This window comes from Populus alba, chromosome 4 (assembly GCF_005239225.2).
Source record: "Populus alba chromosome 4, ASM523922v2, whole genome shotgun sequence".
NCBI classification, from domain to species: domain Eukaryota; kingdom Viridiplantae; phylum Streptophyta; class Magnoliopsida; order Malpighiales; family Salicaceae; genus Populus; species Populus alba.
The window spans coordinates 10,004,776-10,076,864 of record NC_133287.1 but is presented as its reverse complement, the minus strand read 5'-3'; the positions used below and the strand labels follow the sequence as shown (position 1 = coordinate 10,076,864).

Here is a 72,089-nt window from a genome sequence, read left to right as displayed (position 1 = left end):
GGCACATAACATGAATCATGTTTGTTGCCCTAACCGTGTTTGAGTGTATTTGATTTGAAAAAAATTATATTAAATTAATTTTTTTAATTGTTTTAATGTAAAAAATTAAAAATAAATCATTTTAATACAATTTAAAATTAAAAAATATTTTTAAAAACCACATGAAAGATGAGCAATAATAAAAAAAGACACTCCCAAACACACCGGAAGTCTAGCAAACGAATTATCTGGGGTTAACAAGGTGGAAGGCATATCCAGGGAATGAGACACGCACCAGAGTTAATTATTGGATTATTATACAGAAATTATAAGTAATCATTGCTGAAAAGGCACAAATCTAGTCATCATCTTTATCACCATCATAATTAATAGATTACAAATAAAAAGAGAATCCCATCCTAGTAGGAGATCACTAGAGGTGACCACTTGTGTCACCCTAAAGTTCCATGGACATTTCAACTTCACCAAGCAGCTATGAACAATCAAGGCCATGACAGAAGTCCACACTTGATGTACATATTTTCAAACTATAAGATAGTTCAAGACAAAAGAATAAAAGAATCAAAATGTATGAATAACTAAAGGTTTTTCTCCCACGAAAGAAGAGAAAAACCTTCATTGCACCTGCCTTTGATTCCCCTTAATTTCTGTAGACAGACTTGGCTTTCCATCCTTCTTGTTATACTCCTGTTTCAGTTCTTCCAATCGCCTGGACACCTGAAAAAATCCACACCTTCTTCATGAATAATGAGTAAAATTTGGCTTCAAAAACTAAGCCAGTTCATGTGGGAAAGCTTATACAGATTACAGTGCTAGGAGTGGGTGTCCAATCGCCTGGACATAATGCATATGGCTCCCCCTATATTTCATGTTCCAAAAACTCATTCTTGGGGTTATATTTCATCCCTTCAAGTATTCTCATCAAGAGTACAAAACATAAGATACACAGAAAAAGTAGTTTCATTTCCACTAATACAGACTTGATGATATTAGTAATTATTTGGCAGCTTAAAGAGAGGGATTGCTACTGAAAGACAGCAAACTTTTATTAAATATTACCATACAATACTATCTGTTTAGTGACTTGAAAGATTGAAATCCAAAGATCGTCAAACAGAAACAACACTAGTTTAGTTAGTGTGATGAGATGATTGAATGTAAAGTTCAAATAAAACTCAATATTTTGCGCAACACACACACACATGCTACCCATACAAAGAGAGAGAGAACCTTGATGGAGTACGCCATAGGTAATAATGTATCTGGATCCATTGCATCCTCGGGGAAATTACGCAAAGCATGTATAAGTTTTTCAAAGGGCAATTTGACCTGATAACAAAAAGAAAACCAATTATAAGATAAGTTGTGCGGCTATTTCTTTCAGAGTAGAGAAAAGATCTTGAAATACTCACCAAGTCATCATGGCGATATTTTAACAGAGCCAGACCCACTTTGAAAACAATTTTAACACCCTGGCAAAGAAGATATCACAGAGACATATAACATCCACACCACATGTAATGATCCTTCCAAGGAAAACGATATAAAAATATTAATAACTGACCTCGTACAGGAAGACATCCCAAATTCGAAGAGCCAAGTGGAATGGAAAAGAGTATGAGAAAACAGTTATAAACCACTGGCTTGCATACATGCTAGGATTTATCATTTCTTGGGTAAAATGCTCTCCCAGTTTTGGCATATGTTCCTTCATCAAGAGGTCAAACAGACACAAATATTGTTGAACAAGAGGCAGACCCACCTACACACAAGTATAAAATACAAGTTCTCACAGGATGAAAGCATAATTTTAAAAGCCCATGGATAGTAGATGGAATGCAGTTCCCTCGGACTCCAGTTCAAATCAGTAAAAGGCAGGTTACAGTTCTTTTTTCTTTTTTTGGTGCTAACAAAGGATGTAATCTATGAGCTGCTATTAAGTGAAAAGTCATAAGTGATACACACCATTATATGGTATATGCATTGTCGAGGAAGTGAATGGATAATTACACTTCCTTTTGGCACTCCGCCCAAAACACCAAGTCACCTCAACAAGTCCCACATGAAAGCTTGTTGAGATGTACAAATGCAAATTCCATTGCGTCAAGTGTGCTGACTTAATAGTGATCCATATCTTTGATTGTAGGGATATAAAATCTTACAGCCAATACTCAATTATACAAATGTTAACAAGAAGCTCTTTGTATAAATGAATTACCTGATACAATCCTTCCATTGGGGCATGGACTGCTCCTTTCAGCAATGCAACCAACAACCAAAATGCATCCTCTTCACTCATATAAAGGAGTAGCAAACCAGCTAAAAACCCCATACCCTGCATTTTTAACAATTTTAGTTTCATTTCTTCATTCAGTATATTAAGTAAATTTAAGAGCCAAAGGATACACAAGTCTCAGACCTGAACATATCCAACATCTCTATCATACACAGAGTAAGCCTTCAAAACATTGTAGAGAGACCTTTGACCTGGACCGTGTCTCTGCTGGAAGAAAACATGTGAAGGGAAGGTCCGAGAAATATCACGAATTATATCCAGCTCTGATGCTGATGTCTCATATATAACTAGTTGCTGCAATAAACATACAGTTTCAACATTACGACACAAACTAATCTGAGTGTGGCAGTGTGCCCATGAAAGCACAGAGGGAAGAGAGCATGAAATGAAACATTAAAATGAAAAGCTCAAATAATGATCAGAAACCAACTGTTCATTTATTTAATCTCCTAGCAGATAATTCCCGGCCACCTATCTTCAAAACAGATAATTTACTGACCCACTTCAACAACTTGAGAATCGAATCTAGAAAGGATCACTGCAGACTTAAACAAACCAAACAACTCAACAAAGCACAAAAGCACATGCTGGGCTTTTAAGTGCATGGGAGGCCAAAGATTGCATAAGCAGTCAATTATTGTAAAATCTAAAGCAGGATGCAGTGTCATAAGAACTCACTTATGCTATTAAGCAAATGAAGCTTAAGGACAACATAACTAAAAAGAACAGAACTTGCATTCTCTAAGAATAAATCCCAGGTCAATGCTTCTAGTAGAATCTCTTTGCAAGTGAATGATGATAACAGATTACTCTTGTGTTTTGCTCATATGAAAGCACATCAACACACATCAGGAGAGAGTGCCTTATTTGGTACGTCACCTGCAAAAAGTCATTAGTGTCTACCCAATTAAGGACTGTCCTAAACAGAAGTTTTATCTAACAAAGCAATTTATCCTTCCAAATTTGGTTTGATGTGGGTTCAGATAATAGACAAGGGCTATTACAAAGGATTAGCAAAAAAAACTTTTTGAAACTCTCTTATCCACCATAAGGGAAAACTAAAATTGTCAAAAACAGGAATAAAAGAAAGAAAATCCTTTTTCTAGCTGTTACTAAGATTCCTGAAAAAGAATAAAAGAAAGAAAATCATCTGTCTACCTGTTATTAAGATTCCTGGAAAAACACAGGCCAGTCCCATACTAGCAATAAATACTACCTCAAACACACACCCAAAACAAAAAATCCCAAAAGGACAAATGATTGGATGCCAGTATGGCTATCCCTTCTCCAAATCTTACAAGAAGAATATGAAAAGTCTTACTTTGACTCAATTAACTTCTATGCGAGAGTTGTAGAACCCTAGTCAGAGTCTAAGGTTTCATACATATATATAGCAAAGCAGCTCCCTGGATAATGTTCATCGTTACTGTTCCCACAGCTCCTATGTCATCCCCTTTTGCTTTAAGTTTCAACTCCAGAACAAATTGCAATTTTCCCCTGAAATCTAAATGACAAGGCTGTCGTACATCACTACAAGACAATACTATTTGAATGTTAAATGTCTTTACAAATGTATGTGAGAATTACTATATTAACTAAACATGCAACCTAGTACATGTCCAATGTAAACTTTATTTTTCATTTTATTACTTAAAACTTCAAAATTAACAATTATGGCAAAAGACAAAATTGCCAAACAAGTTTTCCCAGACAATCACTTCCAAGATACACTACATAGATGCCTCAGGGAAGGAGAACATAGAGACATAAATATCATGTAAATGGCAAATATAGGCAATTTTAAGGCCTTTCGTATGGGCAAAAGCCTGTGGTGCTTAAATGTCCCTAATGACTGTCCTTGAACTTTAAGAAAATTGGTAAAAGTTCAAAATTGTAATTTAGGACCATGTAGAGCATTCAGTAGGCAATGAAGATAATATCTATCTCAGGTGGGACTCTTGGCATACTTGAAGACCCTTTGTCAAAAAATATGGTCAGAGGATCATTTTTGAATCTGGATTGCCTTCTGCAGAAAAGCTTTCACAGGTGATGAATGGAAATTGCCTACTGCTGGGTCGATGCCAAGGAAGCTATTCAACATGCTATGTGTGGCTCTCTCTTACTTTCTCCTTTGCAAAGGGATAGTATTACATGGAAATTCCCTACTAATGGGAAATTCACTGCTAAGAGTGCTTGGGATGTGATTGGGAAAAAAAAGGAAGCAGAGTGGACTGGTTTAAGTTGATTGGGGGCCCTCTCCATAATCCAAGGCACAGGTTTATTTGCTGGCTAACAATTCTGGACAGATTAACTACAAAGAAGAGGCAGATCAAAATGGGCAGGGTCATGGATCCAGTTTGTGTGTAATGCAATGCTGATGATGAACACAGCAATCACCTCTTCTTCACTTATGTGTTCTCTAAAAGAGTCTGGAAGAAAATCCTCCAAATTTGTGGGAATAATAGGGAGGTTTCTGATTAGAACTCTGAGTTCTGATGGGCAAAAATCTTTTTGCACAGAAAGTCCTTTCAATCTATTGTTATGAGGCTTCCTTGATGTTCCTTTATCTATTGTATTTGGAAGGAAAGAAACCCAAGGATTCATAATTCTATACCAGCAGATGTAGAAAGCAGAATCAAGAACATTGTTCAAACATTCCATCTAAGGCTTCAGGATACTAAGATTTTGCAGGAAGCAATTAGTAATCCAAACTTTTCAAGATTTTGTTTCTGCAATTTTGTAAAGATTAATTGTCTTTCATAGTTTTTGGTGTAAATAATTCTTGCAAACAGAAACATTTCATGTTTTTGGTTGGTTTTTGAACTATGAAATCCATTCATTCATCAAAAAGAATTTTAAGGTCTTTCTGGCACCCAAGCACAGTTCAGAAATTCACACATCCCAATCATCAGATGTGTAAATCAGGCCATCACAAACTAAGCCCTGGAATTTTAAGCACTGCCACCACTAAAGGCTTTTTTAGCATACCTGATATACCATCCACTCAGAAAGGGCCTAAGTTGATTTTAATCCTCTGAATCAAATTTATTGAATAATAGTTGAAAATACTAAGAAAACCAATGCATGATTTCATCCATCAACATGGACTTTGATTTTAAATTTTAATCATCTGGTTTTACATTTTGTTATCTGATAGCTTTAAATCTTCTGCCTTTTACACCATGTGTTGCAGTGAACATGTACATGTGCAAAATGTTCAGAAAAAGGAGGAAGTGAGGGAGTCCATTAATATCTGAAGAACTAAACATGAATAATTTTGCAAGCTCAAGGGTAATTCAAGCAAAACCCATTAAATGTTACAAATAATATCTCATTAGTAGAATTGTAAGAAAAAAGATTTCAGGTTATTTATCTCAGTCAAGACAAGTGAAGGAGTACCTCATAAACCCCAGGGTTCATCAGTAAAAGGTCTCGACTTCCAGAAATCAACTGCCAAACAAGACCCCTTAAACAGTCAGGGATTCCTTTCCTTATGCGCCTCTTAACAACATGAGGTTTTCTTCGAACATAATGCTTCCAATCACTCCCTCCAACCCCAATCATCTTCCTCCATTTTCTTACCCTTCTTTCCTCCCTGAAAAAAAAATTATGTCCGCAATCAATAATCCACATTAATATCTATTAGTATGCAAGGAAGATCCATCAATAAGCCTTTGGCATTAACTCATTTGGAATATTGGAAGTGATTCACTGAAGAAAAAGTAACCTGTCAAACTATAAGTTTACCTTCCCTTGGCTAAACCATCAGGAGGATTATTAATCTCTTGCTTTAAAAAACCAAATCTATCCATCTTTCTTGGTGAAGGAAGTGGCCCTGGTTCATAGTCATCTATTATTTTCTTCTCCATGCTACTATTTCAAAGAAACTTTAGTATGCCACAAGGAGGAAGAGCTAAGTCTCACTGACATGGCAATCCACTAACAAATCTCAGATCACCTGCACAGCCAAAACTGAAACAGCTGAAAAATCATACAACTAATACTATTAGTTATTACACATTGAACACATAAACACAAATTAAAATAAAAGTACTCAAATCTCACTAGTAACTAGAGTGTTATGAAAATAAAACGAGTATCAAAATCAGCCAAACCATTGAAAGCATGTTAGCAACCATTCTGGTAGTTAAAAACCAAAACAAGTATAGCAATTATAAGAGTTAAATATCAAGTATAAATGTATACAAGAATGGTTCATAACTGATGAAGATGCCTAATTAGTGGCAAACATCCAAGCACAATGACGGGAACTTATATAATTCAATGAATAGAAAGACAGCAGCAGCGTAGCTGTTTAGAACTGATAAGAACAATAACAATAACAAACATAAACCAAAGCAAAGCAAACCACCTTGAGAGAAGCACAATAGATAACAGCTACAAGTATGGACAACCAGGTAAGTCAAATGCAAAAAAAATCAAATAACGAGAAGCTTATCAATGCTAATAATGAACATGTCCAGTTCATAGTACTAGACACCACACCATAATAAAATAATATCTGCTAAACAACAAACAATGGAACTTTCTCTAAGCCTACATGAATTCAAACACAATTTTCTACCAGCCACACAAAATCAGCCATAGGATCCCAAATTCCCCTAACAGTGAACGTTTCTAAAAAAGAATCCGCAAACAAGAAAAAGAAAGCACTGACCATGAAAACATGAATCAACAAGGCTGATAATTAAAACCCAGAACCCTTTTCCATAGATCAAATGGATTAATCTCAAAAACGTGAGTTTATCACTACATTTAGAAAGCACAAAGAAAACAAACCTGGGTTTTTAAGGATTTTCGAGCCTGGTAAAGATTAACATTTCTTCTTCTTCTTCTAGTCAATCTATATATAATCTGGTATAATTGAGAGAGAGAAAAGCTGTATCCTTGATAAAAATGGTAGGTTTTGCAAGTCAATTGAGGCTTAATGCGTGTGTTGTTTCTATAGAAATTTCATCGACAGTAGAACCGAAGATGGCAGACGATTATCATTATTATAACAAAGGCTGAACCATAGATTCAAGACCAGGCCCAATTCAAGGTCCGGGTTTCAGGTTTTGATCTGGTTATCAGGTCTTGATTAGATTACCAGATCAGCCGAGTTAATTTTTTTTTAAATCAAAACGACGTCGTTTTAGTAAAAATATAAAAAATAAATAAAAGTCAACGGGTTGAGACCGAGTCTTGACCGGATAACGCCCGATCAACTGAGTTGCCGGGTCATACCGAGTTTTTTTATCCTTTTTTTTCTTCAACTCGGCCCGGTTCCAGCCCGGGCCGGCCAGGTCCCAGGTTCGACTAGTCAGAGCCGGGCCGAGTTTCAAAACTATAAGCTAAAAGGTACTAAAAAATTACTATTAATCAAAAGGTTTTTTACTATAAATTTTATTTTAGTTAGATGATTTTTTGGTTTTATTTTTCTTTCCCAACAAATAGATTAATAAAGCACAAATAGCGTTTTATGGTGGTCAAATCTGATCATCCACCATCTTATTGAATACACAACTATATCCTTTTCTGTATATACACGTGTAAATATATAATAGTTGGATTGTTAGTGATAGATTATTTGTGTTTTTTTTTCCCTCTTTTCTGATAACTAAAATACACAATTGTCCTCGTTGTTAGTTGTTTATCAAATTAGACATATTTGTTGTATCTAAAGATTTTGGATATGACATGATTACCAGACTCAAGGTATTTAGATTTGACATAGGTATCAAACCCAAATGTTTGGGCTTGACAACTTTGTTAAACCCAAGTTGTTTGGGTTAAAAATTTTAAAATTTTCCAATATCATAATTATACTGCAAAAACAAACATTATCTCATTCAAACATGATTTTTCATTTATATACATTAAAACTTAACTGTAAACTCTTTTTTATTTGTGTAACTTATTTTATAAATTTGTTATATTTGAAGATGAAATAATAGAAAAAAAAAATGTTGAGTTCTAAGTGATTTATTTAAAGTCTTTAAAAATAACTTCCCTTCTTTATATGCATTGTTGATGAAAAATATTAATTTTATGTTTTCATCCATGTGTTGGATAATTTTTTAAAGGGTTCATGTTTTTTTTTTTTAAATTTGAGATATTGTTGCATGATCTAATTGTCAAAGTTTGTTACAAGAAGAGTTTATGATACATTATAACTATTAGTATATATGAAAATTTAAAATATATTTTCATAAGAGAAAACTTTTGAACTTTTGAATGAATACATTATGTTGTAGGAAAAGAAAATACTGTATATGTAAAAGATTTATTGTCCTTTTTGACTATCTTAATTTGTGCAATTTTGTAGCTTATTTCTTCACTAAAATTAGAGATTAATAAAAAAAAAATGATTGAATTTTAGGGATGTATGTTTTTAATGTCCCAAAATAGAAGAAAGAAATATAGAAAATATAAAAATATATTTGGTTAAAAAGACAAAGATGAAAATACAAAATAAATATATTTTTAAAACAATTATATGTGAATTTCTATATTGTTTTTTTAAAAAAAAAAAGATAAATGGATCTGGCATGGTTGCTAGGCCTAGTTGCTTAGGTCAAAAATAAAATTCAAAAGTATTCAAAAATAATAGTGCAAAAGCGAACCTAAATCTATATTTTAAAATTTTAAGGATCAATTAACTGGTTTTATTGAACAAGAAAAGAGAGGAATAAGTTATAATTAATGCTCTTAAGCTTATTTTTTGCTATTTAAGCATAGTTATCAAACTCGGCCTAACGATTCAACTCAAGACTCGGGTGACCTAGCAAAACTTGATAAAGATCCTTTTTTTTTTTTTTTTTTTTCAAATGTGTTTTGTAACCTAGCTAAAAACCCATTTTTGATGCATTGTACATTCTGTGGCATGGGATAAAATGAGCCATTTTGGAGAAACGGTCAACGACCACTATAATTGAATCATGCTGTCGCAACGTCTTTGGCAGTCCAGGGCAACGTCTATGGTTTGCCTGGAATGGGAAGTGGCGTATAGAGTCTTGCTAGCTGTTTGGTTCCTTTGTTCAATTGACAAATCCGACATCAATCAACCACTGTGTGCACGTCCCTTCGCATACGAGGCCAGTAGAATCGGTTAGCAACAATAGCAAAGGTTTTATCTTGACCTGAAGTGCCCATAGCTAAACCCCCACCATGGAGTTTTGCTATTAGGAACTCTCAAAAGGAGCCATGCGGGACATATAAGTGTGAGTTGTAGAATAGAAATCCATCGCGCAACACATACTCCTTCACTGATGCATGTTCATGAGTGGAGATTTCATTCCACACTTTACCAAAGTTTTCGTCGTTGGCATATTTTGTCTTCAGACTTTTAAAACTTGCAACATTGGTTGAGAACATATGCAACAAGTGTGGTCTTCTACTTAAGGCGTTAGCCACCTTGTTTTCTGTCCCTGATTTATGTCTAATAACAAAGTCAAATTGTTGTAAATAATCCATCCAACGAGCATGTTGTGCATTAAGTTTGCTTTGGGAATTTAAGTGTTTTAGGGAATCATGGTCTATAAAGAGAATGAATTCTCTATGGACCAAATAAGGACGCCAATGCTTAAGTGTTTGGATTAAAGCATAGAATTCCATATCATATACTGAATATCGCTAGCGGGTGTCATTAAGTTTTTCACTGTAGAAGGCAATGGGATGGCCCTCCTGGCTTAGTACACCCCCGATGCCAACATGTGACGCGTCACAAGCCACTTCAAAAATTTTAGAGAAATCTAGCAGTATGAGCACTGGTGCTTGACCATCTTTCCTTAATTTCTGTAAATGCTTTGGCAGCTGCTATACTCAGGAAAATTTCTTTCTTTCAAGCATTCGGTGATTGGGGACATTATTATGCTGAAGTTACGAATAAAACGCCGATAAAACGTGGCCAGTCCGTGAAAAATTTTAATTTTAGAGAGGTTCTGAGGTGTTGGCCACTGCTGGACAACTTACACTTTTGCAGGGTCAGCCTCAACACCTTGAACAGAAACTATAAAACCCAGAAACTTGGCACTTTTCTTCATAAATGAACACTTGTCTTTGTTATTATAGAGTTTCTCAACTCTTAAGACCTTCAGAACCTGCTTGACATGGTTTAAATGCTCCTGCACACTTTGGCTAAAAATTAAGATGTCATCAAAATAAACAACAATAAATTTTCTCAAAAACAGTTTGAGAACTTGCGTCATGACATGCATGAAAGTGCTTGGTGCATTGGTTAATCCAAAAGGCATGACTAGCCATTTGAATAGACCATCTTTCATCTTGAAAGCTATCTTCCATTTGTCCCCCACCCGGATATGAATTTGGTGGTAGCCACTTCGAAGGTCAATTTTAGTAAAAACAGAAGAGCCACATAATAGATCCAACATATCATTAAGGCGAGGAATGGGAAAGCGGTACTTTACAGTTATTTTATTAATTGCTCAACTATCAACGCACATCCTCCAGCTACCATCTTTTTTGGGTGTAAGTAAAACCGGAACAACGCAGGGGCAAAGACTTTCTCGGATGAACCCTTTGTCTAATAATTGCTGAATTTGACGGCTGAACTCTTCATTCTCTTTTGGGCTCATACGGTAGTGAGGTAGATTAGGCAGGGTTGATTCTAGGACTAGATCAATAGCATGTTGCACTTCCCTCTTTGGTGGTAGTTGATTTGGAACTTCGTTAGGCATTATGTCCTGAAATTCTTCCAACAGTGTTGAAAATTCTATTGGAATAATGCCGTCTTTTTGCTTCACCTCACGATTCACAACTAACAGCACCATGTTGTCTTCATGTATAACTCGAGAGAATTGTCGCATCGTCAAAATTGGGACAACTTTTTTTTTTTTTTATCAAATTTTGAAATTTGTAGAGGGTCTAACACAAATTTCTTACATTTGAAAGAAAAAGAGTAAGTATTAGCATACCCATCATAGAAAACTCTTCGGTCATAGAGCCACGGGCGTCCCAATAGCATATGGCAAATAGTCATAGAAATCACATCACACCAGGTTTCGTCCATATATTTTTTTCCTAATGAAAATTTAACCAAACAACGCTGTGTCACTAAGACAGAATTGGCTTCATTAACCTAACTAATCCAGTAAGGGGTGGGGTGTTTCATAGTCTTTAGCTCCAGATATTCGAAGGCAGTTTTAGAGATCACATTCATGCCACTGCCATTATCAATAATGACATTCAGAGCACAGTCATTATACTCCAGGCGAGTGTGAAAAATATTGGTGCGCAACCACTCAGGATTAGTTTGAAGTTCTTTCCTCATTCCTGTCAACACTCGATGGATAACACAGCTGGGTAGGTTTAATGCACCCAAGTGTTCTTCTTCATTGTGCCCACTTCCATCGATTTCTTCCCCCTCCATGTCTTCAACAACGTCCTTTACTATCAAGTCCTTTTCACAAATGAATGCTAATTTTTTTCTCTCGTAGGACACACCACAACATAGTGTCTGAAACCTTTACACTTATAACATTGTGGTCCTTCGTTCATAGCTTTGGCTTTTCCAAAAATAATCCCCACTTATCCCTCCTCTAGCCTGGTCTTTCAGCAACGAAGGCCTTTGGGTTGCAAACGCTGGGGCATATTCTGCCCTTGAATCCCATGATGTCATTCTCCTTCCAACCAACGATCCCATTTGTTTCTCAATACGGAGTGCCAATTGATATGCTTCCTCCACATTGATTAAGCGTGCAGTCCACATTTCTTTTAACAATTTGTTGCGTAGCCCCGTGCGATATCGAGCTAAGGTCTGTTGCTTAGTCTCCATAACCTTACTGCGAATTGTTAATTCGTAGAAGCGGTCTGTAAATTGATCACCGCTTAATGACCCTTGCCTGAGTTGCAACATTTCCTCGAACATCATTTGCTCGTAGTTAATTGGCAAATATTTTTCTTTGAGTCATTCTTTCATCTCTGCCCAATTAGAAATTGCAGGTCTGTGTGTTCGGCGCAATTGTTCTTCCACGCTACCCCACCATGCTCGTGCATGCCCCTTCAATTTCATCCGATCATAATGAACCTTCCTATCCTCTGAAATGGCAAACCAATCAAAATAATCCTCAACAACCGTTAACCAATCTTTAAAAGCATTGGGTTCTAATTTTCCAAGAAAATCTGGCACGTCAACCTTCATTCTTTTGGTTAGTTCATCCAGAGGTTTATAGCCTGCACCATGACCCACATGCCCTCGATGCGTGTTTTGCCTATGATGTCAGACTCGAGGTTCATGATTTTCAAACTCTTGGTTTCCTTCTTCTTCTTCATAAGCGTCACCATCGCTGTCACCCAACCCCTCTTTACGAATTGTTCTATGCCTTCGCCGATTGAAGGACCCACTCTCCTCTCAAGCGTAATGCTCCTCCATTACATCCAGTTGATGAATAAGTTGTTCCATTACTGTGGAGATCTGATCAACTTAGTAGCGCAGTTGGGGTTGGTCTGTGCCTTGGGTGTTTGAGTTTTGGTTGGTTGGGTACGAGTTATTTGGGTTCCGGTTGTTTGGGTTTTGGGTTGTTTGGGTTTGGGTTGTTTGGGTTTGGGTTGTTTGGGTTTTGGGTGGTTGAATTTGGGTTGTTTAGGTTCTGGTAGTTTGGGTTGTTTGTCATGGCGTATGAAGTACCACTGCGGGTTACAGACATGGATATTGAATAATGCAATGAATGGAACCGGTTAACCGCACAGAAGCTCTGATACCAAATTTGGTGTGAAATCCTTGAGTCAACCTCACGTTAAAACCAAGGTCAGGGTAAGACACAAAATCTCTCTATGTTTGTTGGAATCACTCCAATGAAAACTTTATTCAAAGTTGTTATATGGCTAAAAAAAATATCGATGATCTCTTTCTTACATTTAGCCTTTAAATAGTAATCTAAACATACTATTTTTGATTTTGACTAGGAAACTAGGAAAGCAATAACAGACTAAATCTCTAACTCTAACTAGGAAAATAATAAACTAGGAAAATACTATCAGGAAAGAAATACAATTGCAGCAGCTCTTAATGTTTGTTGAGGCGTTTGGTCACGACACTATAGGGGTCCCTTTTCCAGATTTGCATCACTATTTCAATATTTTTCATAGGCTCATTGGTCATTAAATGTTTAAGTGGTGGTATAATAGTTTTTTCACGATTATTTGCGTAGAAAAAAAAATTATTTTACTTTCAAGGTTAACAAAATTAAAATATGTTGCCAAATGATTTTTTGACCTTTCACAAACTACTAAATAATTAAAATACATCTTTTACCTTGGGATAAAAAATAAGCTTTGCATATGAGGTTATTTTTGTTCTCTCACACTTTTTTGTGTAATTTTCTATAACCATAAGGGACATTTTAGTATTTTGAGATTATTTTATTATTTTAAATTCAAAAAATAGTGATGGATCAATATTTATTTGAGTTTGGAAAACAAGCAAGACCTAAATTACTTGGGTGTCAAACCTAAGCAACATGAGTCTGGCATGGCTGCCAGACACTTTTAATAATTTTTTACATTAAAAAAAAATTTGATAATGACCCGCTGTAGAGTTAATGCTAATATATTAGTTATTAAAAAAAAATATTCCAAAACCTGTATTGAGTTCCAAACCTGCAAACCATATCAATTAGGTCCCAAATGTTTAAAATAAATCTAAATCAAATCTTTTTCGGACTCCATCAAATATGGATAGTGCACAAACTTATCGGCCAACCAATAATTAAATGTGTTGTTACGGAGGTTAAAATTTGATTTTAATGAAAGAGTGATAATAGAAAAGGAGAGAGGGGTTCATTTGTCCCACGTCCAATTTTTTTAAAGGCTCAATTGCTATTAAGGGTCAAAAGAGGAAACCAAACCGAAGGGTTTGATGGAAAAGAAATCAAAATCACATCGACCTTTAAAGTAAACATCATACCTTCGATAACCAAGCAAACATATGGAAGTAAGATATTGTTCCAGGACCCCGACGAGTAGTTAAAATACGAAGACCTTTCCGATGAGAAAAGCCGGAGCATTTAAGGCCGACAAGTGTCTCAGCCACCTGTACGATCAACTGTCCTGTCCAGTACTAATAATAAAAGATTTATGAGAGCAATTACTTAAGTGGGGTAGTTTTGAAATTTTGTTTTTATTTAATTTATTTATAATTAAAATAAATATTTTTAGGGAAAATTGCGCTTTAATTTCTTGAAAAATATATGTACATTATTTAAATAATTATACTTTTTTTATTCATGCATTTCTTTTACTAAAATATTTTTTATTAGCACAATGTTTTTTTATTAAATATTTGTAAAACAATAATTAATTTAAAATAAACAAGAAAAAATGTGTCCCTTTAATCTAAAACACATCTTTTTATTACTAGTAGAGTTTTTCAATTATTAGATGTCTTAATAAAAAGTTTGTATATATACAATATTCATCCCAACTTAATAGGTTGTTGTGAGGCCAAGTTAGGTAATGAGTTACCTTGCAAACCTAAAATAAAATATAAAAGTGGTTTGAAAACCACAACATCAATCCAATAAATCATCAAAGTTCAAATACAATTATGATAGTGTATGTGAGTATGACAACTATTGCTTTTCATCTTATCCATAAAATATTGTTGTTTGGTTGCCTTTCTCTATTTATGATTTTTAGAGTTGGTCCCAACTAAAACTAAAATGAACCTCAATTTTATCTGAAGCATCTTGGAGGTGCTTTTTTCAAAACCATTTCTTAATTTTATTCTCTTTACTAACAAAACACTAAAAAAAAAAAAAAAGAAAAAAACCATAGGAAATTAATAAGACCAAACCATTTGTTTGTAAAACTTAACCTACTTGCCTTTTTTCTTCAAAATCTTTAGTCTATAGACAAACTCATCAATTTGATTGCCAATTATCTTAATATATCTTAGTAAGTAAGTATTATGAAGTAATTTCGCATATAGGTTTTGTTTATTTTAAATGTTTTGTTGTTGTTTCAATACTAAAATCATCATCTTGTTCTTTTATCTTTTCAAAATAAAAAAAAACAAAGATCCATCACCTTTGTTTTCTATCTCTTCAAAATCAATAACAACAATTTGTTATATATTTGAGTTTTTTCACATTTTCATATTTGTTAGCTATTTTGTATTTTTCTTAAAATTTCATTTTCTATGATGAAAGAAACAAAAGTAGCTCCTTGTTGTTTTTCGTGGCACAAGAAAAAGAAGAACTTGAAAATTGCATAGAAATAACATAGAAGGTGTTGTTGCCGAACAAGTAATATATTTTGTATATTTACAAATTCTTAAGTCATAGTTATAATTTTAGTGAATTGAAACATGAAGTGTTGCTGATTGATTAATTTACTTTAGATTTTAGGTTTTTATACTAGTTTTTTTTTAACATACCATTCCTTGCAACTAACTATTGGTCAGGATTCTTGTTATACTTATGATTCAACAATAATGAAGATCTTAAATATTCCAGTATGTTTGATACGAGGATTTCTTAAAGTTTTGTTTATTGTTGTTGTTGTTGTTGTTATTGTTATTGTGTTATAACACTATGTTTTAACTATCTTCATAACCTCATAAACACACCGCTTCACATTTTATTTTGGGAAAGCATTAAGGTTAAATATAGAGAGGTTTGGTGCAATATATTGAGACATTATTCATTTGATAGTATATTGACATTTATTTTAGATATTGTCATAGGTTTCTTTGTAATTAAGAGTCATTTTTTTCCTTTGTATCTTTCATGAACCTATATATGTAGAAGGAAAATAAAGATGAATTCACCTGAGTATCCTTGTTTCATTTCCATACACATAATATAAATGAAGTTACTTGAACCCTTATCTTTCATGAACCACGTAGCCTTTGTTCCTAGGATTATCTTATTCAAATCTATATGTGTAGAAAAAAATGAAGTCACTTGAGAAATCTTATTCCTTATGCACATATGGAGGCACACATTTATGATGGTGTACATTAATGATGAGCATACAAAGGTATTGGTTTATAATAATGGTCTACAATAAGTTGTTTTTATAGGAGAGGTGGTTAAAAGTGAGCCTGAACCAATTGATTTTACCAAATCTGCATAAATTTTATAGATTGATACAAACATATTCAGTTATACTAAGTTTTTTTCTTCTTAAAATCACTTGAATGGATGTTTAAGCATGAATATTTTAGTGTGGAATCTTTTAATAGTGGTTTGAAATCTATATACTGGAGCAAATAATTATGGGTTTACAATGTAATACTAGTTTAAAAGTGGTGTGGAATATGTCTTTGGGTGGATTTTTGTTGGCTTTTTTAGTCATTGAAGGCTATACTTCTGTAATGCTTTATTTATCAACCATGCTTTTAGAGTGTAGTATCATTGTATGCTAGTAATTGAATCTTTTAGAATAAATACTTTTGTAGTAGCAGTAATTATTATTGTTTTCTCTATTATTATATTTTTTTTAAATCTTCATTTTTTTTTTTCAAGTTCAATATGGCAGTTTCATAAGTTGCATATTATTGCATATATTTACCTTTTTAGTTAATGCTTGAATCACTCTTTCAACATTATATGCTTGATTTCATGTTTAAAATAGGTTATCAAACAAAACAATGAAAACAAAACAATGAAAGGTTATGAAAGTAAAGATCTTTTTAGAATAAAAAAATATAGCATACTTTTAATGACATTTGCACCAAAGTTATTGAGATAGAAATGTGATTAAATACTCATTTCAATAAAGTTGGTTGAAAATTTATGATTATTGTCATTAAAGAAAAGATTGGTTATGCTCTCACTAGGACACAATTGAAGAACAAATATGATGGTTGCAAAAAAAATTGGAGGATATTAAAAAAGAAGAAGTTAATTCCGTGTTTGTAAAGCCATGAATATCATATACCATCTCAAATTGATTATGTTTATGATGTGATTGCATATAATTTAAGGGGACAATAAAAATAGGATCTTTATATCACCATATTGTACTTATGATGTACTAGTAATGAAATGCATACTAATGTAATTAAAAGTTAGGAAATTAAAACATGTTCTTTTTGTTACCATGAAACCCAAAAAAAATTGTGTCTCATGAATAATTTCTCTATATTGGTAAGATTGTACTAGTTAGATAAAAATAAGAATAATAATAGAAAAAGAAATGTAACCCAATTATTGAATAAGAACAACTTCTCATACTCAATTATTTAATTTAAAATGATGAAGCAATATAAAATATAATATTTTTGATAAAGAGTGTTACATTTTTTAAAATAAATAGTGTAAAGTAATGGAATGTGTAAACCCAATTAGGCATAGAATGTGTAGAACTTAAAGGCCCATAAAAATATGACTAATAGAAATTCTTGGACCAAGAATATAGTGTATAATATAACCCTTTCAATTTTTTCTCCACGTACAAACACAAGTTAGCCTATTTCAAAAACAATTATTCAATCATATAACTCATTCATGCTACTTCAATTCAAATTCTCATTAATAATTTTATTTTTATAAAGATTCATATATATATATATATATATATATATATATATTTAAAATTATTTCCAACATAACTTCACCAATCACTGAACACCAATTCCATCTAAAAGAAAGAATTAACATTTACAGTGACGAGAATGAGAATGTCTAATCTTGATGTTCTGTGTATATTACATATATGAAATAAAAAACAAAAACTCACCAAACTTACAATACACCATTTGACTATGGATTAAAATAAAAATTCATCATACTCCATAAAACTTCATCATACATCTAGAGCATAGGCATTAGTGTGCCTCTATAGAATACATTATTGAAGAAATAACGATTATAGCTATATAAGGATGGATTTATTAGATCTTTATGGCTTTTAATGACATATTTTTATGACTCGCGACGTTGGAGAAAATGATGACGAAAGGCTGGGCTATCATCATCGACGTCGCTGTAGAAGTATAGGATCACGCCAGTGTTCTTTGATCGGAGCTGCTATCATTAGCTGGAGTTGAACTAGCGAGGAAGTTGGTCGTCGTCAATTGGAGGAGAGAAAAGACAATAGCTTTTGTCCTAGTGGTTTGTTGTCAATTTTGAGTTAAAGGATAAGGAGATAGGAGGATAGAGGGAGAGGAGAGGAGAGGTGAGAGGAGGGATAGAGAATAAGGGTTATGAAATTAGGGATTTTATTTTATTATTGGTTGGGCTTATTTTTTAATAGAATTATTGATGGTATTTTTATCTGTAAAAGTAACATGTAATTAATTATCGACAAAATTACCGATGATAAATTGAATATTTAATAATTTTATAGTTTGTTGGTAATTTCATAGGTAATTAACACTGAAATTCTTTGAAAACCCCCCAAAGTTTTCCAACGACAATTCATTCCATTGATAATTCCACCAGTAATTCAAATGTTTAGTAAAAAAGTTTTGTAATTTTTTTTTCAACTTTCTGGAACCCTTCTAGAGACTAAGTTCATCGGTAATTCTGTTGATATTTCACATGTCGTCGATATATCTGTTGATATAAAACAATAGCAATATCCTATATATTTTTTTAACTCTCTATATATATTTCTTTTGTAATTCTTAAGTTTTGCTTTTATTAATATCTTTTTATGCTTTTCATTTCTTTTCCTTTACTTAGTTAACTTGTATCTTGTTTATGTTCTTATTTTGTTTATTTATGTTTCTCTTCTTCATTATGTTTAGCTGAGTTTATTATGTCAAGGTGAAAAGGTTACACTAATGGTGTAAACTCAACATGGACCTTAATGTTTAATATTAACATGTCTTATCTTTTTATCTTACTAATTCTTAATACCTTGCTTGTTAAATGGTTAATCTAGATTTGTGCTGTATAACAGTTGGTACAACAAATGCTTGGCACTCTCATAGCCCAACCGTATGATATTACCTACACCTGTGCTATGAATGGAAATTGATTTGTTGTCAACATAAGTTAGCATCATGAATTCCTTAAAATATTTCAAATTTTGGTGTTACGTAAATAAAATAATTAATATAATGATGTTACAATTTATAATGAGTTATTAATGACAAATCATTTGCAAGTTAGGGAGGGGAAACCCTTTAAAAAAAAAAAATCATAACCCTTTCTTCTCCCTCACCCAAGCCGCCGTTGACTTCATCTCTACCAAAAAGAAGCCGCAGCCTCCCCCGGCTGTAATTTTTTTTCTCCTCCACACCGTAGCCCCATTTTCTTCTTCCCTGGTCGCTCCCTTTCCCCGACCGCAGCCTCTCCTTTTGGGATTTTTTGCCTTCATCCCCTGCACCCTAAAACCCCCTACTCCTTTTCGTTTTCCCTTAACTGACTGGAACCTTTAGCCTTCAACCAGTCTCCTTTATCCACAGACCAACCAACCCCAGCTCCTCCACAATACAGCCCCAACCATATTCTCCCCACTGTCTGCCTCTTAATCTCCAAAATCAAAGCCAACTCTCCCTATTTTTCAAGCCAATCACCTCCCAGACCCCACACACTACCTCCTGTTCATTTCCCCTCTCCATCCTCCTCTCCTTTCTCAGCCGACCAACAGCCATCACAGACCGGACCAGCCACCAGTAACAACAAGGATGCAACATCTTCCATAGAGCCAGCAACCCCTCCCCTCTCCATAGCGGCTCAACTGGACACGAGTGACAGTAGCGAAACAACAGCCCACAAACCCACTGCTGTCCCTTTCCCCAGCGGCGACACCGTTAGCCTCCAGCCTCCAGCACTCCTCCTTACCGCTAGTACATGGAACAGAGGATGAATAACAAAAACCGATCTGCAGCAAAGCAGATCCAAAGAGGCCGAAACAGATCTAAAAGAGAAGAGGAACTGAAATCAACTGGTTGTTGCGGTTTTGGTTGTTTTTTTTAGGTCACCGCCAACGTAGGAAGACAGAGAAGAGGAAGAGGTTCTTGACCCACCGATTTCTACAACCATCATTGGCGGCGGCGCGTGAACCCACGCGCCGCCAGTGGCGGGGGTGCATGGACCAAACACCCCGACACTGTTCCGGTGGTGCAGAAGGACATCCTTGTAATTTCAGATTGTTTTGGGGCTCTTATTGTAATTTTAATGTAATTTTTGTTTATTTGTTTTGAATTTGTACTTTGTGTAAACGTGGATGTAAAAGAAAAAGAGAAGAGAAGAGAAGGAAAAAAACAAATAATAATAATAAAAAAAGATATGTGTGTGTTTGTATTTTTTTTATGTATGTTATTGAATCAAAAGAAAAAAAAATTAATTTAATATTTTAATTTATATGCAAAAATATCTAAAGGACAAATAAAAATCATGTTGTATTTTCCATGAAAATGTAGAACATGTATCTACATGTATTATGGGAACTAATAATTGATTTATCCAAGCCTTAGAATTGAGCTAAAATTTTATTTTTAAAATCACGTCAAGTCCATGAAGCTTGAAAGTAAATGTGTGGTGTGTATTTTGTTTATGAATGTTTTTTTTTTTTTATATATTGCAAGAATAAAGAAGAATTTAATATTTTGATTTGCTCACTGATAAATAATTATGAACTTACATGTAAGTTGTATTTTTTAAAATTCGATGAATGAACCGAATTTTAAAACTTCTTTAACACATCAAGTCCACGAAGCAGCTTACCTCAGGTAGGGTGCGTTAGGGGTGCTAATACCTTCCCTAACCACAATCAGTCCCTTACCCGTGAATCTTTGACGAGACCAGTACACCCGGGTTTCCTAGTAGCCTTCAATTAAAAATACTAGGTGGCGACTCCAACGAACTAATCCAAGCAAAACGAGAAACGAAAAGTCACCAAGCCCGATGCTGCGCGAATTTTCTGACGTGCGACAGAATGGCGACTCAACTGGGAAAGGTATTGTTTTCAACATTATTGGACTAAGATTTGTATATTTGATGTGTTTATGTTTTTGCATTTTTGTCTTATTTTATTTTTGTTTTATCCATGCATTTTGTAGAATTGTCTCATGCATCACATAGTGTAATTTTTTAAAGCACACACAAGCTTTAGGTTAGGAGGGGGACTAGCAGCTTACCTTACGACTTTTAGTCAAGGTTTAAGTTTGTGTAAACCCCAACTCTTCGTTGAGTGCTTAGACTGGTAATAGTTGGACACGTGACATCTCACTGCCTACTGGCCCTTATATTACCTTCAAGAGGGTAATCACTGGGACAACGAGAGACCCTTTTTAGAGACCAAGTAGTAAGCCTACCTTTTATCTCACTTAAAAAGATTAGAACCTGCCTTTAGGATGTATGCTCCGTATACATTGCTTTGCATCCGAGCAAGCCCTTCTTGAAGCATCTTGAACTCCAGACTTATGGGTGACACAATGACCGTCACTCAAAAAATTTTCATTGTAGAGTTTGTGTAAGAATCAAGATTCTTGTTTCATCATACAAGAATTGCGACCATATGTCACCATTCGAAGGGCGAGTTCATCATATAGATTACATATTCATACACTTATCATGCATGTACTGGGTTGAAAGGTAGGTCCCTCGCACAAGCTGTGCTGCACGTGATTGAAGAAAGATGATGGAAGTGAAGAAAGGTGTCAGATAGAGGCTCATTATTAGATTAAGGTTGAGAGCATCAAAGGTGAAGTAGCTAGACTTAGATTTGCTCGAACAAGTGTTGAGCATCAAATGGAAAGAGAATGTCTGCACAGTCTTCTGTGGGAACACTGCTTGTTCATGTCCAATTGAAGCTGTACCTCTCCTTTTCAGTCATGAACAACAGCAACAATGCCTTCAGTCATCAACTAATGACAACTTTGGTTCTTGTCCAGTTGCACTGTTAAGTGTTCATTGCCTCCACATCATCTAATGGAACCAAACGACTACTAGCCTCTTGTACATGGTGCATTAGTCTTCTTTGAAGTTACCCCAATTATGAGCTCAATTCCAGTTCAGCAGCACAGGATGTTGGTCTGAAAAACCATGATTAAACACTGAACTTCTACGTGGCAGAGCTCTCTCTATAGAGATTTATTTGTGGATCTGCCAATGGGAAATGCAAAAGGGGAGGTATTAATTTTATATGCTTTGAAACTTTTTCCCGCCAGTGGCACGAGCAAAACATTGTAGTAGGCAGAGGAGTCAGGCCTGGTCTGAAAATATGAGCAGTCGTCGAACTTCAACGTGGCAAAGCTCTCTTTACAAAAATCTGTTTATGATGCTGCAAGTTGAGAGTGCAAGAGGGGATTTACTAATTGCATATGCTACAAATATTTCTCTCATCAGTTTGAGCACGAAGACACTGTAGCAGGTTGAAGAGCCAAACTTGGTTTGAAAAACATGAGCAGACATCAAACTTCAACATAGCAGAGATCTCTCGGCAGGAATCTGTTTGTGGATATGCAAATGGGAAATCTAAGAAGGGATGCAGTGGTTTCAGATTGTCCATAATTGTTTCCTTTTAGTATTGGCATTAAAACGCAAAAGTGGCTGTTTGTTGCACCGTCAGTGAGGAATCAAAGAGGAAATAGAAGATGTTGTAGATTCATCGGTTTCTCTTCCAATTTTGACATTATGTGATTCCACATGCTTTTTTTTTTTTGTGCACTGCCAAGATTTACCTAGCTACTGGGAGGTTCCAACAATCCTTAAACCACAACAACATTGGAAGATTGACATGATGTTGTAAGGATTGCTGATGAAATTGAACAAGTTATGAAGAGAGGAAAGATTGAAGGTTCTGCCAAGGATTCCAGAACAATGATGAGAGATGAATCAAAAGAAGACTCTGATGGTGGGAAACCTTAATTATATGGTCTAGCCAAGTCTCGCTATATCATCGACCATTTCGATGTCTTTGCCAAAGATAGACATTCATTTGCCATGTGGTATAATCTAGACAAGAGATGTGATGTGATGGTGGAGTCTTCGACCATTTCAATTGAATAGTTGTAAGAATTTCAATTGAATAGTTGCCATGTGAATTTATTTACCAGCATCTACCAGATTCCAGACTTTTACTTGACTCCAACAAATCCCATGCAACCACCATTTTCTACGTGGTATAATCCAGACAAGAGATGTTATGTCATAGTGGGGTCTTCGGCCATTTCAATTGCACAATTGCAAGAATTTCAAGAAGCGAGTCTGGAAGTTGGTGAGTAAGAGACAAGTGGAGTTTGAGAAGAAGGGTGTCATTGGCTATATTGTCCCCCAAACATCTTCAGAATGACATGTGATCAAAAGTGCTTGGCAAAACACAGATATTGCTAGAAAAGTTGATTCAAGAATAGTGATGAACAGTCAATCATATTGTTATGGAATTTTGCATTTTGTTTTGGGATCACATCTCATCCTTTAACGAAACATGTCTTGCTTTCGTCTCTTTGTTGTTTTGAAATCAACAGATGCTTAACATTTTATTCTGACAAAAATATTTTGATCAAACTCCAACATGCGATAAAGGTTAATCAATCCTGAAGATTAAAAGTGTTTTGATTACAGAAATGACTTGATGCTTGTTGAAATGACATGAGGTGACCAAACAAATTTTGAGCTCACACACAAAATTGAACCACACATCATATAGCTAAGTTTTAGCAATATGGATAATGACATGTAGTGGATTCGGTAATTATGGACTCGTGAATCATGATTCTTACAAGTCCAAATCATTACACTGGATGGGGTCAAAATTTATCGGTTCTAACCGACCTTGCTTGAAATGAGAAAAGGCCATATTTGATATCCCTTCACTTTCTAAAGATTATATCCCTTGTAGTCCCATTTTGAGCTGGATAGAATACTTTTTTCATAAAAACCCTGACTAAGATCACACCTCATACTGGGGGTAAATGGGAGATATTTTGAAGACATTAATATCATTAATGGATAAAGGGGAAGGCTTAGAACAAAAGTCCAATTATTAAGAGAGCGCTAGAAGAAAACACATAGATTGGGGGCATATAAGAAAATTTTAAGGAAGGCTATGAAAAAAAGAAATGAAAAAAAAGAAGTTGAAATTGCCTTCACTTAAAGACAAGTCAAAGATAAAGGAAGGAGAACGCCTATCAAGTTTATGAAGAGCAAAATAAATTTCAATAAAGGAAAGACACAATAAAAGTCAATACCATAAAAAACATTAAGGTGTAAACGTGACTTTTGGTTTCTATTATAAAGCCTATGATGTTATCAGATGATTGAGGTTGGTTATTCATCAAGGAAAGGGGGATTTGCATTATGACTTATGTTAAGAAAAGTTTGAACTTTGAGGTTAACAAGGTTATATGTCATTTCCTCTACAAAGACAACAATAGAAAATGAGTTGGTGAATAGTTAATGTTGATCCTAGGTCTTTGAAACCCTCAAACACCATTTGAGCCTGTGAAATTCCTTTCTTTCATAGCCATGAACCATAGCCTGCATTACGTGCTTTTAAAAGCTCTTTTTAATCAAGCAAGCAATTTGAATTGATAAATGGTGCTCTCAAAACTTGAAGAGTTTTTCCATAAGGGTCGTGACTTCATGAATTAAGCTATTGGTTATTATGCATGCTTATAAAATAAGTGCTAAGAAAAGAAATAACCTTTCTTGATAAAACCTAAGTGTTGACTTGGGTGCCTTGCTTTTGAAATTCATGCAAAGGTCACCTCATCATAGACTATCAAATGATATACCCAATATCAAGGATTCAAATTGATACAAAGAACCATGGAAAAAGCCATTTTAGTCTTACAACGGGTCAATTTCTGTTTTTAAAATGCATGACAATCAAAGGACTGTATATTTCGAATAACGTGTGTTGGGTCTTTGATAAAAAAGCTTGGTTTTCAAAAGGTCTTTTTTTTTTTTTTTTAAAAGGGACATCTCTGATTTCATTTTAACAAACTAGACTTTTAATAGACATGATCTTTGAAATATGTGAGTTGATTCTAAAACAAGGAAGATTATCAAACACAGAAGAACATTGATTGAGTATGCAAAATCCTTGATAGAAATGACATTGAAGTCCTTGACACTCCTTGAGAAGTTGAGCAGCCGAGGGCAATACAGTGGAACCTGAAAAGGAAAAACAAGCAATATTTAGATCAGATGAGGCAATGAAAGATGATTAAATGATGAATCGGTGAATTGAAGACAATGATGTTCAAAGAAAGATAATCAATGAACGAGCATAATCAGATCATACTGGGGGCAATGTCGTTCTAAAATAGTCCATGCTCTAGTGAACCCTGTCGGCAATGGAGAAACAAAGATATACTTGAAGGACACTTTCATATCATCATCTTTTGAAACATGGTTATCGACAGATGTTATCACACAACTGCATTGAATGAATGTCGTAAAGGCACCCACCTCGAAGACTGGCTGTGGGGCAATTTGTTTTGAAGCCAGACGAGCACTTCACCACATGCGTATGAGTGATAAAAGCAGCATCATTGATGAGGCCAAGACATTTCTTTTCACAATCTGATTAGAAGAGTTCAAGGGAATCTATTGAGAAGAGCATTGAGCATACAACCATGAGCCTTTGTACTACAAGCTATAAGATGCATGTCTGGACGACTAGATGATTTTCAAGAAGGTTGATGATAACATGTACTTGAAGAGTACTGTTTGAACTAGAGGCAAATTCATGACTGATTGACAATTTTAATGGGTGTTGGCAAGATACACATATTCAATCAAAGAACAATTCTCGGAAGAATCCATGAGATAAGCTCATTCATGGAATCAAGCTACATCACACATGGAAGCATAGTCAAGCTTGAGAAGCAACGAGAGCAGTAATCGTCATGGACAACCCACTCTAGGCACTGCACTTACATCTGAGTGGAAGGCTAGCACATGAATGAACCATTGCATTGAAAGAATAAAGAAATCCTTGAATAACAAACAAAGGCACACTATAATGATGGAACATCAAAGAAGGGGGACCTAGATTTCAAATCAGGTAAGGATGCATGCATGTTATCTAACATCGAAAGCATTGCATATATTTTTGATTTGTTGTAGAAAAAAATCCTCAAATGTAGTCCAGCAAGATTGGGGACAAAGAAAGAATTGTTGATTTGAAGAACAACAAAGAATCATGGTTTTGACCCTGGAACGGGAGGAAGATGAGATAAACCCTAACATTAGGGAAATCTCAAAGAAATAAGAAGATCAATAAAGAAGAGTCTTCAATTCAAACCCTATCATCTTGAAGAAGGAATATATTTTTTGGTTAAAGGAGATTGCCAGAAGGAATCTCAGGTTAACTACAACATGAAGATTTTAGCTTTGGTTGAAGGGAGTCGCCAGGTGGGATTCCAGGTTGACCTAGCTACACACAGATTTTGGTTCCGGTTGAAGGGGATTGGCGAAGGGATCTCAGTTCAGCCCAACCACAAAGAGTTTGGCTTTGGTTAAAGGGGATCGGCGAAGGAATCTCAGTTTAGCCTAGCCACAAAGAGACTTTGGTTATGGTTAAAGGGGATCGGCGGAGGGATCTCAGTTTAACCTAACTGTAAAGGATTTTGGTTCTGGTTGAAGGGGATCGGCGAAGGGATCTCAATTCAGCTTAACCACATAGATTTTGGTTCTAGTTAAAGGGAATCGGTGAAGGGATCTCAATTCAGCTTAACCACACACAAACTTTGGTTCTGGTTAAAAGAGATCGGCAAAGGGATCTTAGTTTAGTCTAACTGCAAAGGATTTTGGTTCTAGTTGAAGGGGATCGGCGAAGGGATCTCAGTTTAGCTTAACCACACAGATTTTGGTTCTCGTTAAAGGGGATCGGCGAAGGGATCTCAGTTTAGCCTAACTACAAAGGATTTTGGTTCTAGTTGAAGGGGATCGGCGAAGGGATCTTAGTTCAGCCCAACCACAAAGATTTTGGCTCTGGTTAAAGGGGATCGGCGAAGGGATCTTAGTTTAGCTTAGCCACGAAGAGACTTTAGTTATGGTTAAAGGGGATCGGCAAAGGGATCTCAGTTTAACCTAACTGCAAAGGATTTTGGTTTTGGTTGAAAGAGATCGACAAAGGGGTCTCAGTTCAGCCCAACCACACAAACTTTGGTTCTGGTTAAAGGGGATCGGCAAAGAGATCTCATTTTTAGCATTTTCAATGTTGTTTAGAAATGAATTTTAATTTTCAAATTTTTTGGAACGCGTTCGACTTTTCACTCGTCATTTTTAAAATCATTGATTTTTCTCTTTGAGTCGATGTTGATATTACTCGTTTTTAAAAATACAAGAAAAAATTAAGAAAAATAAAATTTACAAAAAATTGAAAGTTGAGGGACCAAGTTGAAAAAACCTAGCAACATTTTTCCTATAAATAGTGGTCTCCTCAACATACTTAGGAGGACAGGGGGTCATTTTGCAATTTAGGGAGGGGAAACCCTAAAAAAAAAAAAAATCATAACCCTTTCTTCTCCCTCACCCAAGCCGCCACTGACTTAATCTCTACCAAAAAGAAGCCGTAGCCTCCCCAGCTGGAATTTTTTTTCTCCACACCGTAGCCCCATTTTCTTCTTCCCTGGCTACTCCTTTTCCTCGGTCGCAGCCTCTCCTCTTGGGATTTTTTGCCTTCATCCCTGCACCCTAAAACCCCCGACTTCTTTTCGTTTTCCCTCAGCTGACCGAAACCTTCAGCCTTCAACCAGTCTCCTTCACCCACAGACCAACCAACCCCAGCTCCTCCACAATACAGCCCCAACCATACTCTCCCTGTTGTCTGCCTCTTAATCTCCAAAATCAAAGCCAACTCTCCTTATTTTTCCAGCCAATCACCTCCTAGACCCCACACACTGCCTCCTGTCCATTTCCCCTCTCCATCCTCCTCTCCTTTCTCAGCCGATTAGCAGCCATCACAGACCGGACCAGCCACCAGCAAGAGCAAGGACACAACATCTTCCACAGAGCTATCAACCCCTCCCCTCTCCATAGCGACTCCACCGGACGCGGGTGATTGCAGCGAAACAACAGCCCACATACCCACTACTGTCCCTTTCCCCAGCGGCGACATTGCCAGCCTCCAGCCTCCAGCACTCCTCCTTGCTGCCAGTACATGGAACAGAGGGGAAGAGGATGAACAGCAGAAACCGATATGCAACAAAGCAGATCCAAAGAGGCCGAAACAGATCTAAAAAAGGAGAGAAGCTAAAATCAATTGGTTGTTGCGGTTTTGGTTGTTTTTTTCAGGTCACCGCCGGTGTAGGAAGACAGAGAAGAGGAAGAGGTTCCCGATCCACCGGTTTCTGCAACCATCATCGGCGGCGGGGGCGTGTGGACTAGATGCGCCGACACTGTTTCGGTGGTGTAGAAGGACATCCTTGTAATTTCAGATTGTTTTGGGGCTCTTATTGTAATTTTAATATAATTTTTGTTTATTTGTTTTGAATTTGTAGTTTGTATTTTTTTTTTATGTATGTTATTGAATCAAAAGAAAAAAAAATGAATTTAATATTTGAATTTATATGCACAAATATCTAAAGGACAGATAAAAATCATGTTGTATTTTCCATGAAAATGTAGAACATGTATCTACATGTATTATGGGAACTAATAATTGATTTATCAAAGCCTTAGAATTGAGCTAAAATTTTATTTTTAAAATCACATCAAGTCCATGAAGCTTGAAAGTAAATGTGTGGTGTGTATTTTGTTTATGAATGTTGTTTTTTTTTTTTTTTATGATAAATTTACAAGAATAAAGAAGAATTTAATATTCTGATTTGCTCACGGATAAAGAATTATGAACTTACATGTAAGTTGTATTTTCTAAAATTCGATGAATGAACAGAATTTTAAAACTTCTTTAACACATCAAGTCCACGAAGCAGCTTACCTCAGGTAGGGTGCGTTAGGGGTGCTAATACCTTCCCTAACCACAATCAGTCCCTTACCCGTGAATCTTTGACGAGACCAGTACACCCGAGTTTCCTAGTAGCCTTCAATTAAAAATACTAGGTGGCGACTCCAACGAACTAATCCAAGCAAAACGAGAAATGAAAAGTCGCCAAGCCCGATGTCGTTCAAATTTTCCTACGTGCGACAATGAGTGTGAGGAAAAATCAGACGATGATGAATCCTAATGGTCTGAAAAAATGTGGATAGTTTTCGGTATTTACCGCCCCAATCAGTTTGAACAAATTTCATTTTTAATGAAAATTGACATTCAACAAGAGTCTGAAATTGATGAAAAACATAGTAAACATCAAACTTGGCAATGAGAGGATAATACCATACATATTTAGTATAAGCATCAATAAAGATAACAAAATAACAATAGCCATCTGAAGAAAAAAGAGGAGCAGGGCCCCATACATCACTAAAAATTAATTCAAATAGAGCAGAAGTTTTGTGACCTATAGGTCCTAAAGACAAACACAATGATTTTCCTAAAGGACAACTTTGACATTGAAAATTAAGACGTTTGTTGTTACAAATGATCTTATTTTTAGAGATTAACAATTAAAAAATATGTGAAGTAGGATGACCTAGTTGACGATGCCATAAATTGGCAGAGGCAGAAGTGCAGGGAGACCAATAGGCTTAAGGAACTGATGTAACGAAAGACTTTGTCAGGACATAGAGACCATCTTTACTCTGACCTAAGAGAAGGACTACATGGGTGTTGAAATCCTTAACATAAAACACACGAGGGTGAAATTCAAAATAAACATTATTATCAAGACAAAATTTCTGAACAGAGAGTAGAGGTTTCGTGATTGGGCTATGAAAGGAACTTGATTTGTTGTTAACATCAGTTAACATCATGAATTCCTGACAATATTTAAAAGTTTGGTGTTATGTAAATAAGATAATTAATATGATCATGTTAATAATTTATAATGAGCTATTAATGACAAATCATCCAATTAGAACCTCCTTCGTGTGTGGTTTTCAAATTGAGTAATAAGAGTTTATACTATACTTGTTTGAAATACCATTGGTGGATCCTCTAACCTTGACATTTATTTTTATCATTGTTTAATCCTTACATTAATCTTCCATCTCAAAGTTCTCATTAATTTCTTCCTCCTTTTTTTTTTTTTTTACTACTACTACTACTACTAATATTATTACTGAACAGTGTTCGGGCTGCAGGACAGATTCAGACTTCTCTGTTGTTGCTATAATTTGGACTTGAAAACGGCCTTCTTAGATCTTGATGAAAAAATAAAAGTTGTAGGCCTATGTCTTACTAAATCTGTGTAAAAATTTGAGGTCATTTGGACATCTAGAACTCGAGATATGACCCAATTATCGAATAGTGTTCCAGTTTGGAATGCACCAATATCTCTTTTCTAAGTTTGGCCCTCTCTTTGTCCTTTTAATTTCCATACTTGAACTCATCAATCAATCCTTTGATTTATATGATAGGCCTGCATTTAAGATGAACATTTACCATATATTAAGGCATTTTATAGTATTAGACTTGCTATTATAAAACATGCTTTAGTTAAGGAGTTATTGATAACATCCAACAAAGGTATATTGATCCTTACCTGTTTGAAAGTTTCAAGGATTTCAGAATTGTGATTGACTTTCCTTTGTTTGGTCATGGCACGAGGAAATGGAAGTGCTAGCGGAGAATCAGTCTTTTCTTTACAATGTTCAGATTCAACCCCTTCCTTACCCTCAGAGATTGATTCATCATTTTTCTCACAAGGTTCAAGAGTGGGTTTTTCAATAACCTTACCACTGCGAAGAGTGATGACTGATTTGACTTGATCCTTGTGTTGGCTTCCAGAACTACTTGCATTTGCATTGTATTGCCCCTTTGGATTTTGCTGTGGTTGAGATGGAAACTTACCTTTCTCTTGGAAACTAAGAGCAGATGTTAATTTTGCAAGAGCATCTTTAAAATTTATCATGCTTTGAGCAAATTGAGTGTTGATTGTCTCTTGCTTTTCAATGAATGTATGCAATGTTTCCTCAAGATTTCTTCTAGGAGGTGGAGCATAACGAGGTGCATATCCATGAGAATTTTGAAAATTATGGTGTGCTTGAAACGGTGGTTGTGAAGTTTGTGCATTATTGTTATCACTCTTCTAATTGAAATTTGGGTGATTTCTCCAATCAGGGTTGTATGTTTGCGAGTATGGATTATGATTGGGCCTTTGAAAATTGTTTAAAGCATGGGCTTGTTCATGGAGGCATTCCTTGAAAGAAGGCAATCCTTGAAAGAAGGCAATCCTTGAAAGAAGGCAAAGTTGGACAATCATTGGTTGCATGTTCATTTGTTTCACAGATTTGACACACAATGTCTTGAACAAATTTTAATTGACCACTCCTTTTCAATTCTAGTGCCTCGACTTTTCTAGCTAAGGATGCAAACTTGGATTAGAGGTCATGATCTTCCCTAAGGTTATATATACCTTCATTAGATGTATGAGGTTGAGTTTTACTCGGTGCCTCATAAGTGCCCGTAGTGTCCCAATTTTGTGCATTTTCAGCTAGCAAGTCTAGGTATTCCATTGCTTCATTAGGGTCTTTATCTTCAAAAGTTCCATTGCACATCAATTCAACCATTTGCCTATCTTTAGGTGTTAACCCTTCATAAAATTGTGAAACCAATCTCCATGTTTCAAAACCATGATGAGGGCTAGTATTAAGCAAGTCTCGATACCTATCCCAACATTGGTAAAATGTTTCACTTGGTTTTTGAGTGAAAGTGGTGATTTGTCTTTTGAAAGAGTTGGTTCTATGAGATGAAAAAAACTTCTTTAAAAATTATTGTTGCATTTCATCTCAAGCACGAATGGATCCTGACCTAAGATTTTATAGCCATGTTTTAGCTTTATCTTTTAATGAAAAAGGAAAAAGCTTTAATATAATGGTATTCATCCTACAATTTAAGTCATTATAGGTGTTACAAACTTCTTCAAATTCTCGTAAATGCAAGTATGGATTTTTTAGATCTAAGCCATGAAAAGAAGGTAAAAGTTGAATAATGCCTGGCTTAAAATTAAAATGGGATGCATTAGGAGGGAAAACTATGCATGAGGGTGCACTTGTTCTTGCGGGATTCATGTGGTCTCTAAGTGTCCTAACACGGTTATTCTCATTATTCTCATTATGAAGTGACTGGTTATCTTCTTTGGCCATATTTTCTGAAAATGATGAGGATACCCTACAAAGTCTACCACTTAATGTACGTGACCAAACACTCATGCACGTGTAGAAAGAGAATAAAAGGAAGAAGAAAACAAAAGAAAAAGAAACAAAGTTAGATACAAGAAAAGTGAAAAGAGAAAACAAAATGAATAATATAATTTGTACAAGAATTTACCTCCCCGGCAACGACGCCAAAAACTTGACATGACCAAAAGATTGATGTCTTCTCCCAAGTGCAAGAGTGTCGAAGTAATAAATAACCTGACAAGACCGGGGTCGAACCACAGAGAGGTTAATTGTATAAATTATAAATAACAAGACAACAACAACAACAACAATAATAACAACAATAATAGCAATAATAGTAATAGTAATAGTAATAGTAATAGTAATAGTAATAGTAATACTCAGTATGTGGCGTTGTTATACCTGAGAATGATCTAAAAGATCGGGTCACAGGTTTCCAGCCTATATACTGAGTTTATGAAAAGATCAAAGAGATATATTATATAATATAAATAGAATGTAAATAATAATAATAATAACAATACTAATAATAATAGAAGAAGATGAAGAAATTAATGAGAACTTTGAGATGAAAGATTAATGTAAGGATTAAACAATGATAAAAACAAATGTCAAGGTTAGAGGATCCACTAATGGTATTTCAAACAAGTATATTATAAACTCTTATTATTCAATTGAAAACGACACACAAAGGAGGTTCCAATCGGATGATTTCTCATTAATAGCTCATTATAAATTATTAACATGATCATATTAATTATCTTATTTACATAACACCAAACTTTTAAATATTGTCAGGAATTCATGATGTTAACAACAAATCAAGTTCCTTTCATAGCCCAAGTGTAGGTAATACCATACGGTTGGGCTATGAGAGTGCCAAGCATTTGTTGTACCAAGTGTTATACAACACAAATCTAGATTAACTATTTAACAATCAAGGTATTAAGAATTAGTAGGATAAAAAGATAAGACATGTTAATATTAAACATTAAGGTCCATATTGAGTTTACACTATCCTTACTCTTACACCATGTGTAACCTTTTCACCTTGACATAATAAACTTAGCTAAACATAATGAATAAGAGAAACATAAATAAACAAAACAAGAACATAAAGAAAATACAAGTTAACTAAGTAAAGGAAACGAAATGAAAAGCATAAACAAGATATTAATGAAAGCAAAACTTAAAAATTACAAAAAATATAAAGAGAGAAATAAAGAGCATGAACTTGATCTGAATAACAAAACTCCCAAATACATGACAAATGCCTCCTTTTATAGGCCAAAATTCAGAATTATTGATTTGATGACTAATTGTTGAGTGGGTGGCCAACTCTTGACTTTGTGAAAATCCTTATCTTCTTGTCTGAATAAAACGAAAATGCTAGCATTAGAACTTGGTCCATTTGAAAACATGAAAGTTTCAGGAAATTGTCTTAACAAATCTGTGTAAAAATTTGAGATCATTTGGACATCTAGAACTCCAGATATGGGCCAAACACTGAACAGTGTTCGGGCTGCAGGACAGATTCAGACATCTCTATTGTTGCTATAATTTGGACTTGAAAACAGCCTTCTTAGATCTTGATGAAAACATGAAAGTTGTAGGCCTATGTCTTACTGAATCTGTGTAAAAAGTTGAGGTCATTTGGACATCTAGAACTTGAGATATGACCAATTATCAAACAGTGTTGTAGTTTGGACTACACCAACATCTCTTTTCTAAGTTTGGCCCTCTCTTTATCCTTTCAATTTCCATACTTGAACTCATCAATCAATCCTTTGATTTATGTGATAGGCCTGCATTTAAGATGAACATTTACCATATATTAAGGCATTTTATAGTATTAGACTTGTTATTATAAAACATGCTTTAGTTAAGGAGTTATTGATACTAATCAGTGATTGCAAGAACATGAAGAACATTAGATAAGGTGAAAGAACAATGTGGTGTATATATTTTTGTATGACCAAGATGAGATATAGGAAGGCCCTTACCATCACCAACATGCAAATTATCATTACCAAGATACGGTTCTAAAGCGGTCAAGGTAGCAAGATTAAGTGTGACGTGTTGATTGGCACCGGTATCCGGAAACCAATCAACAGAACCGGTTGAGGAGAGATTGCGCTGCATCAGGTTGGCAGTAGGCTGTTGGCCATAACCTCGTTGCTGGAATTGAGGGCAATAGGGAGCTGTATAACCGAAATTCTGACACAGTTGGCACCAAGAGCCCTGCTAAAAGCCTTGCCTATTGTCATCGAAGGAGGAGTTTTGGAAGCTGCGGTGATCAGGTCTAGAGGCAGCAAATCGATTGCCTATGCTGATGGACTGTTTGGGACACCAGCCACCGTTGAAGTGGCCCCTGCTGTGGCCAAAATTGCCAAAAGTCTAGCGTTGCACAACAAGAGTAGAAGATGGAATGTTGGGTGTGGGCAGCAAAGGAGCATGTATGGCAGCAGAAGATTTGTGAAGAAATTCATGTGTGAGGAGATGGTTGTGAAGATCTGCATATGTTAAAGGTTCAACCTTGGTAATAAGACTGGTAACTAAGTCTTTAAACTCTCCTCGAAGACCACGAAACACATATAAATTGAAATCTTCAAGCGAAACTAGCTAAACAGCAACGACCAATTCATCAAATAAGGCCTTCACTTTTTGCATAAATTGAGTTACTAATTCATCACCCTATTGAAGATCCTGAAAAGAGCCATAAAGTTGCATAATACGAGAGTTGGAGGTGAAAGCGAGAGCTCGCTCAAGGGTGCCCCAAGCTGAACAAGAACTTTGACAGCCAACAACAAGATGCAAAACTTCCATAGATAAGGAGGAAAGAAGAGCACTTAGAATGAGTTGGTCCTGTTGTTTCGAGGTTTGAAAAAGCGGATTTACTTGAAGAGAGATACCATCATGGGCAAGAACATGTGTTGGAGCCATCAACAAAACCAAAAACTCCTTGGCCTAGGAGATAAGGCAGAATCTGCATACGCCAATATAAATAATTGGTGTTTGTTAATTTGAGGGAGATGACTTGATGAGTGTGAGAAAGGGAGATAATGCTTGCGACAGTAGAGGCAGCAGAGGCAGCAAACGTGGGCTGCAAGAGGAGGCGTTCACCAGCCATGGCAGAGGAGAATCCAGGTGGTGACGCAGCAGAGGAGGCGCTGCAAGAGAAGAGGGCTGCACTGCCGGAGAAGAAGAAAGCTGGACTGCTGGTGTTGCAGAATTTGAAGATATATGTGGCGACTGTTCCATTGAAGAAGGGAGGCTGAGAGGCTGTGAGAAAAGTAGGTTTAATTTATTTTAGGGTTTTGTGGCTCTGATACCAAGTTGAGAATGATGGAATGTGTGGCATTGTGCCTTAGCCAACCTTCCTATTTATATAGAGGCAGTAGAACATTGCAGTAACTGTAGGGATTACAACATCCTATATTAATTTTCTATTCTGATAGATACATGAGTAACTGTAGGGATTACAACATCCTATATTAATTTTCTATTATGATATATACATGATATACATTCTATAATAGTGGTTACTGGAATATTATGTTATGTATATTAATCTGTATTTAAATCATAGTTTACTTAAGACTTGATTGGAGAGGAATTCAAGTGGTGTTTTCGTCCTTTTTTGGTTGAAAGGCAATGTTTCAGTCAAGTTAATGCATGCATGTTCTATAAAGCAGCATAGGCTGGCCTGGTGGCAGGAGTGATTGAGATTGCGGCTGGATTGTGTTTTTAAAATAACTTGAATTTTAAATAAAAATTTAATTTTTTTTTAAAATACAGTTTAAAACACGTTCGCAAACTAGCTGAATTTTCAAGAATACATGATTGCTGATTCAAACACATGTTTATCATTGCGAATTAAGGAAAAAAAAATAACAAAAGAAAGAAGAAAACTAGGCTATGCTTTGGCAAGTAGTACAGCAAGGAAGGAAACCACGCCACGCCACTAAAACCATGCATGGACCCAACGATTATCCCTTCTGCGTGATACACGAGCAGATACAGTTAAACGAAGAGCAAGAAACCAAGAAAAACCCTTATCTTGATATATTATGATGGGATTTTCAGATTCTTATGAGGTCCACTCGATTTTGGACCGACAATTATGAGACCTTTAAATTAAACATGCCTGTCATTGCCCTATCTTATAATTATAAATCATCTCCAATAAATAATATTTATGTAGTATTATTTATTAAAGGTAGAATAATATTTTCAGTTTAACCTATATATACTTTATTTGTACTTAGATTAAGTTTAAGTACTCATAATAAACATATTATTGAGAATTCTAACCTCTTTTTTGTATTTGTTTTTAATTATTTTAATATAATATCAGAGCTAGTTTTATAGAATGAGGCTTAATCCCAAATACCACTTCATAGATCCAACTATGCGGTGAGTTAGTTGAGGGTTTGTAGGGGGCAGCGCGCCCCTGCCAGGGTTCGGAGGAGAGCCTAAGCACTCATAAATATAAGTTAAACTGAAAGTATTATTCTACTCTTAATAAATAAGACTACATAAATATTATGTAATATCTCCCCTCAAACTCATGATGCAATTAAGCCTAAGCATTCATAATAAATAAATTATTAAGAATTCTAACCTTTTTTTTTATTTTTTTCTTAGTTACTTTAACAATCTCCTCGTCTTACCGTCGCTTGTTCTTCTTAATTGTAATCTTCCAGTAGAATAGAATGAGTGTGTAATTAAACTTTTTGTTATGTTGTCTCCTACTTTCCTTCTCCTTCCCAGTATGAGTCTGGTTTCCTTCTCCTACTTTTTGTGTTAGAAAAAAATTAAATTAGTCGACCTGCAGCGAGGTGAGTTAACTAGACATGTTAATAGTTTTGAATATATATTCAATTTAATGAATATATAAAAGTTTTGATTTATAATTAAAATTAAAAAAAATTACTTTAAAAAATTAATATATTTATTTTTTATTCCAAAATATTACATAATTTTTAAAAATAATAACAACCATATCTCCCAATATCCCCATAATTGGAAGGGCAAGTTAGCTTTCGTGACGCCACTATATGAGAGAAGTAGTTGCGTTTATTAATAAATAATACCTAATCATCAATAGCCATCCACCAAAAAAGTACCGCTATAACAACTTCCAAGTAGTGTCATGTAACTGATTAGTACTTAAAAGTGCATGTTTATCAAGGTTTTATATCATCATTTTGCACTTGAAGTATCAATAACTCTTAACTAAAGCATGTTTTATAATAACAAGTTTGATACTATAAGATACCTTAATTTATGGTAAATGCTCATTTAAATGCAGGCCTATCACATAAATAAAAGGATTGATTGATGAGTTTAAGTATTGAAAGTGAAAGGACAAAGAGATGGCCAAACTTAGAAAAAGAGATGCCGATGCAGTCCAAACCGGAACATTGCTCGGTAATTGGATCATATCTGGGCTCTAGATCTCGGATTTAGGTCCATTTTATATGGATGGAAAGGTAAGACAAAGGACTACAACTTTCATGGAGCCCAAGATTTAAAAAGGCCGTTTTGAAGTCCAAACTGAAGGAAAAACGAAGAAGTCCGAGCTGTCCTGCAGCCCAGACACTATTTAGTGTTCAACCCATATCTTGAGTTCTAGAAGTCCAAATGACCTCATCTTTTTTTTTGTTGGAAAGATGAGACCAAATTTCTAGAACATTCCTGAGTATTCTGGGCAAATTATGATGTTAGCAATGATGTCTGTGTTCAGACAAGAAGATAGGATTGTCACCAAGTCAAGATGTGGCCTCCACTCATCAATTAATTAACAAATCAATAGTTCCAAATTTTAGCCTATAAAAGGAGGCACTTACCATGTATTGAGGCATCTTGGTTTGCAGATCAAGATCATGCTCTTGCTTTCTCTCTTTGTATTGCTTATGTTTTGCTTTCATTAATATCAAGGTTATGCACTTCATTTCCTTTCCTTTACTTAGTTAACTTCTTTCTCATTTATGTTCTTATCTTGTTCATCTATGTTTCTTTCTTTCATTATGTTTAGCTAAGTTAATTATGTCAGGTGAAAAGGGTACACTAATGGTGTAAGAATAAGTATAAATAAACTTAACATGGACCTTAACGTTGGATACTAACATGTTTTATATTTGTTATCTTGTTCACTTTAATACTTTACTTGTTAAATGGTTAATTCTAGATTTATGTTGTATAACACTTGGTACAACAAATACTTGGTACTTTCATAGCCCATACTGTATGGTATCCGACACCTGAGCTATGAAAGGGACTTGATTTGTTGTTAATATAAGTTATAATCATGAATGCCTGCAAACATTTACAAGTATTAGCTTTATTCGAATAAGATAACTAATGTAATCATGTTAACAATTTATAATCTGATTGGAACCTCCTTTATGTGTGGTTTCCAATTGAATAATAAGAGTTTATACTATACTTGTTTGAAGTACCATTAGTGGATCCTCTAACCTTGACATTTGTTTTTATCGTTGTTTAATCCTTACATTAATCTTTCATCTCAAAGTTCTCATTAATTTCTTCATCTTCTTCTTCTTTATTATTGTTGTTGTTATTATTATTATTATCTGTTCATAAACTTAGTATATAGGCTGGAAACCTGTGACCCGATCTTTTAGATCATTCTTAGGTATAACAACGCCACGTACTGAGTATTATTATTATTATTACTATTACTAGTACTACTATTGTTATTATTATCGTTATTATTGTTATTGTTGCGTTGTTATTTATAATTTATACAATTAACCTCTCTGTGGTTCGACCCCGGTCTTGCCGGGTTATTTATTACTTCGACACTCCTGCACTTGGGAGAAGACATCAAGCTTTTGGTCGTGTCAGTAACTTCACACGCCAGTACAAGGCACGTCATTTTTAAAGAAACTTTATCACATTTTAATCGATTCACATGCTCAGTGCACAAAGTAACTTCGGAGGAGAAGTAATTAAGTAAGAATTTATCTACTCTTCTGATTCAATGATAAAGGATTTTAAAAGGAATTATAAGCAAGCTTTTAGATCATTTATCTACTTCCCACAATCCCATGATCCAGCAGCTTGTAGAGCAGCACCTTATCTGCCCCTATGATCCCATGATTGGATGCCTACAACTGCCACTAACTCACGTTCTGCATGCCCACTTGGCAGCCCCAACTGCCATTTTGTGTTGTGTCAGCTATTGGGTCTCTCACATACTTTAGACAATCCTTCTTCCAAGTTTTAGAGCGTGCCAAGTCGAACCCATGACTTGCACAAGTTGTTGTGCGCTGCTGAATTTGTATCTGCGTGCAGGCTCTAATGTCTGCATTGCCGAATTCGCATCTGCGTCCATGCTATCAATGTTTGCATTGTTGAATTCTGCAATAGCCCTTGTTCTTGTCAGCCTATCCCCATGACGAGTTTTCTTGTTTGGCTTGGATAGTCCAGCATCCAGCCCATGTTCGTCAACAATTTGCGCTGCTGATTTTCCTTTAACGAACCTTCAGCTGCACAAATCTGCGCTACCAATTTTTTCCTTTGCTGGCATGGCTGCCAATGTTCGTGCTGCTGAATTTCGTGACAGCCCTTCTTCTCGTCAGCCTATCCCCTGATGATTTTTCCTGCTTGGCTTGGACAGTCCAACGTCCAGCCCATGTTCGTCAATAATTTGCACTGCCGATTTTCCTTTGATGAACCTACAGCTGCACAAATATGCGCTGCCAATTTTTCCCATTATTGGCATGGCTGCCAGCACCATTAGGCACTATTTTGGATAGCCTACTGAAGTGTGCACCACGTGCATATTTGCCACTTACTCTTTTACTCAGTGCTAAACACACATATAGGATTTACGTATGTCGTTGCTTGCCTATCCTTCTCCACAAAAAAAGTACTAAGTTGAGCTCTTTTCCGGAAGTCCCTTGCAAAGTGCTTACCCTCGCAAATAAAGAAGCTCGAACTTGATTTCGAAACCTTTTCCTTGCCCTTGGCTTTTGACTTCCCATTGCCATCAGCCTGTTTAGGTTTTTCACCACCAAGCCCTTTTTTCTTCCTTTTCATCTCATACCTATCCATCAGTTTTGACGAAATAGAAATGCTCCAACAATCTCTTTGCTAGCATCTACTTTAAAATATGCCAACCCATCAGCAACAACGATAGCTGAAGACAAGTCTGAAACTTTCTGTCTATGCAACTCCAATTATGCCCACGACTGTAGTCTTGATAAAAAATTGAACATTATGTCCTCCTCGGTCATATTATCAATATCCAGAATTAAAGAACTAAATTTCTTCACTTAATCCCTTACCGACTTGTCTTGCTGCAACTTTTTCAAGTCTTCCCTCACAATCTAGGACATGTTGTTGGGTAGAAATTGCTCTTTCAACTCGTGTTTCATAGTCTCCCACGTCTCCACTTTTGGCCTACCAGCATTCAAGTCCTCCTTGGAATTTGTTCACCACCACAATTTTGTATCACCCGATAAGTACATCACCACAATGTTCACTTATTCAACCAACCCAACCTTAGCAACACTGAAATAGTGTTCCATATCCGATAAGAAATTCTCTTATTCCTTGCAACTTCTAGCACCACCAAATGTTATAGGTTCTGGAACTTTAGGCTTAAACGAACCTGCACCCATTGATGCAGCTGCGACTGCTTGTTTCAAGACAACTAATTTTGCGTTAACAACTTGCAACTTTTAGCTCATCTCTGCCGCAAGTTCTACATATTGTCCAGCAGCCATCGCAACGATTTCCATAGCCAACTCAAGTCGATCCTGAATTGAATGATCTTCTTCATCGGGAATGTCCCCCATCCAGCCCTCTAGATGAAGCAACCTTTCCTGAATAGTCTTCATACTTGCTGGCATAAAACTTTCATCCACCAATTTCACAAACTATCCCAACGATAGCTTCAACAAATCAATCCTTTAATTTGCCCATAGAACAATCTTGTTGTTTTGCCAAGAATATAACCGCATTCTGATACCAATTGTCATGGGGTAAATTTTTTGCTCCACAAATAAACCCATGGTGCAGCCTAGTACCCGCAAGACTCAACCTTCCGTTACTAATCCCACTTATGTTTGCCTAGTAACTAAGTGTTTCCCTCACCCAAAAGGTTTCCCCCACTTTCCCAAGTTAAGTAGACAAGCAGAATACATAGGTGATGTTGCATAACACCAAACAAAGCACATCAAGAATACAAGAACTCTCAACCTTTATTTATCTCGTCAACAAAGTATTACACAATAAGAGTGTCTGTGCTATGCATAGAAATTGCATGCTACAAAAAAAAGGCTTTGCAACCTATTTATACACAAATATGTAAGCTATAGGTATTAATGCCTTCGCCTTCACCACTACATACATACATCAATAAAAAAAGTCGATTTAGGCATCTTAACAGTCAAGCGTATGAGCTTTGCGTCAGATTATGCTACTATGCTATGTAATGAAGCGAATACCAACAAATGTGTGATTTGTGGTGATGGCTATGAATATAATGCCCTTTTCTTTTGATTTTTATTGGGCCTTTCTTACTCTTCTTTTTTAATTATTAATATGGGTGTCCAGACCAACTTGCACGTACTTTGACTAATTTCACGGGCCATGAAGTTAACGACCATGTAAACCTCTAGTGACTCTAAGATTTGTGAGATTCGAACTCGTAATTTCTAGAGAACAGATACAAAATCTGACTAATTAAATTATACCCTCATGATTGCACATTTCTAGAGATTCGAACATTTTTTTTATTATTATTAATGTGGGTGTGCGGGCCAGCTTGTGTGTACCTCGACTAATTTTACGGTTCCTGAAGTTAATGACCATGTAAATCTCCAATGGATTTGAGATGTATAAGATTCGAAATTGTAATCTCTAAAAAACAGATTCAAAAGCTGATTAATTAAACTACACCCATTGCGCCTTTCTTTCTTCTAATGACCAGAGATAGTTTGTGCGGTTTAGAATATAATAATAACAACAATCATAATAAAAAATAGTGTTTTCTCCTGGAAATGGTGTGTGTGTATATATATATATGTTTTGTAATTTGTTTTTAATTTATTTTTTATATATATTTTTCTTTGAAAAATTATTATACAAAAACTAAAAAAAAAATATTTTATTGTTTGCAAATACGTTAATAACACTATATTATTGTTTTGTATTAGAAAAAATAAAATTACAAACACTGAGTTTTCTGTTGCAATCTCAACTAGATTACTTTCACATTCTATTTTTATTTGTATATAGTTTGTGCGGTTTTAGAATATAATAATACAACAATCATAATAAAAATAGTGTTTTCTCCTGCAAATGGTGTGTGTGTGCATATATATGTTTTTTGTAATTTGTATTTTAATTTATTTTTTATATATATTTTTCTTTGAAAAATTATTATACAAAAACTAAAACAAAAATATTTTAATTGTTGCCAAATACGTTAATAACACCTATACATTATGTTTTTGTATTAGAAAAAAAATAAATTAGTTGACTTGCAGCGAGATGAGTTAAATATACACGTAATACTTTATTTTTAATATTTATTAGCCCAAATAGTTTTTGATATATTTAATTTAATGCATATATAAAATTTTTGATTTTTAATTAAAATTCAAAAAAGACTTTAAAAATTTACATATTTATGTTTTTTACGAGAAATATTACTTACTTTAACCAAAACGTAGATCAAATAATTGATTTAGGCTTTTATATTTTTTAAAATAATTTAAAAAAATTAAAATTTATTTTTTCTCTCCCAACATCCCTGTAAATTAGCTTTCCCGACGCAATACATGAGAGAGTAGTTGCGTTTATGAATAAATAATGACCTCATCATCAATAGCCATCCACTGACAAAAGTACACGCGATACAACTTCCAAGGTAGTGTCATGTCACTTGACATGCCAGTACGAGGTACGTCATTTTCAAAGAAACTTTTATCACCTTGTAACCGATTCACATGCTCAGTGTACAAAGGAAACTTCGGAGGACAAGTAATCAAGTAAGAGTTTATCTACTCTTATGATTCGTTGATAAAGGATTTTAAAAGGAATTATAAGCAATCTTTTAGAGCATTTGTCTTGATGAACTAAGGCCTGTTGATAGGTTCGCTTGTGTCACAGTAACAGATCTTGCTTGGAATGTTGATTGCATTGCTAAGATCCTTTCAAAGCATGCGTGGTCGAGAAATTAGTTTTGACAAGATTAGTCTTCAATTTGGCACGCGACATCCAAGACTTATTCAAGATGACATTATTCAAGATTTTTGTAATATAGTTTTATTAGCTTGGGTGTAGATTTAAATGCGATTTGTAAATGAGTAATGTTAAAATAATTCTTTTAATGTAAAAATTTAAATTGTTAAATGAGATTTGACACTACCAGAAAATCAGCGAAAACCAACAAAATTATCGACATAATTTTTTGTTTCGTCTCTAATTCTGTTGGTATGTATCAAAAGAAAATACTCGTTAGCAATAAGGTTGGTATATACTGATGGAGTACATCTGTCGATATATATCGACTGTATCGCCGATGGATTATATAGTTTTTTTGAAAAGTTGCAACTGTGTGATGATGTGGATTTTTTTTTTAAGATGATTTTACCGATGGAATGACCAAGGGCTTCAAACAGAATCTCCATACAGTGACGTGGCACAGTCATTGGCGGACTCACCGACAGGTATACCGATGGAACGTGTCTGTCGGTGATTCCATCGTTAACAGTCAATATATACCCACTCTGCCAACACTCTATTTCTCTTTCTTCTTCCCTATCTTCTTCCTCATCCCACCTCTCCCCTCTCGAACTGCAGCCAACCACCCATCACAACTCTGCCCCTCTTCTCAACACAAGCACTCAAGTTTCTTATACTTTCGTACGTGGTCACAACATCCGTTCTTGTGGATTTTATCATTTTTTGTAAATAAATCTATCCTTTTTAGTTTTAACATTTAAATGTGAATTTTATTGTTTTTTTTAGTATATGTTTTTTTGTTAACATATGTACTTGTTTGATTGTTATTTATCAAATAAACTTGTAGTATGAATGTATGATTTTGTAGTTGTTATAGTTTGTTTTAGATTTTGTCAAATTATAGTTGTTTGTAAATTATTGAAACTTTGTTTGAGTTACACCAAATTAGATGCGTTGTGATGAAATAAAAAATAGTTTGTTTAACGATTCCGTTTTAATTTTTATCAATTCTATTGCGAAGTTATGATTTCCGTAAATTTATATATGTATAAATTTGTATGCATGTTGATAGTTGATAATGAATATTTAACACAAGTGTTTTTTTAGTTTGTTGGATAATGTCGGGGCAAACGAATATTTTTGTTATGTTTATTTATATAACATAGTTAATTAATACATGTTATCGTCATAATTTTATAGAGGTTCGATAGAAGTCATGGATGTATCGGGACTCACCCCAAGGATTGCAGAGGATGGATTGTTGTAACGGGGTTCAGGATTTTATTAATTTCACAACATCTATCCCGATAAATTTTACTAATTGCGGTATTAGGTGTCCATGCATGAAGTGTAAAAATAAAAAGTTTTTGCATCAAGATGTTGTAACGATGCATCTTCTACCAAAAGGGTTCATGGAGGATCACCTGTGTTGGTATGCACACAGGGAACTATTTGTTCCTAATGAGAGCATGGTAGAAAGGGTGGTTGGGTCAACTTCTAGTGCTAGCAACATGCATGAAGTTGGAAATGACAACAGTAATCCTTAAAGGAACATGGTTATGGATGCAATGAGAATGAGTGAATGTAATGTCAGTGAATGTCCAATCATGGAAGAAGAACCTAATACAGATGTAGCAAGGTGTTTTAACTTGATGAAAGATTCTGATGAACCATTATTGGATGGCTGCACAAACCACAGTAAATTATCGGCTGTAGCGCAAGTGTTCACCATCAAGTCATATAACAAGTTGAGTGAGACCGGTTATGACAAGATTATCGAATGGGTGAGAAGCATTTTACCTGAAGGGAACAAGTTGAAAGAGAACTTCTATGCTGCCAAGTCCATGATGAAACCCCTTGGTTTATGCTACCAGAAAATTGACATGTGCCCTAACTTCTGCATTTATACTACCTTGAGAATGCTGAGCTGAACGAGTGCATGACAAGTGGACATTCCTGTTATAAACCCAGAACTGGTAGAGGAAAGACTCTAGTGGCATATAAAAAACTTAGATACTTCCCAATCACACCTAGACTGCAGAGGTTATTCATGTCACGAAGGACTACTAAGCACATGACATGCCACCAATCACATAATGGGGTTGATGGAGTGATGGTACATCCTTCTGATGGCGAAGCATGGAAACACTTTAACATTGTGCATCCTTCCTTTTTAGCTGAATTAAGGAACATGTGTCTTGGGTTTTGCACAGACAGATTCAACCGATTCAGGTCATTTGCTGCTCCTTATTCTTGTTGGCCAGTCATACTGACAGTTTATAACTTGCCACCGTAGATGTGCATGAGACTGGAGTTCATGTTTTTATATATGGTTATACCAGGTCCCAGCAGTCTGGGGTGGAATATAGATGTTTGTCTTCGATCATTGATTGATGAGTTAACGCAGTTGTGGTTCTCTAGAGCTTTGACTTATGACATCTCGAGGAAATATAATTTTGTTATAAGAGCGGCTTTGTTGTGGACTATTAATGATTTCCAAACTTATGAAATGGTTTATGGTTGGAGCACTCATGGAAAACTAGCATGTCCATACTATGTCGAGAACAACAAGGCATTCACGCTAACAAACAAGGGTAAAGCTTCTTTTTTTTACTGTCACCGTCATTTCTTGCCACCGAATCACAGGTACAAAAAGAACATAAAGGATTTCTTTATTAGTAGAGTTGAAAAGGATGTTGCACCCTTGCGTCTTTTTGGTGAAGAATTGCATGATGTTGTGTTAGAGTATGGTGACATTGTGTTTGGTCTCCAATCAGGTAAGTAGAAGTTTCCTGGTTTTGGTTTGACCCATAATTGGGTGAAGCGAAGTATCTTTTGGGAGCTTCCTTATTGGAATACCAATCTTCTCCGCCATAACCTTGACGTCGTGCACATTGAAAAGAACGTGTTTGAGAACATTTTCAACACCGTCATGGATATGAAGGGGAAGACAAAGGACAACATCAAGGCTAGATTAGATGTAGCGTTGTTCCATAACCATAAAAATATAGAGTTGGTTTGTGATGGGTCACGGGTCGCAAAACCAAGAGAAAGCTTCGTGTTAGAGAAAAACACACAACTATTAGTCTATAAATGGCTTAAGAGTCTGCATTTTCCTTATGGACATGCCTCGAACATATCATGATTGGTTAATATAGAGGAATGCAGATTATATGGAATGAAGAGTCATGACTGCCATGTGTTTATGCAAACACTCATCCCATTAGCTTTTCGTGATTTGTTGCCAAAAGGGATATGGGATGCACTAACGGACATCAATTATTTCTTCAGAGATATATGCTCCAACAAATTGAATGTTGATCACATTGAAAAGCTGGAAACGAATATCGTCGAGACAATATGCAAACTTGAGATGATATTCCCTCCATATTTTTTTCACTCAATGGAGCATCTACCCGTACATTTACCGTTTGAGGTAAAAGTTAGAGGACCAGTCCAATACAGATGGATGTATCCATTCAAGAGGTTAGATATTATAGTTGCTATGTAATTCATAAAATGTTTTTTCATTTTTTTAATTAGATAATTTTTTTTATTAATCTATATATATATATATATATATGTATGTATGTATGATATGCATGCATGCATGCATGCATGCAGTACTTGTTCAATCTTAAAAAAAAGGTTAAGACCAAGGCACATGTTGAGGCGTCAATATGTGAGGCCTATATTGTTGAGGAGATCTTAATATTTATCTTATACTATTTCAAACCTTATTTGAGAATGAGGATCAACCGTGTTCCATGACATGATTATGGTGGTGGAGTGCTTTCAAGTGGAAACTTGTCGATATTCTCTAATTCTAGACGACCCACACCTAAAAATGTCGTGAAGGGAAGAAATTTGCCTAAAATAGAGTTTAGACAATTACAAAATTATGTCCTATTTAACTGTGATGAGCTGAGACCTTTTATTAAGTAAGTAGATGTTCGACTTAAACTTTGTCAAGAGTGTATTATTTATATATTGTGATACCATAAACTCATATAAGTTGGAACAACGTTGCAGGCAACATCGACGATACTTACTGTCTAATAACTTACAGCTGACCGAATCCAGATCTTTTAATTACAAGATGAACAATTTGCCATATGGTTTAGAACACATGTAAGTCCTATCACAAACTCATTATCTCTTGCAATGTATTTATTCATTTTTGTTGTATTTGATATACAAGGTTTATCAAATGGGAGGTAGTGCTGCTATTTCACTGTCTTTACTAAGCTCGGGCTCTAAAAGAAAAGTCAAGTGTTGTAACGGGTATTTTGTCAATGGATATGTCTTTCATACTGAAGAATATGGGCATGAAAGAAAGACATACAATAGCGGTGTTTGTATTAAGGGATCGACTTCGAGTGAGTTTGAAGTTGACTACTACGGTAGATTGGATGAGTGATTAGTACTTAAAAGTATATTTTTATCAAAGTTTTATATCATCATTTTGCACTTGAAGTATCAATAACTACTTAACTAAATCATGTTTTATAATAACATACCTAATAATATAAGATACCTTTAATTTATGGTAAATATTCATCTTAAATGCAGGTCTATCACATAAATGAAAGGATTGATTTATGAGTTTAAGTATTGAAATTGAAAGGACAAAGAGATGGCCAAACTTAGAAAAAAGATGTTGGTGCATTCCAAACTGGAATACTGTTCGGTAATTGGGTCATATCTCGAGTTCTAGATGTCCAAATGACCTAAATATTTATTATAGTATTTATTTTATTTTCTCTTTTCACTTTTCTTGTATTTAACTTTGTTTGTTTTGTTTTGTTTTGTTTATTTTTCTTTTGTTTACTTTTTCCATTTATTTTCTTTCTACACGTGCATAAGTGTTTGGTCACGTACATTAAGTGGTAGACTTTGTATGGTATCCTCATTATTTTCAGAAAATATGGCTGAAGAAGATAACCAGTCACTTCATAATGAAAATAATGAGAATAACCGAGTTAGAACACTTAGAGACCACATGAATCCCACAAGAACAAGTGCACCCTCATGCATAGTTTTCCCTCCTGATGCATCTCATTTTAATTTTAAGCCAGACACTATTCAACTTTTACCTTCTTTTCATGGCTTAGATCTAGAAAATCCATACTTGTATTTGAGAGAATTTAAAGAAGTTTGTAACACCTATAATGACTTAAATTGTAGCATGAATACCATTAGATTAAAGCTTTTTTCCTTTTTCATTAAAAGATAAAGCTAAAACATGGCTACAAAATCTTATGTCAGGATCCATTAGTGCTTGGGATGAAATACAATAACAATTTTTAAAGAAGTTTTTTCCATCTCACAGAACTAACTCTTTCAAAAGACAAATCACCACTTTCACTCAAAAATCAGGTGAAACATTTTACCAATGTTGGGATAGTTATCGAGACTTGCTTATAACTTGCCCTCATCATGGTTTTGAAACATGGAGATTGATTTCATAATTTTATGAAGGGTTAACACCTAAAGATAGGCAAATGGTTGAATTCATGTGCAATGAAACTTTTGAAGATAAAGACCCTAAATGAAGCAATGAGTACCTAGACTTGCTAGCTGAAAGTGCGTAAAAATTGGGACACTACGGGCACTTATGAGGCACCAAGTAAAACCCAACTTCATACATCTAGTGGAGGTATGTATAACCTTAGGGAAGATCATGACCTCCAAGCCAAGTTTGCATCTTTAACTAGAAAAGTCGAGGCACTAGAATTGAAAAAGAGTGGTCAATTAAAATCTGTTTAAGACATTGTGTGTCAAATCTGTGAAACAAATGAACATGCAACCAATTACTGTCCAACTTTGCCTTCTTCCAAGGAATGCCTCCATGAACAAGCTCATGCTTTAAAGAGTTTTCAAAGGCCCAATCATAACCCATACTCGCAAACATACAACCCTGGTTAGAGAAACCACCCAAATTTAAGTTGGAAGAGTGATAATAATAATGCATAAACTTCATAGCCATCGTTTCAAGCACACTATAATTTCTAAAATTCTCATGGATATACACCTCCTTATACTCCACCTCCTAGAAGAAATCTTGAGGAAACATTGCATGCATTCATTGAAAAGCAAGAGATAATCAGCACTCAACTTGCTCAAGGCATGACAGATTTTAAAGATACTCTTGCAAAGTTAACATCTGCTCTTATTTTCCAAGAGAAAGGTAAGTTTCCATCTCAACCACAACAATATCCAAAAGGGCAATACAATGCAAAAGCAAGTAGTTCTGGAAGTCAACACATGGATCAAGTCAAATCAGTCATCACTCTTCGCAGTGGTAAGGTTATTGAAAAACCTAATTTTGAACCTAGTGAGAAAGATGATGAGTTAATCTCTAAAGGTAAGAAAGGGGTTAAATCTGAGCATTGTAAAGAAAAGACTAATTCTTCGCCAGCACTTCCATTTCCTCATGCCATGACCAAACAAAGGAAAGTCAATCACAATTCTGAAATCCTTGAAACTTTCAAACAGGTAGGGATCAATATACCTTTGTTGGATGTTATTAAAGAGGTAACTTCCTATGCTAAATTTTTGAAAGATCTATGCACTGTGAAGAGAAAACTGAATGTGAAAAATAACAATAATGCTTTGAAATATAAGGACCCTGGTTGTCCTACAATTTCTTGCTTTATTGGAGAACATAAAATTGAAAGAGCTTTACTTGATCTTGGAGCTAGTGTGAATTTACTTCCATATTCGGTTTTTCAAAGTCTTAATCTAGGTGAGTTGAAACCAACTTCTGTAACTCTTTTACTTGTTGATAGATATGTAAAAGTACCTAGAGGAATAGTTGAGGATGTGTTAGTACAAGTTGATAAATTCATTTACCCTGTAGATTTTTTTGTCTTGGATACACAACCTGTTGAAGTATATAATTCAATTCCTGTTATTTTAGGACGTCCATTTCTTGCAACTTATAATGCACTGATTAATTATAAGAATGGACTGATGAAGCTATCAGTTGAAAACATGACATTGAAGATGAATATTTTCAACATTTGCAAGAAACCTGGAGATGATAATGATTTACAAGAAGTGGACTTTATTGAAAAATTAGTTCATGATCAATTTCAAACCACTTCCAGTGAAACTGAGATTGATGAACCTGACGAGTTGTAAATGGTCTATTTTCAGGAAGAAGCAAAGGTATGTAATTAGAGACCACAAATTAAAGAATAGCCACCACGATCAATTGAGTCCATACCTTCAAGTTTTCAACCACCAAAACCTGATTTGAAGTCATTACCATTCAATCTCAAATACTCATTTTTGGGAGAAAATAAAACTTTTCCGGTAATAATCTCTTCCAAACTTGATGCACATCAAGAAGGTAATTTATTACAAACTCTAAAAATGCACAAAAATGCATTAGGATGGACCATAGCTGACATAAAAGGAATTAGTCCTTTGATTTGCATACACATGATTTATTTGGAGGAAAATGCTAAACCCTTTACAGAAATGCAACGAAGACTTAATCCTAATATGAAAGATGTACTAAAAAATAAAGTCATTAAGCTTCTAGATAATGGATTCATTTATCCTATTTTTGATAGCAAATGGGTAAGTCCTACCTAAGTTGTACCCAAAAAGTCTGGAGTCACTGTGATAACAAATGAGAAAAATGAGTTAATTCAAACTCGGACTATTACTAGTTGGCGCATGTGCATTGACTATAGGAAACTTAATTCAATGACTAGAAAAGATCGTTTCCCTTTACCTTTCATGGATCAAATCCTAGAAAGAGTTGTAGATTATGAATTTTATTGTTTCCTAGATGGCTATTCAGGTTACAACCAAATTGAAATTGCATTGGAAGATCAAGAGAAGACTACTTTCACATGTCCATTTGGTACTTTTGCATATCGAATAATGCTTTTTGGATTATGTAATGCACCAGCCACACTTCAAAGATGCATGCTTAGCATATTCAGTGATATGGTTGAACGTTTCCGTGTGATTTTTATGGATGATTTTTCTGTTTTTGGTGATTCATTTGATGATTGTTTAACCAACTTGGAAAAGGTTTTGAACATGTGTGAAGAGAAGAATCTTGTACTGAATTGGGAAAAATGTCACTTTATGGTAACAAACAACATTGTACTTGCTCTCTCTCTTTATATATTTTTTTGTAATTCTTAAGTTTTGCTTTCATTAATATCTTGTTTATGCTTTTCATTTCCTTTCCTTTACTTAGTTAGCTTGTATCTTTTTTATGTTCTTATTTTGTTTATTTATGTTTCTCTTCTTCATTATGTTTAGCTAAGTTTATTATGTCAAGGTGAAAAGGTTACACTAATGGTGTAAGAATAAGTATGGTGTAAACTCAACATGGACCTTAATGTTTAATATTAACATGTCTTATCTTTTTATCTTACTAATTCTTAATATCTTGCTTTTTAAATGGTTAATCTAGATTGTGTTGTATAACACTTGGTATAACAAATGCTTGTCACTCTCATAACCCAACCGTATGGTATTACCTACACCTGTGCTATGAATGGCACTTGATTTGTTGTTAACATAAGTTAGCATCATGAATTTCTGATAATATTTAAAAGTTTGGTGTTACGTAAATAAGATAATTAATATGATCATGTTGTCAATTTATAATGAGCTATTAATGACAAATCATCCGATTGGAACCTCCTTTGTGTGTGGTTTCCAGTTGGGTAATAAGAGTTTATACTATACTTGTTTGAAATACCATTAGTGGATCCTCTAACCTTGACATTTGTTTTTATTATTATTTAATCCTTACATTAATCCATCTAAAAGTTCTCATCAACTTCTTTATTATTATTATTGTTGTTGTTGTTGTTGTTATTATTATTATTATTATTATTATTATTATTATTATTATTATTATTATTGTCTATAATTTATATAATTAACCTCCTTATGGTTCGACCCCGGTCTTGCCGGGTTATTTATTACTTCGACACTCTTGCACTTGGGAGAAGACATCAATCATTTGGTCATGTCAATGGGGTTATCGAACTGTAATATCATAGCGTGCAGAATAGAGTGTTTTTATTCAAATGATATTGGTATGACACAACTGACAGAGGAATCATAGTAGATCCTCAATATGGTCTCGTTAAAATCAACTCAAAATCTAGACACCGCAATATAAACGATGTCTTTGTTTTCGCAAAGCAATGCCAACAAGTTTATTACACATACACCCCTTCCTTTAGAAAGGATCGATCAACAGTTGATTGGTTATCCATTTTAAAAACAAAACCCAGGGGTCATGTCGAGGTTGCTCAGGATGAGAACGAAGACACAAGTGTGATAGATGAAGTCTTTCAAGCTAGTGAGTTGATTGAACCATACCGAGTTGCTTCTTTGATTGACTTAGAAGAAAATTTGAATTTTCATGTTTTCAACGATAGTCTTGTTAATGTTGACGTAGAGGAGTTGAATGTTGTTTTGAGCTCTAGTGGACTAAAGAATGTTGATGAAGAACAAGATAACCACATTGAATAGTGCGATAAAGCTGATGATAACAATTCAATTGAGGACGAAGATGAAAATTCTAACTAAATATGCTGTAAAACCTTATTTTTATAATATAATATTAAGGATGATATTTTGGAACATGAAATATTTATTCTTCTTTAATTGTCATCTCTTGTTATTGCGTTGTGCGTGCTGTAAGTTTGTCATTCAAGATTTTGTGTAGAAGGATAGACACCCATACAAATAGAAGCTGCAAAAATATTGACAGTTTTACCGACGGCCTGGAACCTGTTGGTATTATACTGAGAGTTGAAAAAAATTTATAGCATTTTGCCACAATCACCGACGGGTATACCGACGGACTGCTGCCCATCAATATTTGACCAATAGTTGCAAAAAAATTACAGCCCCTACTATACACACCGATGGATATACTAACGGATTCATCGATGACTGGTGCACTTCCCGAAGTGCACGCTGTCAGACCACCTGGTCGGGCTGCACAATTACTGACGGATTTGCTGACGGACACGGCAAATCCAATGCGCCCATGCTCTGACATACGTTTCCTGACGAACCAAAAAATCTGGCAGGATTTTCAAAATTTTTAGTGCGGATATCAATTAATTACCGACGGAATTTAATGCCACCACCCAAAAAAAATATCATTCACTATTCCATCGATAATTCTGTCGGAAACATTGTAATATAAAACCCCCCCGCCTGGTTCATTTTTTCTCGGCTCTTCATTTCTATTTCTCTTCTCCTCTCCGTTTGTATTAAGTTTTTGCAAGAGGTTTTATTGTTTTGCTGGTAGTTTTCAACTTATTAAAAGGTATGTATTTTTCTTTTTTTATCTTGTATTTTTTTTAATTTTTTTTTTAATTTTGATTACTTTTTGGTGTTCTTTGTTTTGTGTATTGTTTGGAACTAGGCCGTCGATATTTTTATCGAGAGTTGCAAAAACATTACCACCCATGCCACAATCATCGACGGATATATTCTGTCGGTATTTACTATAGTTGTTGCCAACAAAATATATCCGTCAGTATTTGTCAGAGAGTTTTGAAATATTTACTGCCATGCCAAAATCACCGACGGAATATCCATTAGTGATTACCATTGAAAATACATTTGGAATTATTTTGTCTATAATATTCACGCGGGATTTTTTTTGGGGCGCTTCATCTTCTGTAATACCGTCGGTGTTCCATTGTTGTTTTGTTTTTTTAATTACCGATAAAATTGGCGACGGAATGGGAAATTACCGACGATCAAAATTCTGACGGGCGGATGTCGGTGAGGTTGTCGGTAAAAATATCATTGACGGTTTACATGCCTCACACCGACGAAATGAATCCGTCTATAAAATTGTTTAATGGTGTAATGTGATGAATGATTTTATATTATTCTCCAACATGTCTTTTAAAATGAAAGTTTCTTGAGTTTTAAAATTTATATGGGTTTAATAATATTTATGTTTAGTTTTTTTTTTAATTTACATGGAGAAGAATGTTGATTGTGGTGATATTAAAACTTTTATGGCTTACTCTAACATGATAAAAAAAAAGTCATCTCAAGTAAAAATTTAAATTAATAAATGAAGTTTAATAAATGATTTTATAAATATTATTTTTTGACAAATAAACTTTCCATATAATCATCTTTGAGATTCGAATTTTAGAAGTGGTAGTTGAGAATAATGGAATGTGTTGGGTTGCGCCTTAGCCAACCTTCCTATTTATATAGAGGTAGCAGAACACTGCAGTAACTGTAGGGATTACAACATCCTATATTAATTTCATATTCTGATAGATACATGAGTAACTGTAGGGATTACAACATCCTATATTAATTTCCTATTCTTATAGATACATGATATACATTTTATAATATGCCCCCTCAAGCTGAGGGTGGGGGATCAACTCGAAGCTTGAACAAAAAAGTAGTAAAGGATGCAACAGGAAGCGATTTAGTGAAGACATCGGCAAGTTGATCCCTAGAGGGAACAAAACAAATCTGAATTTCTTTCTTGGCAACACGGTTATGGACAAAGTGATAATCCACTTCAACATACTTAGTACGAGCATGGAATATAGGATTTGGTGAGAGATAGGTAGCACCACGATTATCACACCAAATGGTAGGAGCAAAGACTAAGGGAACCTGCAAATCTGTTAACAAGTATTGAAGCCAAATGACTTTAGCGGTACCATCAGCAAGGGCTTTATACTCAGCCTCAAGAGAGGAGTGAGTAACAGTGTGTTACTTGCCGGAATTCCAAGAAATCGACATCTGACCAAAAAAGACAAGATAGCCGCCCGTAGACTTGCGATCATCAATACTACTAGCCCAATCTGCATCTATAAAGCCATGTAGAGCAAAAGAGGAGCCTCGAGTGATATGGAAACCATAAGATGCCTTTAAGATAGCGTAAAATACGTTTGACAGCGACCCAATGAGAATCTGTAGGAGCATGCATAAACTGACAGACTCTGTTAACAGCAAAGCATATATCTGGACGGGTGAAGGTAAGATATTGAAGAGCACCCACGATTTGACGAAATCGTGTAGGGTCAGAGAATGAATGATCTGGTAATAAAATGACTTTTAAAGGGGAGACTGGAGTATCAACTGGTTTGCAGGAAGTCATACCAGCTCGGGTGAAGATGTCAAGAATATATTTATGTTGACGCAACATTAAACCCATACCAGTAGACTGAACTTCAATACCCAGAAAGTAGTGAATAACACCTAAATCACGAAGCTTGAACTCAAAGCTGAGTAACTTTATAAGGTGATGGAGCATAGCAGAGTTGCTACCCGTGAGCAGAATATCATTAACATACACCAGGAAATAAAAGATATTAGTAGCATCAGATAAGATAAACAGGGAGGTATCAACCTTGGAAGCTCGGAAACGGATGGAGAGCAAAAAATCACTTAGATGAGTGTACCAAGCTCTCGGTGCCTATTTCAAACCATACAATGATTTGTGTAATCTACACACATGAGATGGAAGAGAAGAGTCAACGAAACCTAGAGGTTGTTTCATGTAGACCTCTTCAGTAAGAACACCATTGAGGAAGGCATTATGAATATCAAGCTAATGAATCTTTCAATTTCGCAAAGCCGCGATAGAGAAAACCAATTGGACAGTGGCCTGCTTAATAACTGGACTGAAGGTTTCAGAATAATCAATACCTTCCTGCTGGGTAAAACCTCTAGCAACAAGGCACACTTTATAGCGCTCAATACTACCATCAACACGATGTTTGATCTGATATACCCATCTACTGCCAACAACGTTCATCGAAGGATAAAATGGAACCAAAGACCAAGTGTGATTTTCACGTAAAGCGGCGATCTCATCACACATAGCATTATGCCAAATTGCATACCAGTTAGCATCAGAGAATGTAAAAGGCTCAGAAGAGGAGAATATAGTGCCCGTATGGAGGTAGAAGTAGCGGCAGCAGAAGCAACCAGATTAGCTGTCTTCGGTTGCCGCAGTCTAAGAGTCATAGGATGTCTGCTGTGTGCTGGTGGAGACACAGGGGAAGACAATTGTAGCGAGGAGACCTGTGGCAGCTGATAAGAATACATATCAACCATAAGTTGCAGACCAGTGGGAGAGGATGATAAAGAAGCAGCCTTAAGCACAGGACTGTCAGTAGAGGAGGGGCTAGAAGCAGAAACTAAAGTTACAGGAGTGCTGGCCAGGGAGGGCGAAGTAGAGGAGGGACTAGAAAGTGCCCCAAGACCATGAGGAGAGGAGACCAATTGACGATCTGAACCTGCATCATAAGGGTTAGATAAACAAGCATGGGATGATGGCCAAGGGATGGGTGAAGGCTGTGGTCGGGTGCCTGTTTGGAGTGGTAGAGTGGAGTGTTGTGGGCTATTTGGGTGCCTGGTGAAAGTGGGTGGCAGTTGGTGGTGTAGTAAATTTGGGAGGGTGACAGTAGCAGGTGGGGTGGGGGTTGTGGCAGAGGCCTTTGCAATCTGTTCAAAATTATCAAATGGAAACACATGTTCATGGAAGCAGACATGACGGGAAATATAAATACGGTGAGATGCAATGTCAAGACATCGATAACCAAGATGCAATGAACTATATCAAAAAAATACACATGGAGAGGAACGAAAATCCAATTTATGATTATTATATGGACGCAGAAAAGGAAAAAAGAGACACCCAAAGGTATGGAAAAAATGATAATCAGGAGATCGTTGAAATAAACAATCAAATATAGAGTGATGGTCAAGAACAGGAGTAGGCATGCGATTTATAAGATAAACAGAGGTTTCAAAAGCATAATTCCATAATCGAAAAGGTGCTTAACATTGCCCTAAAAGAGTAAGACCTGTTTCCACAATAAGCCTATGACAACGCTCTACTGTTCCATTTTGTTCATGAGAGTGGGGACAAATCAAACGATGATGAATGCTAATGGTCTTAAAAAATATGGATAGTTTTCGGTATTTACCGCCCCAATTAGTTTGAACAAATTTTATTTTTAATGAAAATTGACGTTCGCCAAGAGTCTGAAATTGATGAAAAACAGAGTAAACATCAGACTAGGCAATGAGAGGATAATACCAAACATATTTAGTATAAGCATCAACAAAGATAACAAAATAACGATAGCCATCTGAAAAAAAAAAGAGGAGCAAGGCCCCATACATCACTAAAAATTAATTCAAGTAGAGTAGAAGTTTTGTGACCTATAGGTCCTAAAGACAAACGCGATGATTTTCCTAAAGGACAACTTTGACATTGAAAATTAAGATGTTTGTTGTTATAAATGATCTTATTTTTAGAGATTAACAATTGAAAAATACGTGAAGTAGGATGACCTAGTCGACGATGCCATAAATTGGCAGAGGCAGAAGTGCAGGGAGACCAATAGGCTTGAGGAACTGATGTGACAGAAGACTTGGTCAGGACATAGAGACCATCTTTACTCTGACCTTAGAGAAGGACTTCATGGGTGTTGAAATCCTTGACATAAAACACACGAGGGTGAAATTCAAAATAAACATTATTATCAAGATAAAATTTCTAAACAGAGAGCAGAGGTTTCGTGATTGCAGGAACATGAAGAACATTAGATAAGGTGAAAGAACGATGTGGTGTATATATTTTTGTATGACTAAGATGAGATATAGGAAGGCCTTTACCATCACCAACATGCAAATTATCATTACCAAGATACGGCTCTTAAGCGGTCAAGGTAGCAAGATCAGGTGTGATGTGAGGCTGGGAGGCTGTGAGAAAAGTAGGTTTAATTTATTTTAGGGTTTTGTGGCTCTGATACCAAGTTGAGAATAATGAAATTGTGTTGAGTTGTGCCTTAGCCAACCTTCCTATTTATATAGAGGCAGCAGAACACTGCAGTAACTGTAGGGATTACAACATCCTATATTAATTTTCTATTTTGATAGAAACATGAGTAACTGTAGGGATTACAACATCCTATATTAATTTTCTATTCTGATATATACATGATATACATTCTATAGTAGTGGTTACTGGAATATTATGTTATGTATATTAATCTGTATTTAAATCATAGTTTACTTAAGACTTGATTGGAGAGGAATTCAAGTGGTGTTTTCGTCCTTTTTTGGTTGAAAGGCAATGTCCTATTTATATAGAGGCAGCAGAACACTGCAGTAACTGTAGGGATTACAACATCCTATATTAATTTTCTATTTTGATAGAAATATGAGTAACTGTAGGGATTACAACATCCTATATTAATTTTCTATTCTGATATATACATGATATACATTCTATAGTAGTGGTTACTGGAATATTATGTTATGTATATTAATCTGTATTTAAATCATAGTTTACTTAAGACTTGATTGGAGAGGAATTCAAGTGGTGTTTTCGTCCTTTTTTGGTTGAAAGGCAATGTTTCAGCCAAGTTAATGCATGCATGTTCTATAAAGCAGCATAGGCTGGCCTGGTGGCAGGAGTGATTGAGATTGCGGCTGGATTGTGTTTTTAAAATAACTTGAATTTTAAATAAAAATTTAATTTTTTTTTTAAATACGGTTTAAAACACGTTCGCAAACTAGCTGAATTTTCAAGAATACATGATTGCTGATTCAAACACATGTTTATCATTGCGAATTAAGGAAAAACAAAAAAAAAACAAAAGAAAGAAGAAGAAAACTAGGCTATGCTTTGGCAACTAGTACAGCAAGGAAGGAAACCACGCCACGCCACTAAAACCATGCATGGACCCAACGATTATCCCTTCTGCGTGATACACGAGCAGATACAGTTAAACGAAGAGCAAGAAACCAAGAAAAACCCTTATCTTGATATATTATGATGGGATTTTCAGATTCTTATGATGTCCACTCGATTTTGGACCGACAATTATGAGAACTTTAAATTAAACATGCTTGTCATTGCCCTATCTTACAATTACAAATCATCTCCAATAAATAATATTTATGTAGTATTATTTATTAAGGGTAGAATAATACTTTCAGTTTAATCTATATATACTTTATTTGTATTTAGATTAAGTTTAAGTACTTATAATAAACAGATTATTGAGAATTCTAATCTCTTTTTTGTGTTTGATTTTAGTTATTTTAACATGACATCAGAGCTAGTTTTATAGAACGAGTCTTAATTCCGAATACAACTTCACAGATCCAACTCTGTGGTGAGTTGGTTCAGGGTTTGTAGGGGGCAGCGCGCCCCTGCCAGGTTTGGAGCAGAGCCTAAGCACTCATAAATATAAGTTAAACTGAAAGTATTATTTTACCCTTAATAAATAAGGCTACATAAATATTATCTAATATCTTCCCTCAAACTCACGATGCAATTAAGCCTAAGCATTCATAATAAATAAATTACTAAGAATTCTAACATTTTTTTATTTTTTTCTTAGTTATTTTAACAATCTCCTCGTCTTGCCGTCGCTTGTTCTTCTTAATTGTAATCTTCCAGTAGAATAGAATGAGTGTGTAATTAAACTTTTTGTTATGTTGTCTCCTACTTTCCTTCTCCTTCCCAGTATGAGTCTGGTTTGCTCCAGGTTAGTGATTCTAAAGAGAGCTACCAAGCAAGAAAGTAGAGTGAAGGAACAAACAAAGATGACTTACTTCTTACCAGGTTAGCTCTCTTTGCCTACCCAGTAAATTCAATTAAAAAGAATGAACGGAATTGTTTTTACATAACCCTTGTTTTTTTTCTTGTTTTAGTTATATAAAATTAAACATAAAAGATTTATGATAAATAGAATGCTAGACTGCTAAATATTTTATAAATATGCTAGTTCAAAAATAATAAAATATATGAACTAGAAACTCATAAACAATCAAATAGTAAAACTTCAGAAGATATATAATAACAGATGAAATTTAACAATACTGTTTGTTTTTTTCCTTGTTTTAGTTATATAAAACTAAGCATAAGAAATTTCAAACAAATAAAATGCTAGATTGCTTAATATTCTATAAGGGTGATCTTTTATCATGTAGGAAGTATGTTTTAGCCATCTCCAACAACCAACATTATATCAATCAATTATTTCAATTTGTATTTTATTTTTGTTTTAAATATGTTATGGTGTTATTTTGATTAATTATCAATATATAATTAGTTAAAAAAATTTACATATAATTTTATGATCTAATTTTACAATCTAAGTTTGTATTGTATTTTTCATGTCATGTTAAAAAATTATTTTTTTTACAACTTTGCCATTATCACTTCACTCGTGCTTTATATTACTTTTTATGCCTTGTCTAATCTAATTGACTATATATGGATTATGGGTCTATAAATACCAACCAAACCATGAGGTGCATTCAAACCATCTTCTTTTCCCCCCTGGATTTCTTTTATATTCAATTCCAAATGATTCTTGAGGCTCTCATTTTGGTATTCCTTTATGGTTTCTGGAAAATCTTGGCCAGAAATAGTGAAAGCAAAAAATCAACCAGAGCCCCTGAACCATCCGGGGCATGGCCGTTATTTGGTCACCTCCCTAGTCTGGTTGGCAAAGACCCAGCATGTAAAACCCTTGGAGCCATTGCCGATAAATATGGCCCTATTTACTCACTCAAGTTCGGCATTCATCGAACCCTAGTGGTCAGTAGTTGGGAAACAGTGAAGGATTGCTTAAACACCAATGACAGAGTTTTGGCTACCAGAGCAGGCATAGCAGCAGGGAAACATATGTTTTATGACAACGCAGCTTTTGCATTATCCCCGTATGGACAGTATTGGCGAGATGTCCGAAAGCTGGCCACTCTCCAGCTTCTATCAAATCAGCGGCTTGAAATGCTCAAGCATGTCCGTGTGTCAGAAGTAGACACGTTCATCAAAGGTTTGCACAGTTTTTATGCAGGAAATGTGGACTCCCCTGCGAAGGTGAATATAAGCAAATTGTTGGAAAGCTTGACGTTCAACATAAACCTTAGAACAATAGTCGGGAAGCGGTATTGCAGCAGCACATATGACAAGGAGAACAGCGAGCCCTGGCGTTACAAAAAAGCCATAAAAAAAGCCTTGTATCTGAGTGGGATTTTTGTAATGTCGGATGCGATTCCATTTCTTGAATGGCTTGATTATCAGGGGCATGTAAGTGCCATGAAGAAGACTGCCAAGGAACTTGATGCCGTGATACGAAATTGGCTGGAAGAACATCTTAAGAAAAAAAAAGATGGCGAATTGGGAAGCGATCGTGAGAGCGACTTCATGGACGTGATGATCTCTAACCTTGCCGAAGGTCCTGATAAGATTTCTGGCTATTCGCGTGATGTTGTCATCAAGGCAACAGCTTTGGTACGTTTCCCAACTGTAAGCCTTTAGTACCTCTTTTTTTTTTTGGGCTGGCAGGTGAGGGCCGGGGGCGCACCGCAGAGACCTTCCAGTCTCCTACCAATTGCGCTAGTGTTCAGGTGGTAATTGACTTGCAAATATTTTCATTTTCACACGTTTTGTTGTAATTTTGCAGATTCTGACCCTCACAGGAGCAGGAAGCACAGCAACTACATTAGTTTGGACGCTGTCCCTATTGCTAAACAACCCAACCGTGCTAAAGGCTGCTCAAGAAGAGCTGGACGAGCAAGTAGGAAGAGAAAGATGGGTGGAAGAATCAGATATACAGAACCTCAAGTACCTCCAAGCAATTGTGAAAGAAACCCTGCGCTTATACCCTCCAGGCCCCTTAACACTAACACGTGAGGCCATGGAAGATTGTTCTATTGGTGGCTATGATGTTCCTAAGGGCACTCGAGTATTAGTAAACATATGGAAGCTTCATCGAGACCCTCGTGTGTGGAAAAACCCAAACGAGTTTAAACCTGACAGGTTCTTGACAACCCATGCTGATCTTGATTTTAGGGGTCAAAATATGGAGTTCATTCCTTTTAGCTCAGGGAGAAGATCTTGCCCTGCTATAAATCTTGGCTTGATAGTGGTTCATCTGACACTTGCTAGGATCCTTCAGGGTTTTGATTTAACAACTGTTGCAGGCTTGCCTGTGGACATGATTGAAGGCCCAGGCATTGCCTTGCCGAAGGAGACCCCTCTCGAAGTTGTCATCAAACCACGCCTAGGATTGGAGCTCTACTAGGTATCAATGCCTTTGCCTTCACCACTATATATATACATCAATAAAAAAGTTGATTGAGGCATCTTAACAAGTCAAGCGTATGAGCTTGCATCAGATTATGCTACTATGCTATGTAATGAATCGAATACCAACAAATGTGTGATTTGTGGTGTTGGCTACGAATATAATGCCCTTTTCTTTTTATGTCTATTAGACCCTCTCTCTCTTAATATAAGTATTCGGGTCAGCTTGCATCTATCTCGACTAATTTTACAAACCCTGAAATTAATAAACATATTTAAACTTCTAATAATTCTGAAATCTATAAAATTCAAACTCGTAATTTTTTTAAAAAAAATCCTAAATTTAACTAATTAAACTATATCCAACATGATTGCACTTTTCTTTCTTCTTGTGGCCAGAGATTGGTTCGGGTTACAAAATCTCTTATACAACAGACACAGAGATTTCTGTTGTAGTCTCAAGTAAATCACTTTTACATTATGTTTTTATTTGGTTATAGTTTGTACTTTGTACGGTTTAGAATATAATAATAACAACAATAATCATAAAAAATAGTGTTTTCACTTGGAAACGGTATAGTATATTTTTTTATATCTTTATGGTTTTGTAATTTGCATTATAATTTATTTTTTATGTTTTTTTTTTCTTTGAAAAATTATTATACAAAAACTAAAAAAATAATATTTTATTGTTGCAATTACAATATTATTCCATTCTTCTACAATGTTAAGAATTAACTTGAAATCTTATATGTTTTTTTTAACGTATTTAATTTTTTTATATAATTTATTATATATAAACATCAAGTTTTTAATTTATTGTAATATTTTTTACTCCATGTCAAAAAGTATGTTAATAATAGCTATACATTAAATTTTTTTTTGTGTTAGAAAAAAATTAAATTAGTCGACCTGCAGCGAGGCTAGTTAAGTAGACACGTTAAATAGTTGTTGATATATTTAATTTAATGAATATATATAAAAGTTTTGATTTATAATTAAAATTTAAAAAAATTACTTTAAAAAATTAACATATTTATTTTTTTTCCAAAAAATATTACATAATTTTAAAAAATATTTTAAAAATAACAACAACCATATCTCCCAACATCCCCATAAAATTGGAAGGGCAAGTTAGCTCTCGCGACGCCACTACATGAGAGAAGAGAAGTAGTTGCGTTTATTAATAAATAATGACCTAATCATCAATAGCCATCCACCAAAAAAAGTACACGCTATACAACTTCCAAGGTAGTGTCATGTAACTTCACATGCCAGTACGAGGCACGTCATTTTTAAAGAAACTTTATCACATTTTAATCTATTCACATGCTCAGTGCACAAAGGTAACTTCGGAGGAGAAGTAATTAAGTAAGAATTTATCTACTCTTCTGATTCAATGATAAAGGATTTTAAAAGGAATTATAAGCAAGCTTTTAGAGCATTTATCTACTTCCCACGATCCCATGATCCAGCAGCTTGTAGAGCAGCACCTTATCTGCCCCTATGATCCCATGATCTTGGATGCCCATAACTGCCACTAACCCAAGTTCTGCATGCCCACTTGGCAGCCCCAACTGCTATTTTGTGCTGCGTCAGCTATTGGGTCTCTCGCATGCTTTAGACAATCCTTCTTCCAAGTTTTAGATCGTGCCAAGTCGAACCCATGACTTGCACAAGTTGTTGTGCGCTGCCGAATTCGTATCTGTGTGCAGGCTCCAATGTCTGCACTGTTGAATTCACATCTGCGTCCATGTTGTCAATGTCTGCACTGCTGAATTCTGCGATAGCCCTTGTTCTTGTCAACCTATCCCCATGACGAGTTTTCTTGTTTGGCCTGGATAGTCCAGCATCCAGCCCATGTTCGTCAACAATCTGCGCTGCTGATTTTCCTTTGACGAACCTACAGCTGCACAAATCTGCGCTACCAATTTTTTTCACTGCTGGCATGGCTGCCAATGTTTGCGTTGCTGAATTCCATGAGAACCCCTCTTCTCGTCAGCCTATCCCCCTGATGATTTTTCCTGCTTAGCTTGGAAAGTCCACGTCCAGCCCATGTTCGTCAATAATTTGCACTGCCGATTTTCCTTTAACGAACCTACAGCTGCACAAATATGTGCTGCCAATTTTTCCCATTATTGGCATGGCTGCCAGCACCATTAGGTACTGTTTTGGACAACCTGCTGAAGTGTGCACCACATGTATATTTGCCACTTACTCTTCTACTCAGTGCTAAACACACATATAGGATTTACATATGTCGTTGCTTGCCTATCCTTCTCCACAAAAATAGTACTAAGTTGAGCTCTTTTCCGGCAGTCCCTTGCAAAGTGCTTACCCTCGCAAATAAAGAAGCTCGAACTTGATTTCGAAACCTTTTCCTTGCCCTTGGCTTTTGACTTCCCATTGCCATCAACCTGTTTAGGTTCTCCACCACCAAGCCCTTTTTTCTTCCTTTTCATCTCATACCTATCCATTAGTTTTGACGAAATAGAAATGCTCCAGCAATCTCTTTGCTAGCATCTACTTTAAAATATGCCATCCCATTAGCAACAACGATAGCAGAAGACAAGTCTGAAACTTTCTGTCTATGCAACTCCAATTATGCCCACGGCTGAAGTCCTGATAAAAAATTGAACATTATGTCCTCCTCGGACATATTATCAATATCCAAAATTAAAGAACTAAATTTCTTCACTTAATCGCTTACCAACTTGTCTTGCTGCAATTTTTCAAGTCTTCCCTCGCAATCTAGGACATGTTGTTGGGTAGAAATTGCTCTTTCAACTCGCGTTTCATAGTCTCCCACGTCTCCACTTTTGGCCTACCAACATTCAAGTCCTCGTTGGATCTTATTCACCACCACAATTTTGTATCACCCGATAAGTACATCACCGCAATGTTCACTTATTCAGCCAACCCGACCTTGGCAACACTGAAATAGTGTTCCATATCCGATAAGAAATTCTCTTATTCCTTGCAACTTCTAGCATCACCAAATGTTGTAGGTTCTGGAACTTTAGGCTTAAAAGAACCTGCACCCCTTGGTGCAGCTGCGACTGCTTGTTTCAAGACAACTAATTTTGCATCAACAACTTGCAACTTTTAGCTCATCTTTGCCATAAGTTCTACATACTGTCCAGCAGCCATCGCAACGATTTCCATAGCCAACTCAAGTCAATCCTGAATTGAATGATCTTCTTCATCAAGAATGTCCCCCATCCAGCCCTCTAAATGAAGCAACCTTTCCTAAATAGTCTTCATACTTGCTGGCATAAAACTTTCAGCCACCAATTTCACAAACTATCCCAATGATAGCTTCAACAAATCAATCCCTTAATTTGCCCATAGAACAATCTTGTTGTTTTGCCAAGAATATAACCGTGTTCTGATACCAATTGAAATGGAGTAAATTTCGCTCCACAAATAAACCCATGGTGCAGCCCAGTACCCGCAAGACTCAGCTTTCCCTCACTAATCCCACTTGTGTTTGCCTAGTAACTAAGTGTTTCCCTCACCCAAAAGGTTTCCCACACTTTCCCAAGTTAAGTAGACAAGCAGAATACACAGGTGATGTTGCATAACACCAAACAAAGCACATCAAGAATACAAGAACTCTCAACCTTTATTTATCTCGTCAACAAAGTATTACACAATAAGAGTGTTTGTGCTATGCACAGAAATTGCATGCTACAAAAAAAAGGCTAATTTTTTACGCTGCTAATTTTACAAATTGCATGCACAGAAATTTACGCTGCTAATTTTTTTCATTATTGGCATGGCTACCAACGCCCTTAGGCACTATTTTGGATAGTCTGTCGAACTATGCACCTTGTGCACATTTGACATTGTTACACATGCCCATTTTACAAACATGGACAATAATATTGCTGACATCAATGTTGATATGGCACCTTATGATGAGGTGTTTGATTTGTTGAATACCCGTTGGTTATAGGATATCAATCAAGGGTTTACAAGAGTTTATGTATATACATAGAGAGAGGGCCATAGGAAGATTATTTGTTGAAAGTAACTGATTTCTAAAAATTAGTTGAATTGATCGATCGATTAGGAACAAATCAATCGTTTCAAGACTGAGTAATTGGTTTGATTAAATATATTGGTTGACCGATTCAGTTAGCAGAATCCAATTCTTACTCAGATTAGAGTTTCTTTGTATTAGTTTAATTCATTGGTTATGTAGGACTTTATACCTACAAAAAAGGCTTATAATTCAGCATTATTTAAAAGTACAAAAAGAGTGAAAATAGCGAAAAGAGCTTAGAGATAAATACTTAATAAAAATATACCTTTCTTTAAACTTTTTTTTTTGTTCTTATGTTTTTTACTTTGCAATACTATTTTTTATTTTGTACCATACCTATCTTTCTTCCAACAAATGGTGTCAAAGCTTAGGTTTGATTATTGAACATGGCCAATCCAAACTTCCCACTTCAATATCCTAGGTTGACAAAGAACAACTATGAAACTTGGTGTATTCAAGTAAAAGCTTGGCTGGGTTCCCAAGATGTATGGGAGATAGTTGAAGGAGACGGTTGAAAAAGGCTTTGAGGAGCCTATAGGTGGAGCAACATTGACTTCAACTCAAAGGAAGGTTGTGCAAAAGGCACGAATGAAGGATTAGAAGCACTAACAATCATCCACCAATGTCTGGATGATGCCACTTTTGAAATAGTGGCCAATGCAACCACCACTAAGTAAGCATGAAACGTTTTGCAAGAATTAGACTAAGGAGCTGGCAATGTGAGAAACGTAAGTCTACAAAAGCTACGTGGTGACTTTGAAAAGTTACATATGCTTGAATCGAAGAATATTTCAGAATACTTTGCAAGAATATTGGACATATACAATCAAATAAAGAGATACGAGGAGAAGATGGAAGAGATATGTGTGGTAAAGAATATCCTACGCTCGCTGCAAAATAAGTTCCATTATATGGTGATCATGATAGAGGAGTCATAAAATATTGATGTTCTTTCAATCCAAGGTCTCATGGGAAAATTACAAGCCCACGAGGAAAAAGTCAATGCAATTCAAAAGGATGTGAGTGCACAAATGCTTTTTTCAAAGCAAGATGGTTCTAGATATTCACAAAGGGGTAAAGGACGTGGACAAATTAAAGGAAAATAAGGAAGAGATAGATTTGTAAGAGGAGAATATAAAAGCCTCAACAAGTCAACTAGTCAACCAGTTACACTGACAATGGTAATCCAAAATCTAGGTTTGACAAATCAAAAGTTAAATGCTTAATAATGCACACACAAAGTTGTCACTCCTTATCACTCTCAGACAAGTGGTCAAATAGAACTTGCTAATAGGGAGATCAAACAGATCTTGGAGAAAATTGTGAACCCTAATAGGAAAGACTGGTCTTTAAGACTTATAATGCACTTTGGGCGTATCGAACTGCTTATAAAACATCATTAAATATGTCACCTTATAGACTAGTTTATGAAAAACCTTGTCACTTGCCTGTGGAACTTGAACATAAAGCTTATTGGGCTATTAAAGCTTTCAATTCAAACCTTGATGATGCTAGTCAGCTGCAAAAATTACAAATAAGAAATGATGCATATGAAAATTCAAGAATCCATAAAGCAAGAATCAAAGAGTTTCAGAACAAAAAAAATACTTAGAAAAACATTCAATGTTGGTCAAAAAGTCTTGCTTTATAATTCTCGACTCCATTTATTTCATGGAAAACTATGATCAAGATGGAGTGGCCCTTTTATTGTGAAACATATGTATCTATATAGGGCATATGATATCGAGAATCCAAAGAATGGTAATGTTTTCAAGGTAAATGGATATTGTTTGAAAGTTTACTTTGATAATTTTTCAGTTGAAAATGACTCTATTGAATTGGATGATCCAGTATATAAAGATTGATTCTTTTTCTCACATTGTTTTTGTGTTTTATTTTGGTGTGACTTCTGTTTTGCTAGTTTCTCTCACCTCGATCAAATGGCGGAAAGTGGTACTTCGTGACTCTTAAATCGGTTCTTTCAATTTCTCATGATAACTGATATCTGTGTATATATTTGTGCAATTCTTTGCTCTTTCTCCTTTCTTTGTATCTCTTCTCCAATTCTCATTTGAAAATGGACACCACTCTTGAAAAATTGAAAAATATTTTTCCGCTTTGCCTCCGAATGAGATTGCAAAAATTTACCGTGCTAGGTGTGAAAGATTGAGGTTGTTAATGAATCATGGAATTCCTGAAGATATTCGTTGGCTGATTGAAGCAAAAGTCTGATTATTAGGTGAGTCCTCCTATGCTTTCATTTCATTCATGCCTTGAATAGGTAAAAACACTTTTGTGAAAAAACGTTGTGCAAAACGATTGAGTGTCTGTCACAGATGTGCCAGATTGACTTATAATGCAAAATGTCATTCTTTAGAAATGATATATGTACACCACGAAGATAAAATACAATTCATTAAGGATGGCCTAAGTAAGGGGTCTTTGGATAATCTTTTATTGACTCTTAAGATGCACCCTAGTGGAGATGTGCATTGTGCAATTCATGATTTATGGCCACAATTCCATAAAGAACATGCTTAACATAGTCTTGAAAATCTGACTAAAAATGACCTTGTTTGCCAGTTTTTAAGAAAATTGGATAAGAAACCTATCCCCGACCCATAGAGGGCGTTTAAGTCGTTCTTGGACGTAAAACTAAGGGAAGATGTGTGTTGTAACCCAATTTTTGACACACAATTTTCTTGAATGTTATTTTATTTTTATTAGTATTTATAAAAATCCAAAAAAATTAAGAAAAATATGAAAATTCAAAAATATTTTTTCTCGAGTCAACTGTATCTTTTCATTCAAACCATGTCGACCAGGGTAAAAAATGAGTTTCGGGCTGTTTTGGGTCAAAACCGTCATTTCCGACCAAAACTGAGTTCGTCGGGTCAAACCATATCAATTGTCATAACCCAATTTTGGGATATTAAAAAAAAAATCAATTTCTTTTTCAAAAATAAAAAAAAATAAAATAAAGGCTAACAATGTGGAGAAAGGAAATCGGAGAATCAAGCTGCAATTTTGGAGGAAGTTCATGCCTAATTGTACCTTATTGTGCCCAAAAATGAAGAAAAAATGCAAATTCAAGGTCAAATTAAATGATTATTGGATGAATTTGCATAAAAATTAAGTTCAATGACATAATTAAATTTTTAATAGGCCAACTTGATTTAATCATTGGCCGAATTAAATTTTAATTATGTTTAAGAATTAATTTGGGTCCAATTGAAGGATTTAATTAAGTGCAAGGACTTAATTATACTTTAAATGGGTCAAATTAATTTTATTTGGGGCTTAATTGGTGAAAAATTAAGTTTGGGAGTTTAATTTGGGCTTAATTGAGAAAAATCCGAATTTTAAAAAGACCAAATTTAAATTTTTACCAAGTTAATTAGTGGCCAAATTGCATTAAATAAAAAGGTTTAGGGTCAATTGAAAGAGAGAGGAGTGAAATGGACTTTGACCAAAAATCATTGTTCATTATCTTCTTAATTTTTTTCTAAAAAAGCTGGTCTGGTTGACTACTTTGCAGCTACATTTAATGTACCTAACGTCCACCAAATTTGACAAATCTTATATGAAACGGATCCTATGCATTTTTTATACAACCCCATGTGATCAGGTTGGGCTAAATGACAATATATTAGCACTGGTGACAGCCTAAAGAGGCCTACTCAATCAGCTTTTGTCTGCAGATTTTCAACTCATGATACCTACTTTGAGCCAATGGTTGGGATCCTTCCCAACTGAATCAAGAGCTGAAATTTTTCCTCAATGTAGACAAGATTGCCCTCTTCCACCGCCTATAAATAGAGGTGGATTTCATGGCCTTAAAAAAAAAATGAGGTCCAAAGTCAGCCAAAAAACCAGTTTTTCTTCCAGTTTCTGCACATTTCTTCTTTCTTTCTCTCTCCACCGTGGCCTTCAGCCACCACCACCCTCATCACCGGTCTTCCCACCATCATCTATATCACAGGCAGCCAACGCAACCGCCAGCCGACCACCAAGAGCCACCATCGGTTTCTCTCTCCTCGCTACAGCCCCTCCCGCGTGTTTTTTCTTCTTTCTTTCTTCCTCTGCCACAGGAAACCGACGCCATCAACGTCCCTTCCTCCAGCTCCACCGTTGCAACCACCGGCAGCACACCTTCCTCAGCCAGAATAGTGACGGTAGCCACGACCCTTCAGCCAGGTAAGCCACCCTTCTTCTTCTTCTTCTTCTTCCCCCCTTCCCCTTCTTCTTCCTTCCCTACTGTTCCTGTGTGAACAGTAGGCATGAATTATAATTCACGTCCTACTGTTCATGCAGGACATGAATTATATATATATATATTTATGTATGTGTGTGTGTGTGTGTGTGTGTTTATTATAATATTTTTTAAAATAAAAATTAAAAAAAAACCCCAAAATCATTTTAAAAAAATGTGATTTTCTCTTACGAACGTTGTTTGTTGACACATCAATATTTTAGACGAGTTTCCTATTTTTAGGAACTGATGTCATTTTTTTAACGCATCTCCTATGAACGATGTTTGTCGACACGTCTCTTTTTATAGAAAGGGACCGATGTCAAATAAAAAGTTTAAATACCAAACAAATATGGATTATGTCCATAAATTTATTTTTTTTGTAACTCATACGCAATTCTCCTTTTTAAGGTTGAACGTCGATATAATTTTAGACAAGTCTTCTATTTTTAGGGACTGATGTCATTTTTTTAACGCGTCTCCTATTTTTAGGGACCGACGTTAACTATTTTAAAAAAGGAAATTGCAAATAAGCTCGAAATATAATTTTAGACAAGTCTTCTATTTTTAGGGACTGATGTCATTTTTTTAACGCGTCTCCTATTTTTAGAGACCAACGTTAACTATTTAAAAAAAACGAAATTGCAAATAAGCTCGAAATATAATAGCATTTAAATCAAATAAAAAACACACAAGTAAGGGTAACCTTTCTTTTGAAAGGATGTTTTAAGGGTGGTGTCTACCTTCCCTTAATCATAACTAACCCAGTACCCGAATCTCTGGAACCAGTGTTTAATTTGGGATTTCTAGTTCCCTCAAATTACTAGATAGCGACTCCAATAAAATTTTCATTTCCCCCAATAAAAAAATATCTTTTTGTTAAATAAACAAAAATGAGCGGAGCTGTCACCCGACGTCGTGTATCGACAATGTGAGCCACAATCATAACTACCTGTACATACACATGCTTTTTCAAAATAAATAAATAAATCAATAAAGAAAGAGAGAGAAAGAGTGTAAGACTCCAGCTGACCTACATATAA

The 72,089-nt window shown here is 35.3% G+C and overlaps 2 protein-coding genes, 1 non-coding gene and 1 pseudogene across 6 annotated transcripts; 2 read left to right on the top strand and 2 right to left on the bottom strand.

Annotated features, from left to right (window-relative positions):
• Positions 1-322: 322 nt before the first annotated feature.
• LOC118039015 (uncharacterized) lies at positions 323-7,296 on the bottom strand. Of its 4 annotated transcripts, XM_073408952.1 has the most exons (10): positions 7,097-7,296; positions 6,044-6,254; positions 5,696-5,891; positions 2,420-2,590; positions 2,219-2,335; positions 1,565-1,762; positions 1,413-1,472; positions 1,230-1,329; positions 835-841; positions 323-717 (listed from the first exon to the last, which is right to left on the bottom strand). In XM_073408952.1, the coding sequence occupies exons 2-10, from the start codon at positions 6,163-6,165 to the stop codon at positions 693-695; spliced, it is 996 nt and encodes a 331-aa protein (XP_073265053.1). In that variant the 5' UTR covers positions 6,166-6,254; positions 7,097-7,296; the 3' UTR covers positions 323-692. The 4 variants fall into 4 exon arrangements, with proteins under 4 accessions (XP_073265053.1, XP_034901469.1, XP_034901468.1 ...); XM_035045578.2 differs by lacking the exon at positions 835-841 and having other exon boundaries at positions 1,231-1,329; positions 6,044-6,277; XM_035045577.2 differs by lacking the exon at positions 835-841 and having other exon boundaries at positions 1,231-1,329; positions 6,044-6,268.
• Positions 7,297-45,751: 38,455 nt separating this feature from the next.
• Positions 45,752-47,583, top strand: LOC140955530 (uncharacterized; annotated as a pseudogene).
• A 1,392-nt stretch (positions 47,584-48,975) lies between these two features.
• LOC118039035 (small nucleolar RNA R71) lies at positions 48,976-49,084 on the bottom strand. Its single transcript, XR_004685872.1, has one exon. It is a non-coding gene; the product is annotated as a small nucleolar RNA R71 (small nucleolar RNA).
• An 11,893-nt stretch (positions 49,085-60,977) lies between these two features.
• Positions 60,978-62,933, top strand: LOC118039014 (dimethylnonatriene synthase). The gene is made up of 2 exons (XM_035045575.2): positions 60,978-61,951; positions 62,124-62,933. The coding sequence occupies exons 1-2, from the start codon at positions 61,022-61,024 to the stop codon at positions 62,742-62,744; spliced, it is 1,551 nt and encodes a 516-aa protein (XP_034901466.1). The 5' UTR covers positions 60,978-61,021; the 3' UTR covers positions 62,745-62,933.
• The last annotated feature ends 9,156 nt before the right edge of the window (positions 62,934-72,089 follow it).

Coding starts and splice junctions, on each gene's coding strand:
- LOC118039015 (XM_035045578.2), bottom strand. CDS start 6,165: ATGGAGAAGAAAATAATAGATGACTATGAACCAGGGCCACTTCCTTCA. Junction 2,336..2,419: donor GAGATGTTGGATATGTTCAG/GTCTGAGACTTG, acceptor TTAAAAATGCAG/GGTATGGGGTTTTTAGCTGG. Junction 718..1,230: donor CTATGGCGTACTCCATCAAG/GTTCTCTCTCTC, acceptor GGATTTTTTCAG/GTGTCCAGGCGATTGGAAGA.
- LOC118039014 (XM_035045575.2), top strand. CDS start 61,022: ATGATTCTTGAGGCTCTCATTTTGGTATTCCTTTATGGTTTCTGGAAA. Junction 61,952..62,123: donor TCATCAAGGCAACAGCTTTG/GTACGTTTCCCA, acceptor GTAATTTTGCAG/ATTCTGACCCTCACAGGAGC.